Raw genomic sequence first — 60948 nt, 5'->3', positions numbered from 1 at the left:
TGGATTGCTGATTGGTGGTGTCTGATGTTCTTCTTCGCGATCGCGAAGAAGAAGTCGCAATCGCGTAGGGTGTTTGGTGGATCGGCAAATTTTCCTTCTTCACGTTCGCAGTTTGTGGTTCGCGGTCGCGGACTTGTGGTGTGTTGGCTCAGCACGTTCGCGATAGGGAGGCCAAGTATTTTGTTCTTCGCGTTCGCATAACGTGGTTCACTATCGCGTAAGCTGAGGTTGTGGTAAGTCACTTTTGTGTCCCTGATGTCGCATTCACGTAGTGCTTTTGTGGGGCAGTGTTGTTTCTTCTTCCGATCACGATGTATTTTTTGCGATCGTGATGTATATTACCTAGGCAGAATATAAAAGCACTCAATTTCGAGGTTTATGTTATTTTATCACTTTTTTTGAGTTAGAGAGCACGATTTTGGGCGATTGTGGATCGAATTTTCACGATTTGGATTGGGGGTAAGTATTCTTGACCTAGATTTGGTTATCATTTAATTAGTGATTTGAATTGAAGAAACTGGAGATTTTTGGGGGTTGTAAAAACTTTCTACAACATAAATTGATGATTTGAAGGCCGATTTGAGGTCGGAATTGGATGATTTTGGTATGGTTGGACTCGTAACGGAATGAGTGTTCAGATTATTTTGGTTTTGTCGGGTTTTGAGGTGCGGACATGGGGTTGAATTTTTTTTTTATTAAAGATCGAAGCTTTATTACCCGGAATCATTTTCTGTGGCTTTTATTTATGATATTAAGTTATTTTGGCTACATTCGAGCTGTCCGGAGGTTGTTTCACATGGGAAGGTCTTTTATTTAGCTTCTTTGAGGTAAGTATCTTTCCTAACTTTTTGTGGGAGAACTACCCCATAGTATTTGGTTTAATTGCATTATTGGGATTATGTGAAAGACGCGTACATGAGGTGATGAGTGTGTACACGGTCTTATATGTAGAAATTGACCGGATTAGACTCTTAGGCTTCTTGTATGCATTTAATTGAAATTTTCGTTACATGTTATACATTCCTTTGTTAAATTTATTCTTATATGCTTTAATTGAATTTGTCATTACACGTTCTATATTGTGCTATCAAGTTTATTCTTACATGCTTTATTTGAAGTTGTTAGCACATGTTTTATCTTTTATTTGTCAAGTTTACTGTTATATACTTTACTTGAAGTTGTTACCTTTTTATTGTCACGTTACCGCTTTCATTGTTGAATAATTCTTATTTGAAGTTGCTATTACATAATATCCCTTTGTTGTCAAGTTATTCTCATGCATTTAGACGTAGTTGCTAGTTCATGCCATCTCTTTCATTGTTAGCTTATGTCATACACTAGATTTCGAAGTTTCCATTCATGGAAATACCTTCATTATTGAGTTTATTATTAATCAATTAATTAAAGCTGAAGTTATTGAAAGCTATTAACCTATTTTAGTTGAATTTGTCGTTAAATGGAGTATTGTTCATTATTGAGTTATTTTTCCCCATTTTATTTTGTTGCTATTGAGATTCATGTATTGGTATTGTTGTTGTGAAAAAGGTTGTGGCCTATGGGCACTTGTGGTACGAGTTGATATGTTGTGTTGTTGTGATGTTAGCACATGTGTATTTGTTTTGTGGATTTATTATTGTTATGTGGAGCATAAGGGTGGCATCTCACTGTTGTTGATTATGCAGAGTGATAAGGGTGGCTATTGATTTATTGTCCGGGCAGAGTGATACGGGTGACTATTGTGTTATTGTCAGGCCGGAGTGATACAGGTGGCTTGTTAAATGTTTGAACGGAGCGATACATATGGCTATGATGATATTGTCCATATGGAGAGATTAGGGTGGCTATGTCAGGGATGATATGTGACAGCGTAGGGGCAAAATATTGATGATATTCGTGTGATGGTGTGATTTTCCTTGTGTATGTCATGTACCTTATGTGACTTGTTGTGTTGTTTCAAGTGATCTACTCGACGTCTTTGATATTACTTGTTGACTTGGATTGTAATAGTACACTCGCACAAGCATATACTGTAGCATGCTGTTTACACTAGTTCAGGAGTATGAAACATGACATTCATTCATCTTGCATTTGTATTCTTGTATTATCTGCTTCCATTGTGATATTGAGCCTGTGACCATGCCGGGAGGATTATGATGTTGAGCTTGTGACCACGCAGGGCGGATTGTGATAGTGAGCCTGTGACCATGCCATGCAGACTGAGATATTGGCACGTGAGTTATCCGTGCGGTCATGATTGAGATAATGTGGGCACGAGGTGCTATGAGCATATGATTTATGATTTTGGACTCGTGACTTGTGTTTATGAAATGAGGTATCTCGGAGTAATTTTTTTGTAAACCTTGAGTTAAAACAACTTGGTTTTTTTGTTGTCATTTGTTTATCTTATTTAGTTTCACTGGTACTTTAACGGTGTTCTGTTTACTTTACTGTTTATATCACATGTTTATTCCTGGTTGCCAATTACTGATTCTTACTTCCATTGTTATCTTTATACTTATATACTGTACAAGTTATTATGACTAGTAGGTGTCTTGACTCGTACATTGTCACTACTCTACCGAGGTTAGTCTTGATACTTATTGGGTACTGACCGTGGTGTACTTATACTATACTTCTGCATATTTTTGTGCAGATCCGGGTATTGCAGATAACGGACACAGGTAGAGTTAGCTTCTTGATCGCGAGGATTCAAGGTAGAGCTGCTTGGTCATCGCAGTCCCTTGGAGTCCTTTTCCTGTTGATTGTACTATTAATTCGTTATCCGTACAACATTGAATTTTGTTTTTGGAGATATCTCTATGTATTCAGCTAGAGTTCGTGACTCTGTATTACCTAATCTTGGGAGGATTGTTATGAGTTTTGCCGCGTAGGCTTGTATCACCTTTATTTTAGTATTTATATTAAACTCTACTTGAAAAATATCATGTTTAACTGGTTTAACTGTTATAAGTAATCGGCTGACCTTGTCTTAGTGACTAGGTGCCATCACGACGCCTATGGTGGGATTTTTTGGTCGTGACAATTTGGTATCAGAACTCTAGGTTCATAGGTTCTACGAGTCACGAGCAAGTTTAGTAGCGTCTTGCAGATCGGTACGGAGACGTCTGTACTTATCTTCGAGAGGCTACGAAACTATTATGTAAAAATCCACTTATTTTATTCCTACCGTGTAGATTTATTGATTTCAGAGCTTGAGCCTTTGTATTTCTACTCTCTCACAGATGGTGAGGACACATACTACCAGATCAGCCGAGAAGACGCCCACGCCCCCTGCTAGGTCCACGAGAGGCCGGGGCCGAGGAGGGGCACGTGCCACAGCTAGAGCACCTGCCAAAGGAGCAGCTGAGGCGTCTCGAGTAGCTCTGGCTGGGGGACATGCATCGGGGCAACACCACGAGTAGCTCCGGTTGGGGGACAAGCATGGGAAGCGCATGTTCCTACCCCCGGACTTCAGGAGACTTTAGCATAGTTCCTGAGATTATTTGGTACATTGGGTCAGGGGGAATTAATCCTAGTAGCACCAGCTACTTCACAGATTGGAGGGAGGAGTTCAGACTCTCGCCGCCCGTACTCTAGAGCAGCAGGCTCATATTGGTCATTCTCCGGGTGTGGTGCCAGTATAGCCTGTTATCATAGTTCAGCCTGAGGTCAGACCAGAGGCATTTAATGAGGAGAAGCTGAGACTTGAGAGGTTCAAAAAGTATCACCCTCTTACTTATAGTGGCGCACTGACTGAGGATGCACACGATATTCTGGTCAAGTGTCACCGTATTCTCCACACCCCGGGCATCGTGGAGGTGTGCGGAGTAGCCTTTACTACATTTCAGCTATCGGAGGCAGCGTATAGGTAGTGGCAGACTTACGAGGAGGGTAGTCCAGGTGATGCAGCCCCACTCACTTGGGCTCAGTTTTCAGAGATGTTCTTGAGGGAGATTGTTCTCCAGACCCTCCGGGATGCGTGGCACACATAGTTTGAGCATCTATGTCAGGACACTATGAGGGTGTCGGAGTATGCCACCAGGTTCAATAAGTCTTTCCAGTCATGCACCTATTCTGGGTTCTACCTTTAGGGAACACATCCACAAATGTATCGGGGGGCTCAGTTATGGTCTTAGATTCAACCTGGCTCAGAAATTGGAGACTGATACTCCATTTCAGCAGGTTGTGGAGATTTCTAGGTGGTTAGAGCGTATTCGGGGTGAGGAGAGGGAGGATAAGGAGGCCAAGAGGTATCGAGGTTCTGGAGGATTTAGTGGATTCTACTCATCAGCTCTGTTCCATCACGGCGGAGGCTCCGTCAATTGGCCAATCCAGTCCGCACTTTAGACTAATCGTGGTGCTCCAACTAGTCATGGACCTCAAGGTACTCATATGGGACAATCGTCATTTTGCGCACCACCTGCATGGGGCTCCTACAACGGTTATCCCGGTTATCCGGCACAGGCTTAGTACCACCAGCCGCATCCACAGATGGGTTGTTATGATTGTGGTGATACTAGGCACATCATGAGGGATTGTCCCAGACTAGGGAGATATGGATTTTATTAGGCACTCAGGCTAGGGGCTCCATTCCAATTGCTACTCCACCTGCACATCCAGCTAGGGGTGGAGGACATGCGAGTAGAGGGGATCCTAGAGGGGGAGGCCCGACCCATTGATATATTTTCCATGGTAGGGCTGACATCGTTGCACCAGATGATGGCGCTACAGGTATGGTTTCGATTTGTCATAGAGGAGCATCACTCTTATTTTAATTTGGTCCTATTTTATCGGTATGAGTCCTCCTATCTTGCTTCATATATGGGTGTGTTCCGTGATTCTTGCACTCTGTTATGTGTTTATACCTGTTGAGAGATTCTATAGTGGTAGCCCGAGTTTACCGTTTTAGGAATTTTCACTATTGAGAGTTATGAGACTAGGATGAACTTTCTGTTACCTAATACGGTAGGTTTTGATGTGATTTCTGGATGGTTTGCCCTTGACTGGTGATTTGGGTTCTCTATGAATATGGAAAGTTTGTTATATGTTGTGGTTTTGGTTCTACGGGATTTAATTACTAGAGTGTTTTGGTTGTTGAGATGTTTACCTTACTCGTGACTTGATTTGCCACCCAACTTCTCAGGAGTTTAATCGGTATTTCATGTTTCCATGCTTCATAAGTATCATGAAGAATGTTGCTTATGAAAAAGAATCGGTGGCCATTTTGGACATACACATTCGGACATTAAGATCGAATGAGGTTGCATCAGTAAAGGTTCAGTGGAGAGGTCAATTGGTTGAGGAAGCAACATGGGAGACCGAGCATGATATGCAGAGCAGATATCCTCAACTTTTTAGCATTCCAGTTATGGTTCTTAACCCGTTCAAGGATGAATTTTTGTTTAAGAGCGGGAGAATGTAACGACCTAACCGACTGTTTTATGTTAGGCCCCATTTCCCCTATTAAATGCTTCCCATATGCTTATTTGTTGTTTTGTGACTTGCGCGGATGATTGGTTTGGTTTTATGATGGTTTGGGAGTGAATTGGAACACTTAGTTCTATTTTGGATAGCTTAAGTTGCTAGAGTTCACCAAGGTTTGACTTTGAAGTAGAAGACCTTGGATTGGTGATTTGATGGTTCCAATAGGTTTGTACGGTGATTTCGGACTTAAGCATACGTTTGAATTTGGATTTGGAGGTTCCATGAAGGTTTTGGCTCTATTTGCCGAAAGTTGGCAATTTGAAGAATTGGTGAGTTGGTAGGTTTGACCGGGAGTTGACATTGATATTATCGGAATTTGATTGGTGTTACAGGACTTTGGATAGGTTATTTTAGTTGATTGGAACTTGTGTGCGAAGTTTGGTTGAACTCCGAAGTGATTAAGTGTGATTCGGACATGTTTGGCGAAGTTAGAAAGTTTGGAAGTTAAGAGATGGATTTCGATCGTCGATTCTTGGTTTTAATGTTAGTTGTGGTGTTTTGAACATTTGGATGAGTTTGAATAAGGTATAAGGACTTATTGGTATGGTTGGATGTGGGTTGGGGGGAGGGGGGTAGGGCGTGTTTTGGATTGGTTTCGAACCATTTGGAGGTGGTTCAGTAGATTTGGTGATGGTGTGTTGCACCTGTGATGGTTTGTGCATGTGCGAGGTCGCAGAAGTGATAGATTTCCGCACCTGCACCTTCGTAGAAACGAGAACTCGTGCGCAGATGCGAGGTTGGGCTGGCTCAGGAGGTAGTGCGTATTTCTAGTGGCACCTGCAGAGACGCAGCTGCAGCAGTTTCTCTGCAGATACTATAGGGGTTGTGTAAGTAAGGATGAAAGATGCGATAGTTTTATCGTGGAAGCATCGTCGCATCGGGGACCCCTCACATTATACCAATAAGTACAAATACATTATCCAAACTTATCCAAAGGCTCGAAACATCCCAAATAACCTCAAAATCAAGAATCGAAGATCAACTCATTCACTTAACTTTCAAACATTCCAACTTCGTCGAACGTATCCGAATCACACTTAGACATTCCGGATTACAACCAAACTTCATAAACAAGTTCCAACCAACTAAATGAACCTATCCAATATTTCAAAACCACAATAGGAGTTTGATAACACCGAAGTCAACTCTCGGTCAAACCTATGAACTCTCCAATTCTTCAAAATGTCAACTTTCGACAAATAGAGCCAAAACCATCTAGGTACATCCAAATTCAAATCTGAACATACACCTAAGACCAAAATCACCATACGAACATATTGAAACCATCAAATTCTGATTCTGAGATCGTTTACTCAAAAATCAAACCTTGGTCAACTCTTCCAACTTCAGGCTTCCAAGTTGAGAATCATTCTACCGAATCAATCTCGAACCTTGCAAACATAAAAACCAATCATATACATAAATCATAATACATCAATCTATTCAAGGTCTCAAGCCGCCAAACGAAATGCTAACACTCAAAATGACTGGTCGGGTCGTTACATTCTACCCTACTTAAACATATGTTCGTCCTCGAACGTGCCAAGAGTCATTCCAAAGCTGCCCAAAAATCACTGTATAGTTCAACATACACATACCCATGAGTGATTACATTCCACCATAATCCATATAAGTCTATTAACACAATCCCAAATGATGATTCTTTCTTCAACCATAGCCCATAAGCCTTAATACAAAATTTCAACATCTGAAACTCTCTTTAATATCTGATTCATGTATATATACATTGTATCAAGTTGCATCAAGTTACAAACGATCTCCCAAGATGTTACCACACGGTGTGCCGTGTAATTCATATGTCCATAGCCATATCTTTTGCGACAATAAATGTACATTACCAAACCCGATACTGGTAATATGCCTCATATCCAATAAAACTCTGGGCCAAACCTTCACAACACTTCTAATGATGAAAAAACATATAGAAACTCTTAAGCACCCATCAAAACAACAAGTCAGGGAAATCTCTCGCCAAACAAGAACCATTGCTAAATTCTGAGCTGAGTAATTACATTTTTCTCCCAAATATACGTTATACAAATTCAATTGTACTGATTCCAGTCCAATAACATCATCTCATCCACTATATGTTGCTCAACTGACAAGACACATCAAATACCATTAAGAACCTCATACGACGCGATCCGCGTGCCAAATAATCAACTGTCCCAATATGACCAATAATAATAAAAGGACTGAATAGGAGAGCTATCCAACGAGTTTAATAGATATAACAACAAAAGCATAGTGCCATGAATTCTTCCCACAAAGGGAAAACAAAATAAATGAAATAAACACAAGGAATCGCATCCAACATAATCCCATCGTGGCATGCAACCTTATCCATATATAATACTATTGCGACACGCTACCCGATCCATACTTATCAATTCGCATGGGGTACCCATCAAGCCATAATGCTCATACTCACTAAACACATGTGTATCAAAAAAAAGCATGTAATGTGCATAAACATCATAAGGCGCTACGAGAAAGGCAAGCACGTCTATGATGTTGTAAGCATATGAGCACCCTAAGAGGCATCTTGCTCGAATATCGCCACAAGGCCTAAACAGGGCCACAACATGCGCGCGAATAAATAAGTTATCTCAAAACCCATTATAACAGAGTAACACACGAAATAGATCAGGGTATGAATAACATCCATTATGCCCATTGACACAGCCATAGAAAATGTTGCGCTGAATAGACAAATCCAATCCAATGTAGAATTCACTTTCTCATTAGGCCTACCAATGGGCCTCCAAACAGATCCGAATCACTCCAAAATAGGGCAATAGCCTTCCATTAGTCCACAATGACCCTATCCATGATACATACAATCAACTATCAAATCCTGAACACACGTCCACAGTCCACAAACAGAGGGATAGTCCACCTCTCAACAATAAAATCTCTGAACTACGAGAGTAGCATATCTGTATCCGATCTCTAATTCTCCGACTTAAATGATTGACACGTCACGCATACACAATCACCCCATGGGAGATACTCCTATAACCTTCCGCACCAAGTAGCAAAACTTGAACATCAATGGTTACCAACCATTCAATTTTTGTAGTACCAGTCAAGCACCCCAAATCTATACACAATGCATCTTCCATAAAAGACCCTTCTCAGGCGATATAAAATAGTGCTAGCATACTCTTAGACATCTGAATTCTCTCACGCTGCCTATAACTCTTGACATTCCTTTCAAAACTGAAGTGCAACCTTGGTCATTCAATCCCAACTCCATACAGCTCATACGAGGATCTCATCATCAACCCTGGATCACAAATAGGATATACACCCCTTCGACCAGAAACCTTCCATCTAGATCACTTCAAGGGGAAGTCACAATACACAACAAACCTCCCACACCTATAGTAGAAACCAACCGCATATCGTGGTCAAAGTCATCGCAAACACTTCAGAATCCATATGCGCATAACAAAGCCAGCCAAACTGAATCCTTCTAAATCGCCCAAGTCACGCAGACTACCAATCCCAACATGAAATCTCGTTGTCCTAGGACTTGTGATCCACTTTATTCCCTCTTATACATCTAGTAGTACCTCAAACCTAAGTATCTGTCCTAAAGAATCCTTCTATGAATCTGAAGTTATTCCTTCCAATCTCAAATAATGCCTCGTAGAACCGATAATAATAAAGAAACGCCCCAAGTCTCTTTCATAAACCAACATAAATCTCGAATCTTTAGTCACACACAATCCGGAAAATACATAGATATCACATATTAAATCTTGAATCCATCAGAACCTTCTTGAGAGTCACCTGCTTAGTACTAGTCCTATATATATATATATATATAGCCAATCATGCCAAATGATTAGTGCTCCCTTATCACATAAATACTCCTAAAAGAAAACAACCGCTCGAATCCTTCCCTTTCACAATACCTCAACAGAAGAATAATGAACATGAGTCCTCCCACCACCTCCATGAGTCACCAAGGTGAAACACAACACTACCTCAACTTGATTATTCCACCAATGAACAACTAGAAGACCCTTCAACACATCCCAACTCAAGACAGTATTGCACACGAATATGATAATCAAGCATTAACAATCCCTTAGTAGCTCAAGCAACGCCTTCTCGTCAATTTGAACTCTCAAAATGTAAAAAGTCACCACCAATATGAAATTCTCTCGATGGTCCATAATGACCCAAATAGCATCAACTTCCTCGAAATTCATGGAGACCTACCACAAAACCCATAATGATATGATCTTACTTCCACATCGGTATAGCCATCTTCGGGAGTAAACCAATTGACCTTTGATGTTCATTTTCGAACTGCTAACAATCAAGCATCGTGAAACATGCCCAATAACGTCCTTCTTCATCCTCCATCCCGATAATGCTTCCTCGAATCACAATACATATCTGTATCACCTGGACAAATAGATTATCATAACTATAAGCCTCCTCATGGATTATCTCCCTCGAACAATCAACACTGGAAATGCAAGTCTGATCCTAAAGTTGCAACACACCACCCATACTAAGGACAACCTCCCTAGAAGTACCTCGCAACACTGTGTAACTGAAGCCAAGCAAACGGAAACCTTCATACTGTCGATCCTTAATGTGCTCAAACCAAGATGACCATGCAACAACACAAGCGAGAACTCTACTAAGCTCAAAAATACCCAATCTCACAACTCAATTAACCAGATCCTGAACATCCATAGCCTCTCTTCTGCTGGTACAAATGCCAAACTCCAGTCGTGAATCGGATAATCCTTCTCATGGTGTTAGTATCCTAACACCGCTTGCTAGGCAAGCCAATAACAAATATGTGAAAATAAATAAAGTCAAAATGTCAATATAACTAAAATCACCCCCAAAATTAGGTATCACCAAGTGCATGAGCTTTATATAATACTAAATACAAAGTCTTAACAGAAAACCATGTTGTCCGGAATACTACATAGTAATAACAATAGTCAAAGGAGTGGATTTCAATCCCTATGAATGGAACTGCTATGCTACCTCATTATCACCAGGAAAATCCATAAAAACAGCTCGCTAGTATCCACCACTATCAGCGACACCTGGATATGATCACGAAGTGCAGAGTGTAGTATGAGTACAACTGACCCCATATACTCAATAAGTAGCAAGCCTCACCTCAGAGAAAGCAATGGCGGGGTTCGAAATGTCCGATGCTCACTTTCCACATCCAACAACAACCATAACAAGAGAATAATAACATATAGGGGAGAAACAACTCAAATAACAACAGGTTCAACTCTAACACAATAAGAGGAGAAATAGACATGCTTTTCGGGAATATAAATCAAGTCATCAGCTCTTCCACAAAAATCACTTAGAAAGATATTTATCAAGGTAAACTATGATTTCAAGATCTAAACGTCAAGTAGAGACATCAAATACTAAATAACATGAGTAAAATAAAACTCTATGCATGCATGTCAAATATACATGCCAAATCAACAATTTCACAGTTAAACCATCAAGTATAAACAAATCTCAGCACATTCATAGTGCCTGGCACAAGTACCAGTCAATCATACTCTAAGTATTCTCACGGTTCCTGGAACAATGCCCCTGAATCATACTCTCAGCACTCTCACGGTACCTAGCACAATGCCCCAAATCATACTCTCAGCACTCTCACGATACGTGGTAAAAATGTCCATGGATCATCACGCGCACACACACACACACCAGCACTATACCGGTGCCTGACATAAGTCCCTCACCATGCACATCTTGTGTTCCTACACCACAAGTTAATACCTGACTCCGGAGGAGCGGATCCTAGTCCAAGCGCTAATCGGATCTAAGTCAACATCAATATCACTCAGCCTAATATGGGTCCTGGCGCACACGTCATCTCACTATCAATACCATTCAGCCCAATAAGGGGCCTGGTGCATGCGTCACCTCACTATTAATATAAACACGACACTAGGTCCCAAGATCATTCATCAATCCTCTCAAGTCTCCATATGCCAACATCTCACAGGATCACAATCAATATACCGCACAGAATATACCAACGTGCCACAACTCAGCTCAAACTCGTGTCACACACAAGCACACCAACAACATGTGAGAAAATATATAAAAAGTACACAGAGACAGAGATATAACATGCGAATATAATATTGTGACCAGAAAATATGGCTACGGCTAAGGCAAATATCTTAACATAACAAAAATAGCCCTATCATGTCTCAACAGATAAACAAATAACTTAGACATGATTTCTAGCATAATAAATTCTCACGCAGTCATATAAATGGAGAAAATACGGTATCAAATAAGCATGATAGCAAAACAAGGCATATATAGCCTAAGATCTACCCGGATCATGAATAACCATGGTGCACGTATATACGATCGTTACCGCACATATACGTCACCCCCAACACACAACAAATATCAATCGGGTTAGTCTTTAACCTTGAATCGTGTCCAAAACTTTGATTTAGCCCTCCAATCATAAATATCCAAGACAAACATTATCCAAGGAATTCCACAATGCCATAAGAAGTGATCCAAATCCATAAAGCTTCAATGTTTGAAGAAATTCCCAAAAGTCAACTCGGGCACACGTGTCCGAAATTTAAAACCAATACCAATATCCGATGACCCATAATCTGCTGAGTCCAAATATATAATTAGTTTGCAAAATCAAGTCCAAATTGATATTCAAATCACCAAAATACGCTCTCATAAAGTATAGATAAAACCCCTAAATTTTCTTTCAAAATTCTAAATTTTAGTTGTAGAAATCTATAGAATCAATAGATATAACCAAATCTAAGTAAAATTACCTACCCACAAAATAGTGATGAAAATATCCCCAAAAGTGACTAAATACCGAACCAAGCAAAAAAAATACATCAGTTGTTTCAGCCCGAATCAGATGCTAGATAATCCCAAAACCTATATTTGATAAGTCCAACATAATTCTTACAAGATTCCACCAAAGATAGCCCTTTGAATCACCCAATTTGGCCTTAAAATGAGAGATATATGATATTTTTAGGTTTTAAAGGAAGTCTAAAATTTATGGACGAAATCAGGGACATAACCAGTATTTGTGAAACTGTTGTACCAGAAAACCAGCAATTGTAAAATCTTAGTTTTCGCACCCGAAACTCATTATGCATTTCAATCATAAAACATACTATAAACATGTTCGCACACTCAAAACACTGAAAAGAGTTTGTCTTGACTCGATTTTGACCGTAGTCAAAATTCAAATCTTTAACATATCTAGTCTCTCAACCAATGACCTAAAATACATCCGAGCCTCTCAGGACCCCGTCCAATCATACCAACAAGTAAAAATACATTATTCAAACATTTCCAAAGGCTCGAAGTACCATACATAACATCAAAACCAAAAATCAAAGATCATATCATACTCTTAACTTTCACGCACTCCAACTTTGCCGAACGCGTCCGAATCACAAATAGAAATTCTGGATTACAACCAAGCTTTGCACACAATTTTCAATCGAGAAAATGAACCTATCCAAGGTTTAAAATCACAATAGGTGTCCGAAATATTGAAATCAACTCCCGGAAAAACCTATGAACTCTCTAATTCTTAAAATTTCTAACTTTCGACAAATAGAGCCAAAATCGTTTAGAAACATCCAAATTCAAATCCGAACATACGCCCAAGTCCAAAATAACCATAACCTATTGAAACCATCAAATTTCAATTTCGAGGTCGTTTACTCAAAACTTAAACCTTGCTAAACTCTTCCAACATAAGGCTTCCAAGTTGAGAATCACTCTATCAAATAAATCTCGAACCTTGTGAATAATAAAACCAACCATATATGCTAGTCATAACGCATCATATGAAGCTATACAAGGTCTCAAACCACCTAACGAAATGCTAACACTCAAAATGACCGATCGGGTCGTTATACATGCTTAACTCATGGCAGCGGATATACACTCATCACCTTGAATATATGTCATCCCCACACATAGATCATGTAGAAAATATACTAATCACGTCCTAATTCCCTCAATGCATGGTTAACCACGATACTTTCCTCTTTCCGAAGCAAAATCAACAATCCAACACAGCTTTCCCTTTAGAACAAGCCTTCAAACCACCCGAATCTAGCCAAATATTACTCAAATGAGTCAAAACAATCTTTAGAAACTATCTCAATATCCAAAAGGTTCGATCTTTATCATATTTGAAAAAGTCAACAAAATGTCAACCCAAATCCACGTGGTCTAAATCCGAAATTAATCTATTTCCCATTTACTCATTCTCCTCGAAATCCAAATATGTAATTTGTATCAAGATTGGACCTCAAATCGAGGTCCAAATCACAAAAATTATCTCTCATAAGTTTTTCCTCAAAACCTCAATTTCACTCTGTAAAATACTAGATTAAGGGGTAAAAATATATGGGTATTCGTGGAAATAAATAAAAACTAGATAAAAATTACTAACCTATAAAGTTGGGATGAAAATCTCTTCAAAAAGCACCTCAATCCGTGATCTAGGTCTCAAAAATGGTGAAAGTGGCTAATTCCCGATTTTCAATACTTTTTGTATCTGGGCAAACTTTGTTCTACGCATTCGCAAAGGGACTCCCGCATTCGCGAAGACCAGTGCTCAGTGACCATCGCGTTCGTGAAGCCCAGCTTGCGCTCGCATAAGACATATCCCCCCAAGCCTTCACATTTGCAGCACACCCTACGCATTTACGAAGGGTGAACCCCACTACCCTTAAAAGTCCGGGAAGCTTTTGCGTTCGCGAATTCAGAGTCGCGTTCACGAAGAGAAAATATCCCGTGGCCTCAATTACTTCTATGCGATCATTTGACCACCATCGTGATCGTAGAGAGATTTTCCCCCAAGCACCAGAAGACACTATGCGATTGCGATACTACCTATGTGATTGCGATGAATAACCTACCCCCAACCCCAATCCTCGTTCGCAATCCCAAGATATGCTTCGTGATCATGAAACACTGTGAAACACAAGCAAATCAACTAAATCAACAAGGTCAGAAATGATCTGAAACTCACCCAATCCCCTGGGGCCCTCTCTGAACGGTCTCGGGTTATCCGGGACCCCAACCAAACATGCGTACAAGTACAAAATCATCATACGAACCTACTAGAGTCGTCAAAACACAGATCCGAGATCGTTTACCAACAATATTGACTGTAGTCAACTCTGACCATTTTCAAGTTCAAAATTCTTTGAAAATCACATTTAAACTTTTGGAAAACGAAACAGACCATACACGCAAGTCATAAATCATCAAATAAAGCTATATAAAGTTATTATCACGAAACAGAAAGCTAGAAATCAAAACGACCTATCAGGTCGTTACTATATTTAACAAATAGAGAAGGCAACAATCATAGTGACAAAGCTAGAAGAACCACTCCTTTGCTATTACAATAGTCATGTTAATTATGTCAAGAGGGAGGGCCTAACAATAGCCAGTGACTATATGACTTAAAACATACCCCAAACATTAAGAATAGAGAGCAGGCAAAACAGAAAAGTTCCTATAAGCATGATTTCAAATGTTAGTTTGGAATCAAATGCGAAGTGCATATGTGCCTGAATAAAAACGGGCCCTCTAATGCATAATTGACCAACTAGAAATAGGAGAAACAAAATGGAAGAAAAACTTCATGGAATACCATTTCAAGGCAGAACTCAATATGATGGTGAAGCTACATGAAAGCCTTATCAATTCTCAAGTTGATAAAACAAGGTAGGAACCTTATTCTTGCGGGCATGCTTTCTAGATGAACTTCAGTGACACACACATTGTTAAATAAGAAGATCAGTTGAGACAAGCATCTTCAAGGAGAGGTAAACGTAACTTAAGCATGGCATCAAAGGTACATGCAAAGAAATTCTCACAGAGAAGTTAAAGGGGAAAGATATGCATATGACTAGGCTGAAAATTTGATATACGGGAGGAATTCACACATAGACTTATACCTTAAGTTCACAGTCACCAATAGACATAATGACTAAGCAGGGATTCAAAACATGAAACATCATAGAGTAGGTATGTGGATTCACCATATAAGTCTTAAAAGGTAGAGAAGTTTAGTGTAGACTTATGATGTGCCAAAAGAATCTAACATTACAGTAGTCTGAGAACTTAATTAGTACTGAGACAGATTACACATATTAGAAATCCCTAAGTCATAACATAGAACTCCAACAAAGCATATAGAGGTCCTAGGACAGTAACCAAATATGAGTTTTTGTACTGCACTAGTTTGAATCAGACTTCACACAAGGTTCAGAGGGGAACATATTAGGAGAGGGGGATTTTACACATAATTAAAGAATCAGAACAAGGTAATTGGCAAGAGGATTCTTAACTAGTCATGAACATAATTGTGACGATCCAAAATCCCAATAAGTCGTGATGACACCTAACCCAACCCATTAGGTAAGACAACTAAATAAAACATTCTCAATAACAAAGATTATCAATAGAATAAATAAGAGTGAAGAAATTGACTCAACTAATCTCAAAAATTGGTGGTACAAGCCATGAGCAACTAAGATGTTGAATTACAACGTTGGCAAGAAGAAATACATCATCTGTTTAGAAGTTACACAAATATAATTACAAGTCTACCACGAACAAAATGATAGTAGATGGCTGGAAAGCTGTAGTCTTCAATACTCGCCCTCGAACTTCGCAGCTGCTTAACTCCAAATATCTGCACGCAAGGTGTAGAAGTGTAGTATATGTACAACCGACTTCATGTACTCAGTAAGTATATTGACTAACCTTAATAAAGTAGCGGCGAAGTTTTTAAGTCAAAATATACTCACTTACAATGAATGTGCAGATAATAAGCAGAAAACAAGAAAGAGATATGAGGAATAATAGTAAGAGCATAGGAAACGAGAATTAATTTTCATGTTAACAAATATGGAAAATAAAGATATAACCTTATGAACCATTTTTATGAAGGAAAAAAACAATATGCATGAAATATGCACAAGTAAGCACATCCGAACATAATACTATTAATGCATGCAGTCCAACCCGAACATAATACCATTGCGGCGTGCAACCCGATCCAACATAATACCGTTGCAGCATGTAGTTCGATCCAACATAATATCGTTGTGATGTGTAACCCAATCCAAAATAATACTGTTGCGGTGTACAACCTGATCGAGCATAATACTGTTATAGTGTGCAATCCGATGCAACCCGATCGAGCATAATACTGTTGCGGCGTGCAATACGATCCAATATAATACACATTCATAAGAAAATACCCGACAAACAACTAAGTGTGGCAAAATTCACAACATAACATAAAAGAGGACGATACACATAATTTATCAAGGAAAGATGATCACGAACAAGATGTGATAGGCAATCAAATATCCAAGAGCTAGTCTCACACATATCCCAACAAGACTAATACAAGTATTTTGAACGTAAACAACAAAATAGTCACATAATCCAATATAGCATAGGGGAATAAGGCATGAAATAAGTAAAGGCATGAAATAAATAAATACATGTAACAAGTAAAGGTATATAATAAGTAAAGACATGTAATAGGTAAAGACATCTAACAAGTAAAGGCATATAATAAGTAAAGGCATGTAGCAAGTACGACATGTGGAAAATAAACACATGTAACAAACACGATAGGAAAACATAAATATGACAGTAGCAAACAAATAGGAAACATGGGCATGTTCATTAACAAATACCAGGGATACATAAGAAAATGCCTGAAACATATATGAAGATAAGTGCATATAGGTTCCATAAATAATTGTATATCTATTCGTTTGACATGTCAACAACTCAATTCATTAAATCACAACACTCAACAAATCACAACACTATTGCGGCGTACAATCCGATCCGGTCATAATATTGTTACAGGCATGTACTCGATCCTGTGGCCATACTATGTGGCGTGCACCCGATACCATTATATAAATAAATATAAAACAATAACCACCAAACCAACAACCCAATAGGGTAACTGCAACAAATAAGGTAGAAGAAATATATGTAACATCAACGAACAAGGTAGAAGGCATATACGTAACAATAATAAACAAGTAGAAGGCACAAGTATAACAATAATAAAGGTAAAAGACAAATACATGACAATAATGAACCAAGTAAAAATCATAGACGTAATGATAACAAACCAAGAAGGAAACATAGACGTGATAGTAATAAATAAGATATGAAAGCATCTAGGAACACAAAGGTAAACAAATAATGTAAAGTCCAACTTCGATCCTCTCTGCACGGAGACAACCAATGTACCAATCTCATAACAAACCGCACGGTAATATTCATCGACCAATATCATCTCATATCGTACGAAAATACCCATTGTGTAATATATCACCCCAAAGGCCCCAATCATGATCTTTAATATGAGTAAAAAAACTAAAGTAGCATAAGAATAACATGTATAGATATGTGTTCGTGATATAAGGTATGACTACAATCAAATCAAACATATAAATAATTTCAAGAATAGCCATTCATGCTCATTTAAGATGCTAAACGCCTAAACATGATTTCTAGCATGGAAAATTATACTCATATAGTTTTAGGAGCAAATAATAATTCAGTCAAGAAGCTCACAAAGTTCAACAAGGCACAATAAAGCATTAAATCTACCACGAGCATGAATAACCCTAGCACATGCATATACCCTCGTCACCTCGCATATGCATTACCCCTGCATGTAGCAAATAATATCATTTATTAGCAAAATTTCCTCCAACCAAAGCTAGGCAATACACTTATCACATTCCAGAATGAATTCAACAATCCAATATCACTTTCCTTAGAAATACTCCTAAAAAATAATCAACCTAGTCGAATATCATCTAAGGAAGTGAAATAATGATAAGAGGAACATCCCCTATCAATAGATGTTCAATCTTTGAAAAAATCTCAAAAGTCAACACAAAATCAAGTCGGGTCTACACAGTCTAAATTCAAATTTGTGACCAAATCCCAATGATCCATAATCCCACGAGTCCAAATATATAATTAGTTTCAAGATTCGATGTCCAAATCTCTAAAATAAAAACCTTAAGTTTCTACCCCAATACCATATCTCTACTCTTTGAAATCCTAAGTTACGGATGAAAATCTATGATGAATAATGAAAATTAATCAAAAATAAGTTAAAGTTAGAAATCAGGAAGAAAATCCTCTCAAAGCTCGCCTCCTAACGAAGTTTAGGTCTCAAATTTGAAATAAAATGAGCTAATCTCGGAACCCCTCCCTTACAACCCAGCTGCATATATCGCAATTGTTAACTGTTATTCGCAGATGCAAACAATTGTTCGCAATTTCCAAGGACCTCCTCAGCCACACATGTCGAAAATACGACATGTAGGTCACAATTGCGATCCAAGCTTCGCAATTGCGATGCTCCCTTTCCCAAGTCTCGCAATGCGAGATGACATTCGAAATGCAAATCTCGCAATTGCGAACTGTTGTTCGCAGTTGTCACAACAACAGTACCAAAAATGGACAATTTCCCAGATTTGTCTGAAACTATTTCGAAACTCACCTGACCCCCTCGTGACCCCACCCAAACAAGTGTGTAAACCTAACACAAACTTTCTCGTAAGATCAAAACATCAAAACAACATCAAAAATAAGAATCAAACATCAAAACTCAAGAATATCAAATGTTCATAACTCAAATTTCTAACATTCAACTAGAAGCACCGAAATGACCTCGGGTCACCAGATACCCGAAGCAAACATACGTATAAGTTCAAAATCATCATATGAAGCTAACGGAACCATCAAATCTCCCATCGGGAGTCGTTTACACAAGTCAAACATTAGTCAACTCCAACAACTTAAAGCTTCCAAAACAAAAACTCTTCTTCCAAAAACTCCCAAACCTCCCAAAAATCAAAACCTACAATGCGCATAAGTCATAAAACATCAAATGAATCTACTCAAAGTCTTGGATCACAAAACGGACTACAACTCAGAACGGCCAATCGGGTCATTATATTCTCCCCAACTTAAGCATACATTCATCATCGAATGTGACAATAGTCATTCCAAAACGTCAAATAGATGGACAAACTTATCATACATACTTTCACGTGTGATCTTATGACACCTCATTGACACCGATCCACTAATATATCTCAGCTTATGATTCTCTCTCAACTACCGCTTGTAAGCCTTCAAACTCAACTTTAATGCCCGTAACTTCCTTCCAAAACCTATTTCTAGCAAGTTCCTCTATTGTATCAACCTCATTAACCACTACAAGCCATAGATGAACTATCAAAGACCAAAGCACATGATACATCACATATTATTCACATATGTAGCCCCACCGCTTGGTCATAACACTGCTCGTAGCCAAACCCATACCAATCAAATGCCCCAACTCAATAGATTCTCTTCCAATCCTTCAAAACACTACTAATGATAAAAGAAACATGTAGAAACTCGTAACCACTTATTATATCAACGAGTCATGGAGTTCTTGCCTCCGACAAATCATAAATTCCGAGCTGTTCAATGGAAATTCTTCTTCCAAGCAACACGGCCCGTACACCATACAAGCAATAACTCAAATATGAGTAATAGTAGTAAGAGGATCAAATATAAAATCTACCAGGCAAGTTTAATTGGTAGGGCAAGTACAACATAACCTTGTGAAGAAAACACCACTAAGTACCACAAGCAAGAATTAAACACAAGACATCATATCTATTGCGGTGCGCAACCCGATCCAATTATATCAATCCTCATGGGAGTATCATGGGCAAACATATACTCACCAAACACACGTGCATCAGTATCAAGCATGATAGATTGTATAAATATAACTACGAGGAGATGAATAAGCATAATACACTACGAAAAAGGTAAGCACAACTAAGGTGCAATAAGCAAATCAATGTTTCAAGATCCATCTCACTCATATAAAGCCACAAGGACTAAACATGACCTCTAACATGTGTGTGAATAATCAAGTAGTCTCACAATCCATCATAGTATAAGAGAATAGCACATTAAACGGACCAGGGCATGAATAAGACTAATTCCACCTAGTGACACATCCGTAGTAAATGTTGCAGTGTGTAAGCAAATTCAACCTAGTATAGAATACACATGCTCATTAGGTCTATCAATAGGCCCCGAACCGATTCAAACCATTCAAAAATTGGTAAATAGTCTACCAAAATTCCACAATGACCATATTCATGACACATAAATCAATTGTAGAACCATTCACTGTCTACATCCAAAGGGATAGTCTACCTCTAAGAGAATCTGATCTCTAAAATTCAGGTATACAAGAATCTTGCTATCAATACTGAATCACAAGTAGGACAGTCCTCCTCATAAGCACTCCATCAACAAGATGTTTACCACTTAACTCTATTAATGAATCCATCACAACGTGAAATAAACTTTCCATGCACGTAGAAGACATCAACCTCGACGTCATGGTCAAAACCATCGCAAGCTCTTCAAGACTCATTTGCACATAACCAGGCCATCAGAACTGAATTTGTTTAAATTAACCAAGCCTCGTAGGTTGCCAAACCCAAAAGTCTACCCTCAAAAGTATCTAAAAAATACACGTTCATGCCGGAGAAACCAATCAACGCTATTACCATGATGACCCAAGCTACCGCTGTCTGATCCATCTTCCGTAGATTACTCTACAGTACGTTGATGAGGATATTGAAGTGCTCCAAATTCTAGTCATTATTCCATGCCGATCGAAATTTTTGAATCAACCAAAACATCTGATCAATTCTTAATTATCACACCTAGGAACCCAACCCGCTAGAATCATATTTTGGAAGTCAATCACTACTTTAGTGCCCTAATATATAACCGAGCATACTAAATAACCTGTGTCTTATAGCACGTCATTCCATTCCATAAGAAGTAATCTTTCCCCTAGACAACCGAGTAAATATATCTCACATTTCACACTAAAACCACAATTAATGTCAATCCTAAGTCATTCAAAAATTCCCACGTGTCATTCACACGAAGCACATCACATATCTATTAAATCCATATTCGAGTCCACCTCGATGCCACTCCACTCGAGTCACGATAATCCCACAAATACACCTCCATCCAGAACCATAACAACACTCACCTTCATGACCCATTCATCGATGGTAAGCTCCCCCACTTGGCCTAAAGCCATATTCACATCATCTGGGAACACCCACTAACCTCATAAAGAAATCTATACAATCTCGAACCTTATCTTGGAAGATAACCCACCCGTTAAACCTCAATGCGACATTAGCTTCGATTTTACCATGATTAAAACTTCTACATGATCAATTGCTCCTCTCGGGTCTATTTTTGTCACCTAGGTGCAACAATCTATTCTATCCAACTAGTGAACTACTGAAGATCCATAAATACATATGTACCTTAAGATTGCACCACACTCCGTGACGATAATCAAGTGCCCACATCCTGTAGCATCACAATCACCCATTTTCGTCATACCAAGGCTCTCCAAGCAATGTCCTTAGATGCATAAAACTCATCACATAGATACCTCTCCCCTCTTCTATGACATCCATGCAAACTGCCATTGCTCAACGAATAACACGCTCTTGACAACCTATACAGACGAATAGAGAGAAATCAAAAATTAGACTTCAAGCCGAATCAAACCCTCGCAAAAAGGAGAGAAATATGGAAAAAAATTTCCTAGATTCCCTGTAGCCTCTCTAAGATTAGTATGAACATCATCATATCGATCCATAAGACTCTACTAGACACTTGCTCATGACTAGTGTAATGACCCGACTGGTCACTTTGAGTATTTTGGTCCCATTTCCCCTATTTGATACTTTACACATGTGTAATTGTGGTTACGTGACTTTCAGGGATGGTTGGTTTGGTTTCAGGAGAGTTTTGGATTGATTTGGGACACTTAGTCCCTTGGTTGGAGGTTTAAGTTGTAAGAGTCGACTGGAGTTTGACTTTTGTGTAGATGACTCCGGAATAGTATTTTGATGGTTTCAATAGCTTTCTATAGTGATATTCAACTTAGGCATATGTCCGTATCAAGATTTGGAGGCTCCTAAATTGTTTTAGCTTGAATTGGCGAAAGTTAGAAAGTTGAAGGTTTGGAGGGACGATAGGTTTGACCGAGGGTTGACTTTGATGATATCGGGTTCAGATTGTGGTTTCGGGAGTGGGAATAGGTTCATTTTTTCATTTGGGACTTGCATGCAAAATTTAAGGTTATTCCGGGGTACTTAGGCATGTTCGGCGTAGGTTTTGAATTTGAAAAGTTTGGATTAGTTCCTTCGACTTGAATTGAGGTGTAATTCATGATTTCAATGTTGTTTTGTGTCTTTTAAGGCCTCAAGTAGGTTTCATATGGGTTTCGGATCATTCCCCCTTTTGTTGGACTCACGACAGGGCACTCGCGCTCGCGAAGAGCATTTTGGTGTTAGGCAGGTTGATGGTAGGCTATAATTGCGTATTTTAGTCACTTATTGCACTCTAATTCACTGCACTTTATTCGTTTTAAGCTTTAATTGGTAGTGTTTTGCCCTTATTATATGTTTTATGCCTTGTAGGAGTGATTCCGAGCTATGTAAATGTTATGGAATGAAGTCGAGATATTTGGAGCTTTGAAGTCTGAGTAAAAGCCCAAGGAATTATGCTGGGATCGTGTTCGGGGGTCGAGGACCAAGTCAGGACGTCAAAAATTGAAGTTTGGTCCGTACTCTGAGAATTCCCCACTGCCGCGGGCGCCGTGCTTGTGCAATCCTCTATTATCTGTCATAAATTAGCTCTCTGGATTTCCCCATTAATGCTCCGCATGGCACGTCGCCCCATGCTGTGCGCCTGTGCAATTTTTACAGAGTGAAAATCCTATTTCGGCTAGGAAAGGGTGATTTCATCTAGGCCTGACCCTACTTGGTATAAATATATGGAAAACCATTATTTTCTGGACTTTTTGGACTCATATTCGACCTAAGGAGGCTAAGGAAGAATTGGAAGAACACGATCACAAGGATTTCGTCATTCCTTCCTTACTCAAGACTCGAGTTTGGATTGAATTTATATTTTCTTATACTTTAATTTTATTTGTGATGAATTGCTCCATATCTATGGAGTAGTTCTCTTTAGGGTTTGATGGATTTTCTGTATTGATGATTGTTTGTGGATTATAACTCTAGTTTTATGTATTGAAGCATTTTTGGATGATTTAATTTTTGCATCTATACTCACTAGTTCATGTAATCGAGAGAGGCATAACTTGTGATATCTTTGCATTATATTGTTGGTTGAGTTCATAGATTCTTCTAAGTAATCGAAAGAGGCTAGTTGAATTATTGATTAAACCTAGTTAGAAGAATAATCGAAAGAGGTTTTCTTAAAGACCAATATACTATGCATTCTTTCATATCTTCACGTGCTTAAATTGTTTCATCTTGTGAGGTTAAGACTCAATCAAGAGAGGAGTTTTGCCTAGCGCTTGAACTGATAATTGAGTGAATTCAAGAGACTCACTTGAACATTAGAAGTGAATTATCTAGAGTTTGATCCCGAACAATTATTTTTCACCTATCCTATCAAAACCCTATCTTCTCACATTGATAACCTTCTTTGCTTATTCCTTGTTTCGATTGTCATTAGTCAATAGCTTTAGATTCTTAGTTAATTTTAGTTAGACATCTTATAAATCTCAACTATTCATCATCTTGGATAGTAACCAAGCTAGAAACTACGAAAATACTGTTTAAATCCAATCCCTATGGAAACGATATTATACTATACTATATTTGATTAGCAAGCAGAATTGAAGTGTGTATTTTGCGCTCGTCAAATTTTGGTGCCGTTGTCCAGGGATTGGCAATCAATAGTGTTTGAAATAGTTTGTAGTGCTAATTTAGGAATTTTTCTTTTTCTTTTCTTTTATTTTTCCTTTTTTACGTTTGGTGTTCTTTGACTGTGCGCAGGTTACAGGTTTAGAGTGGTGCATGACTCGAGCTTCTGCGAAGGAAGTGCTACCATACGAGCCAGAGATAGAAAAATAACTGCGACATCTGAGGAAAGAAAGAAATCTCACTGAGACATCAGAAAAGGTTAGGCAATCCTCAATCAAAGAAACTACGGCTGGAAACGGTGATGATAATGTAGATTTGGCTGCAAGAGAGGCAGCCCAATGAAGAGAACAAGCTGCAAGAGATGTTGAGGAAGCATCTATTAGAGATGCACTGATTATCTATGAAGAAGAGAGGGGTCGGAGAATTGAGCAAAATCAACCCTTGGCTACAGACCAGTTCGGAAATATAGCTCCCATGCTTGGGAGACCTCTGGGCGATTATGCTAGACTGGTCTACAATCAAGGCATATCGATTGTTAGCGTCACGCCCCGAACACGGGGAGCGCGACCGACGCTCAACCGAGTGAACCCGGTCAAGCAAGCGTGTTAGATACTTTCTACCCAAACTCACTTACGAATAAAGAGAATACATATTTTCGTTGATTAGACCATAAAGAGATCATATATACAGTACCACATTATTACCATTAGTTACTTCATTTTAAAGTCTCAAATTTCACACACATTTCTCATGGTCTAAAATGGAACAAGTAATTCAAACACAACATAACATTGTTTGACTTCCCCAACACCAATATATAACCCACACTATGTGTACAGAGCCTCTAATAGATACAGAAGAGAATTGTCATAATGCCGGTAACAATGCCCCGGCTATACCTCAAACTCAATACACAAGGAACAAAATATACATGACCCCGAAATGAAGTGGGGCTCACCAAGTCAGCTGGGAAGAGGGTGTACCGCTATCACTAATCAATGTCTCCTGCTATGGAACCACCTGCATCTATTGAAGATGCATCGCCCCCTTCAAAAGAGACGTTAGTACATATGGAATAGTACTAGTATGAATGACAAAACACGCTCTCAATAGAATGATAAATAATACAAGTAAGAATAATCATAATATCAGTGGAAGCCACAACAACATCAAACCTCAAATTAGGATCAAGACAGTGTTCAAATAAATTTCCATATCTTAAGTTGAGAGATCTTTAGTACCAATATGCCACCGTTCCCAATACCAATGCCACCGTACTTTTATCACGGAGTCCGATCACGGCCCGATTGCCTAGGCCGTATCATTCGAGATATCAACCACAATCACAATTTCAATTACAATTTCTAGCACAATCACCACCATGTGTGCGGTATGGCATCCGATCACGACCCGATCGGCTAGGCCGTCTCATTCAAGACATCATCCTTGTTATACCAATCATCTTATTTCATACTTCTTTCATATTTTTTCATTTCATTGGCACTAGTGGCCACAATTATAAAATCATTCTTGGCACGTCGGCTGTATTTAGTATTTTATGCTCACTTTGTTCACTTTCAAACATCATAATCATCAACAACAACAAGCATTACAAATCAAGGTTTCAATTACACATGTGAGCAATTAAGAATCTAAGACACACAGAGATTTTTCACAAAATTTGGCATAATAGCCTTCGTTTGAACTTGACTTGAAGTCGAAAGATCTTTATTACACAACCCATACTTTGAACACATTCTCAAATGATAACATAACATGATATAAGCATTTGGTATACATATTGAACATATATCTTTCAACACAAGCTTATTCAGAATAGCTAACTTTATAATGAACAACTCGGGACTTACATAAATTACATGAATACCTTGGGATTCAATTCTAGGAGAGTATTTTAGCCAACAGACCTCGATTTGAGATTTTCTTAAATTACTACAACATTCCAAAAATCCTAGCAATCCCAATCTATTTTGAGACATAACAAAATTGAACACAAATTAGGAAGATATTCATGGTTTCATCTCATTTGAGAATTTTATCAAACACTAGGTGTGCAAATTTGTCTACAAGGTTCTTCTACAAGATTTCCTTCATTGCATAACGCAATCTTTACTTATTTGAGCTCAAAACTCTTCCCACAAACCTTATTGGTACATGAACGTATACATAATACTCTTACACCCAAGAATCTTACTCTCAATCACCCATCTTTTACCCCAAACTCGAAGTTGAAGAATTTGGGGAAGAAATTCTTACCTCTTTGAAGCCCTAGCAATATCCTTGTGAAATCTTCAAGCCTTGAGCAAGAATTAATGAACAAATGACTAGGTCTTCTCTTTCTCTCTCTAAGATACTCTCACATCTCTTTAAAAATATCATATGAAACCCTTAAAAATGACCCCCAATGCCTTTTTTATAAAAATAGGATCGGGTAAAATTTCCAAACATAAACTTGCTGAAATCGGGTCTGCGATCATAGACCGTACCGCAGAATCAGTATGCGGCCCGCATAATGGGTCGCGAAAAGGCCCTTAAGAACTGGGCAACACTGCTTCAGTGTGCGGCCATTATGCGATCCGTAGATATGTTCTGTGATCGCATAATGCACCGCAGACCTGGTCTGCGGTCGCATAATGTACCGCAGACCTTCCTCCATACTTGCTCAGCATTACTTCACTCTGCGGCTATTCTGCAGTCTGCAGAGTGATTCTGCGGCCGCATAGTGGGTCGCAGAAATGTCTTTTTCTTCCAAAATATTTCATTTACTCCCTAGTGCATTGTTCAACCCAAAAATCCTCAAACACGTAAGCCTACTTCGGTATCACGAAACCTTAAATTCCTTTACAAACTTTTACGGGGCCTTACAGTTAGACCACATCCAATTGCAGCTAACAATTTTGAATTGAAGCAAGGGTTGCTTCAAACCCTTCAGAATTGTTATGTCTTCAGAGGGAAGATGAACAAAGATCCAAATACATATCTAATGGATTTCGAGGAGATTATGAACATCTTTCAATACAATGGTGTATCACGAGATGCAGTGTACTTAAGGGCATTCCCCTTCACACTCAAAGTTGTTGCAAAGCAGTGGCTTCGAAGCATACCCACGGGATCGATTAGAACATGGGAGGAGATGACCAGAAAATACTTTGATAAATATTTCTCCTCAACTAAAAAGGTCAAGTTTAGAAGAGAAATCCATAACTTTTGTCAGAAAGAGACGAAAACTATTTTTGAAGCATGGGAGAGGTTTAAGGAGATTGTTCGAAAGTGTCAACATAGCGGAATTGAACTCTGGATGCAACTACATGACTTTTGGGATGGATTGACACCGGCCTCGTTTAGAACATTGAGCAATGCAGTTGGAGACCCTTTGATGATGAAGACTCCAGAGGAGATAGTTACAATTCTTGATGAGTTATCTGAAGATGCTAATCAGTGGCCTTCTGAGAGTGTTGAAAGAAGAATATCAACTGGTGTTCACCAAGTTGATGCTAATACATCTGTGCAGGTACAACTTGATGCTATGGCTAAAGAAATACGAAAGCTGACCTTAGCCTCGATAAAAAATGAGCTTCACACAACTTGTGATATATGTGGAAGAGGACACCCTACTCATGAGTGTCAAGCCTCTACTGAGGAAGTGAATGCTATGGGAAATTATAATGCAATGGGTCAGAGACACCCCGGTTTTTCATGGAGTTCACCTGGAGGTACTGCGAATGCTTGGCAACAAAATAACTCTAGACCCTAGGGATAAGGAGCTCCAGCATACCAAAAATCAGCAGAGGCAACAATTTCAGCCTCAACAACCCGTTCAGCCTGGTCTAGAGGATCTAATGAAGGCCTTCATTATCAAGACAGATGAGAGGTTGGACGTCCATGGAGCAACTATCAAAGAGTTGGGCACATATTTTCGAAACCTAGAGAGACAAGTGGGACAGATTGCAACAATATTATTTGAGAGGGATGCAGGAACTCTCCCCGCTGATACTGAGAGAAATCCCAAAGAAACAGTGAATGCTGTAACTCTGAGAAGTGGGCAACTGTTGAAAGATCCCACCCCGATCCAAAATGATGTGAAACTTGAAAAAGAAAGTGGGGGCAGCTGAAGAATGATATTTATAAAAAGAAGAAAGGCTCGATGAAAATTGAGAAGAAGAAGAAGAAGAAGGATGAAAAATCAAGAAGGGAGGAACATGATGAGAGCGAGCACATGCCTGCTTTACCCTTCCCTCAAAAGCTATATAGAGAAAAGTTAGACAAGCAGTTTGGAATATTTCTGGATGTGCTGAAACAGGTTCATGTAAACTTACCATTCACAGAAGTGCTCTCACAAATGCCTGCTTACGCCAAATTCTTGAAAGAGATCCTTACAAAGAAGAGGAAGATAGAAGAAACCTCAGTGATCAAGCTCACAGAGCATTGCAATGCGATATTGCAAAACAAACTCCCACAAAAGTGTGGAGATCTAGGGAGTTTAACTATACCTTGCTCTTTAGGAACTATTAATTTTGACAAGTCTTTATGTGATTCTGGTGCCTCAATTAACTTAATTTCTCTATCTATTTACAGGAAACTGGAGAAGGAGATTGGAGAGATAAGGTCGGTGCCAATATCTTTGTAGCTTGCAGACCAAACGACTATAACACCCGAGGGGATAGTGGAAGATGTGTTAGTTCGGGTGGATAAGTTTGTATTTCCTGTAGACATTTTAGTGGTGAATATGGAGGGAAAAAAGGAGGTCCCTCTTATCATAGGAAGACCATTCTTAGCAATGGGTAGAGAAATATTGGATATACACGAGAGGAAACTCATGCTTAGAGTGGGTGAGGAGACGGTGACTTTTGATATGAATGTAGAAAAGAGGGCACAAAAGGACAAAGTAGCTACAAGTGTTGAGTGAGAATGATAAGTGTGGGGTGTACCCCACAAAGGCTGAGAAGAAGCTGTCTGCATGGATATGTGCATTAGTTCGGGCGCGAGGAATAGAGCCCTACTTTGACTCAGACCCCGACTAGGTATTCAAGGAAGTTTTCTTTACCTTATGCTTTTAAATTGTGTGTCATGGGGATATGCCACAACTTAAAATGTGGGGTAGGGGATATTTGTATTTATGTATGTTTGTATGTATATTAGTTTTCTTTTTTTGAGTATAGTAGTTGGATAGAAAAAAACTGGAAAACAAAAACATAAAAATTTTAAATTTTTTTATTTTTCACGACGATGGATATCATCGACAAGTTTCTTGAGGGATTAAAGTTGAAAGAAAAAGACAAAAATATTTTTGTTTGTAGGAAGTGTAATAATTCTCCCTTGGTTTTTCTTTGTGCCGTAGTTCTTTTCCAAGGGTTTTATTTGAACATGGTGCAGTTAGTTTTTATTTTTTAGGAGTAGGAAACCTTGTGCTATGAATTGAATTGAAGGTAATATCTCTTAACTTTATTATACCTTGAGAACAGTAAGTGCTTTAGTTATAACGCTTAGGCTTAGTTTTTGACTCTTGTATAAGTACCTTAAATTGTATGATCATAACTTTGCTTAACTGCTTTAACTAGAGTGTCTTGATAGTCCAATCCAGAGTGAGTTATGTGCCATGTGGGTGTGAGATTTTGTGTTATTCTGTGCATTGAATTTGATGTCTAGAGCTTGCCCCGTGTGTTTGCAAAGCAAAATAGTAGTTTTATTTAGTCCTGAAGGGATATAAGCGTTTCTTTGTTGAGCCAGATATATGTTTATCCCCCTAATTATTATGTATTGTAGTTAACCCCTTTGAGCGTGTAATCCTGATTCTTTGGCAACTACATTACAAGCCCTAACCATTTGTTTGAATTGACTATCTATTTTAACCTTTTACGTGTCGTGAGCACTTAAAATTGTTAGGAACTTTGTAAAAGTTGAAGTGTGGGGTGGTTGGTTTGGCTTTTGAGTGGAACTATTGAAATAAGGAGAAAGGTGCAATGTTTTGAAAAAGTAAGAGCTACTTGAATTGAAAAAGAATGAAAAAAATAGTTGTATTGTTGTGAAAAATACTCCTTGATAGTGGTAACTCGACGTAATTGTACTTATAAAAGTAGGGAGTTAATGTATATTGATGCGAAGGTGGAGTTTTGGTTTGACATAAGTGTGGGATTTGAACAATGAAATGTATGTATTAAAGTGCTTAGGGAGGTGTAGTTACTCTTATATTCAAATGTATCCTGCCCATCCCATAGCCTACATTACAACATATTGAAGTCATACTTGATCCATGACTAAATGAGCTCAATTAGTAAAGTAGTACACTACGGGCAAGCCTATGGTACGTCTTTTGTGGCACATGAATGAACTTCTGAGAGTGAGTGAATTATTTCTATCTTGAGTTCCTAATTGTTCTTAAATTTCATTATGTGTGGAACTACTCTCTATTGTTGTGTGAGGGCACTTGATTCTTGAAGGAAAGGTAATGTCGTTGACCTCTGTGTTAGAGTAAGTGAGTGGGTTGTGAAAAATGCGTGGTTCTTTTGAGTCAAATCTTGAGGCGAGGATGTTACGGTATTGTACTTAATCCGTTTTAAATATTCTTGGTATGATGAGTTATGAGAGTTGTTGAAAAAGGTCGTGTTTATATGAAGTGTAGTTTGATTGCTCGAGGAAGCAAAATGGCTTATGTTTGGTGTGTTGATGGTAGGATATAATTGCGTATATTAGTCACTTATTGTACTCTAATTCAAATTCACTTTATTCGTGTTTGAGCTTTAATTGGTAGTGTTTTATACTTATTGTGTGTTTTATGCCTTGTAGGAGTGATTCCAACCTATGTAGATGTTATGGAATGAAGTCAAGCTATTTTGAGCTTTGAAGTCTGAGTAAAAGCCCAATGTATTAAGCTGGGATCGTGTTCGGGGGTCGAGGACCAAGTCTGGACGTCAAAAATCGAAGTTTGGTCCGTACTCTGAGAATTCCCCACTGTCGCGATGCTTGGGGAGCCGCGCTTGTGCAATCCTCTGCTGTCTGTCAAAAATTAGCACTATGGATTTCCTAACTAATGCCCTACATGGCGCGTCGCCCCATGCGGCATGCCTGTGCAGTTTTTACAGATTGAAAATCCTATTTCGGCTAGGAAAGGGTGATTTCATCTAGGTCCGACCCTACTTTGTATAAATACATGAAAAAATATTATTTTCTGGGCTTTTAAACACATATTCGACCTAAGGAGGCTAAGGAGGAGTTGGAAGAATACGATCACAAGGATTCCATCATTCCTTTCTCAATCAAGACCCGAGTTTGGATTGAATTTATGTTTTCCTATACTTTAATTTTATTTGTGATGAATTGCTCCATATCTACGGAGTAGTTCTCTTTAGGGTTTGATGGATTTGGTATATTAATGATTTTTTGTGGATTATAACTCTAGTTTTATGTATTGAAGCGTTTTTGGATGATTTAATTGTTGCATCTATACTCACTAATTCATGTAATTGAGAGAGGCATAACATGTGATATCTTTGCATTATATTGTTGGTTGAGTTCATAGATTCTTCTAAATAGTCGAAAGAGGCTAGTTGAATTATTGATTAAACCTTGTTTGGAGTATAATCGAAAGAGGTTTTCCTAAAGACCAATCCACTACACATTCTTGAATATCTTCACGTGCTTAAATTGGTTTATCTTGTGAGGTTAAGACTTAATCGAGAGAGGAGTTTTGCCTAACGTTTGAACTAATAATTGAGTGAATTCGAGAGACTCACTTGAACATTAGAAGTGAATTATCTAGAGTTAGATCCCAAATAATTATCTTGCACATATCCTATCAAAACCCTATCTTCTCACATTGATAACCTTTTTTGCTTATTCCTAGTTTCTATTGTCATTAGTCAATAACTTTAGATTCTTAGTTAGTTTTAGTTAGACATCTTATAAATCTCAACTGTTGATCATCTTGGATAGCAACCAAGCTAAAAACTACGAGAATATTGTTTAAATCCAATCCATGTGGATACGATATTATCCTATACTATATTTGATTAGCGAGCAGAATTTAAGTGTGTGTTTTGCACTCGTCACAGGTTTGTTATTCGTGTTCGCAAAGGAGGGGTCGTGTTCGTGGAGCTTGTGAGGAACTGGCTTTATCGTTCGCGTAGGTGAGGTAGCGTTCGCATAGAGGAAGGCCGGCTGGGGGTGGCACGCATTTGTTCTATGCGATCGCGTGCATGCAACCGCATTCGCGTATGTCCCAGCAGGTTGAGAATCGTGTTCGCGATGGTTGTCTTGAATTGATATATGAGGGTCAGTAGTTGGGAAGAGGAATTTGTCTTCGCAATCGCGACGTAGGTATCGCAATCACAATATGTACACCTAGGCAGACCACTTAAGTACTCTATTTTGAGGGTTTTGGTTATTTTATCACATTTTTAGTTGTAGAGCTCGGATTTGCGCGATTTGGAGGGGATTTTCACAAGTTGGATTGGGATAAGTATTTTTGACTTGGATTTGATTATTATTGTTGATTCCTACTTTGAATATAGCAATTTATTGGTAAATCTAATTGAAGAAATTGGGAATTTTAGTAAAACCTTTTCTAAAGTAAAACTTTAAGATTTGAAGGTCAATTTTAGGTCGGAATTGGATGAAACACATATATTTGGACTCGTATTGGAATGGGTGTTCGGAATTTATGAGTTTTGTCGGGTTTCGGTGTGCGGGCCCGAGGTTAATATTTTGGGATGACTCCGCATAATTGAACAAAGATCGTAGCCTTATTGTTTGGTCTTCTTTCCTACGGATCTTATTAATATTATTAAGTTGTTTTGGCTTGATTCAAGGCATCTAGAGGTTGATTCATGCGGGAAGGGCTTCTTAGAGTACTGACATAGCTTGTTTGAGGTAAATATCTTGTCTAACTATGTGTGGGGAAAATTTCCCTTAGCATTTGGTCTAATTTGCGTTATTTGTTCTATGTGAAACAACGTGTAGATAAGGTGACGAGTGCGTACACGGGCGTATGTGTGGTAATTGATCGGATTAGACCTTAGCTATTGTTGATACCCAATTTTGCCCTCATAATTTTATAAAGTGCTTCACATACTTCCAAAATATCATTTTTTGCACAATTACCCAACTTATAGGGGCCATATAAGTAATTCCTATAATTTTCAAAGATTTTAAATTGATTTCCTGCATTTTTAATTATTCAATATTTACTAATTATTCCCCAAGTTATTTTGAGTAATTTAAATTAATTATTTTTACTTCATTTTATATGATTATATTTGTATTTTTATTCTTATTTACAATATTTGCGATAATAGCCTATACTTTATAATTAATTTTGTACATTATTTATTCGGGGTCAAAACAAATTTTTATATTTTTACAATCTTCAGTTATTATTTTTAAAAACACTAAGTCGCATAAACAATATTTTTATATTTTATTTAGCTATTTGCTTAAATTTCATTTGTTTTAAATCTGGCCCAAATTAGGCCATCCTAGACCTCAAAACCCTTGGCCCAATCACCCCAGCCCAAACCAAACGACCCATGTGACCAACCCGGTCGGAAACCATTCAAAATAGCTCGCCCCCGCTTCCCCTTTGATCCTGGTCGTTGATCTTAAATGATCAACGGCCCATAATAAACCTACCAACCTCCTTATATCTCCATAACCCAAACCCTAACCCATTTTCCCCCATCAGCCGCTCCTAAATGCTCTCAACTTTCCCCTTTTCTCTTCTGAGAAACCCTAGAAGCCGCCTCCTATTTTCTCTCTGATTCCGACCAAAAAATGGAATCAAACCATGATTCACTTACCTATTTCGTGGTACTTCGCTATTGTATACGCGTCTATGGTGTTACTTAGTACTTGCCCTATTTTTGGAAAGAACTTGTCATGCCCCAACCTGTCAAAATGTGAAAACCTCTACAAAAGAAGGACTACATGACCCCAGGAGGAAATGGGGCTCACCAAGACTGCTGTGATGAGTGTGAGGGACAGCACCACTATCTGCGATCAGCGCTATCTGCGATGGAACCACCTACATCCATTCAAAGACGTAGCGCCCCTAGCAAAAAGGACGTTAGTACTGTCGATTAGTACTAGTATGTAAGGCAAATACCAATCTTAGTAGAATGAACAGTGAAACAAGGAGAAGGTAGTCGTAATAATCAATAAGTGCTTCAAAGAAATACACAAAAACACCAAGTAAGGATCACATAGTTTCCGATTCAATCTTTCCATCTTTTTAGGTTAATAATCTTTAGTGCCAAATGCCACAACTCATAATGCCACCGTGATTTTACACGGAGTCCGATCTCGGCCTGACCGGCTAAGCCATCTCAGGTGAGACATATCCATATCCACAATATAAATCAATAATTCCAACACAAATGCCACCATGTGTACAGCATGGCGTCCGATCTCGGCCCGATCGGCTAAGCCATCTCACTTGAGACATAACCTCTTTCAATTGTTCACTCAATTCACATTTCTTTCCCATATTTCATTACATGGCACAAACAACCTCATTTATTAAGTAATTCTTGGCATTTGGGAACATTTTACAATTCAAGTCTTTCCTTTTTTATCCGTTCGAATAACATCATCATTCATGTCGATAAGTATCATCACATAAGGCATTACACATATAAGGGAAGGAACTTGGAAAATCATAATAACGTTCTCAAGTAGCATGATGACATGGTAAACATCTAAAACAATTAGGGAATATGAGTCTTCCAACCCAACACCCTAAGGCAAACAATTCTAGTATGATCAAGTCGGAACTTACACCAATTATTCGGACACCAGGAGTTCGATTCTAGGAATAAGAGAGTTAGCCATACATACCTCAATTGCGCTTCTTTAGACTCTACAATTATCCAGAACCCTTAGCAACCTCAATCCTTTTGAATGAAGAATTTGGCGCTCTACTTGAATATTTCCAAAGCGTTAAGTGATGATTGAAGATCAATTTGATGAAAACTTAGGCCCTCCCTCTTGAACCCTCTCTCTCTTACTCTAGAAATATCAGAAAATGAGCTCAAAATAGACCTAAGGGGTGCTTTAACAGATTGGGGGTCGGGTTTTAAATTAAGAAAAAGGGTGCCCCGACACAGGTCTGCGGTCGCATATGCGACCGCATAATGGTTATGCGGTCCGCAAAGTGACCGCAGAAATGGCCCTCAGGGGCCTAAACTTTCGGCCCAGATATGTGGCCAGTATGCGGTCCGCATACTTGTTCTGCGGTTGCATAATGCACCGCAGAACTCCCTCCGCAAAAACCCAAGAGGAATTATGCGACCAATATGCCGTCGCATAATCGACCGCAAAGCTGACCTCAAATTGGCCAAACTTTCTGCTTCATTCTGCAGCCATTATGCGGTCCGCAGAGTGATTATGCAGTCGTATAATGGGCCGCAGAAATGTGTTCTTCTGCTAAAAATTTTTCTCTAAGTCTGTAGGGTACTATTCACTCCAAAAAGTCCGAAGGAATCTATCTTGGCGCCACGAAACCCCGAGTTTTTAGTTTAAATTTTTACGGGTTCTTACATCCTTCCCACTTAAGATCATTCATCCTCGAATGACGATCAAGGTTCACTTAATATAGCTTCAGTTATACCACATACCATCAGCCCCAAATTTGCCTAACTTCCTAACTTCCTGAAAATTTCGCCAGAGTTTCCTTTGTAATTAGGCCTATCCACCTACCAGAGAGCCCCAGAAACACATCCTAACACGTATTCGTACAGTCAAATAACACAACACAACACAAAATAACACTCACCGATGCCTCATAAGGAACATATAGCTTAGAAGGAATATCTTTTACATTAGCCGAACAAGTGATACAAAATTTATGGGAAACAACTTCATAGAACTATTACATGGCTATTCAAACAAATGAGGGTACTTTTCTTTTATTTCATTCTCGGCTTCCCAAGTAGCTTCTTCGACTTGTTGGTTTCGCCATAACACCTTCACGGATGCAATTTTTTGTTTCTCAAATTTTGGACCTGTCTATCAAGAATAGCAACCGGAATTTCTTCATATGACAATTCTTCACTAACCTTGATAGTCTCAACTGGCACAATAGCGGACGGATCTCCAACTACCTTCTTTAACATGGACACATGGAATACTGGGTGTACTAATGACATCTCAGGTGGTAGCTCAAGCTTGTACGCCACCTGACCTATCCTTTGAATGATTCTATATGGCCCGACATACCTCGAACTTAATTTCCCTTTCTTTCCAAACCGCATGATCCCCTTCATGGGAGATACCTTAAAAAACACCCAATCATCTTCTTTGAACTCTAAGTCTCTGCGACGAACATCCGAGTAGGATTTTTGATGACTCTGAGCAGTTTTCAACTGCTCTTTTATGATCTTAACCTTTTCCATAGCCTGATGCACAAGGTCTCGTCCTATTAGTTCAGCCTCTCCAACCTCGAACCACCCAATCGGCGATCTACATCTTCTACCATACAAGGCCTCAAACGGCGCCTTCTGAATATTGGCATGGAAGCTGTTGTTATAAGCAAATTCTATGAGCGGCAAATGATCATCCTAGCTACCCTTAAAGTCAAGCATACACGCATGCAACATGTTCTCAAGCATCTGAATAGTCCGCTCTACTTGCCCGCCAGTCTGTGGATGGAAAGTCATGCTAAGATTTACCTGCGTACCCAAACCTTGCTGAAATTTCTTCAATAAATTTGCTGTGAATTGGGCCCCTCGATTGGAAATGATGGAAACTGGAGTGCCATGAAGCCTGACTATTTCCTTGATATACAATTGAGCATATTGTTCCGCAGTGTCGATGGATTTAACTGGTAAGAAGTGTGCTGATTTCGTGAGTCGATCCACGATCTCCCAAATTGAGTCAAACTTACGCGGAGTGCGCGGTAACCCTACCACAAAATCTATATTGATCATTTCCCATTTCCACATTGGAATTTCTATACTCTGAGCTAACCCACCGGGCCTTTGATGCTCGGCCTTCACTTGTTGACAGTTTGAACATTTTTCCACAAAGTCCGCCACACCCCTCTTCATGTCATTCTACCAGTAAACTTCCTTGAGATCATGATACATTTCTGTAGAGCCTGGGTGCACGGAATATCTAGAAGTATGAGCTTCTGCCAAAATTCATTCCCGAAGACCATCTACATTTGGAACACATAACCTCCCTTGGTACCGTAATGTACCGTTATCCATGCCAAGAGAAAAAGCCGTAGTCTTATGTTTATGAATCCCTTCCTTTAACTGCACCAACACTGGATCACTATATTGCTTCTCCTTGACCTCCGTCACAAGCGATGATTCCGCCCTATTCCGCACAATCTCCCCCCCTTCATTAGAGACCGCAAGACAAACTCCCAAACTGGCCAACTGGTGAACCTCCCGGTCCAAGGGCCTTTGACATGCCTCCAAGTGAGCCAAACTACCCATAGATTTCTGACTAAGAGCATCCGCCACCATATTAGCTTTCCCCGGATGATACAAAATGTCGATGTCATAATCTTTGAGCAACTCAAGCCACCTTCTCTGCCTTAAGTTCAATTCCTTTTGCTTGAAAATGTATTGAAGACTTTTGTGGTCTGTGAATATATCTACATGGACTCCATACAAACAATGATGCCAAAGTTTTAATGCATAAACCACTGTCGCAAGCTCTAAGTCATGAGTTGGATAGTTCTTTTCATGATTCTTAAGTTGCCTTGAAGTATATGCTATAACCTTACCATGTTGCATTAATACACACCCAAGACCGACCCTTGAAGCATCGCAATATACCACAAACCCCTCGGTACCCTCTGGCAGGGTCAGTACCGGCACCGAAGTCAATCTTGATTTCAATTCCTGGAAGCTCCTTTCACAAGCATCGGACCACTGGAACTTAACCGCCTTCTGCGTCAATTTAGTCAATGGAGAGGTAAGAGTGGAGAACCCCTCCACGAACCTCCTATAATACCCGGCCAAACCCAAGAAACTGCGAATCTCTGTTGGAGTAGTAGGTCTAGGCCAATACTTCACCACCACAATCTTTTGAGGATCAACCTTAATTCCTTCTCCGGAGACGACATGACCCAGGAATGTAACAGATTCAAGCCAAAATTCACATTTCGAGAACTTTGCATACAAGTGGTGGTGATGAAGAGTCTACAGAACTGCCCTGAGGTGGTCGGCGTGATCCTCTCGACTTCGTGAATATACAAGGATGTCGTCAATGAATACTATCACAAAGGAGTCAAGAAACGGCCTGAAGACTCGATTCATAAGACCCTTGAAAGCTGCTGGGGTATTTGTTAGCCCAAAAGACATTACCAAAAATTCAAAGTGCCCATACCGGGTTTTGAAAGCTATTTTTAAAATATCCTGCTCCCTTACCTTCAATTGATGTTACCCAGACTGCAAATCAATTTTAGAGAAGAACTTAGCACCTTGTAATTGGTCAAACAAATCATCTATTCTAGGCAATGGGTATTTGTTTTTGATTGTGACTTTGTTGAGTTGCCGGTAATCAATACACATTGGCAGCGATCCATCTTTCTTTCTGACAAAGAGAACCGGTGCGCCCCAAGGCGACACACTCGGTCGCATAAAACCTTTCTCTAGCAAATCCCTTAGTTGTTCCTTTAGCTCTTTTAATTCTGTCGGCGCCATTCTATAAGGTGGAATGGATATAGGCTGCATGCCTGGCATCATATCTATCCCAAAATCAATCTCCCTATCTAGAGGAATTTCAGGGAGCTCATCCGGAAAGACATCGGGGAAATCATTCACAATTGGTACAGATTCAAGGGTAGGTACCTCAGCAGTGGTGTCCATAACTCGGACCAAATGATAAATATACCTCTTCTTGATCATCTTTGTAGCCTTAAGGTAAGAAATAAACCTACCTTTTGGCATAACATTATTCCCCTCCCACTCAACTGTTGGTTCGTTAGGAAACTCAAGCCTCATAATTTTGGTTCGGCAGTCGAGTTTGGCAAAACATGAATAGAGCCAGTCCATTCCCATTATTACATCAAAATCAATCATCTCTAGTTCAATGAGATCAGCCATGGTATCTCGACCACGCACCGTGACAACACAATCTCTATAAACCCATGCGGCTGTAATGGACTCGCCAACTGGAGTATATACAGAGAACGACTCATGAAGCTATTTCGGTTCTATCCCGAAGCTCGTAGAAACATAAGGAGTAACATAGGACAAAGAAGATCCGGGATCAATAAGGGCATACACATCATAAGATTGAACAGTCAATATACCTGTGACGACATCTGGGGAAGCCTCTGCACTCTCTCGACCACTCATAGCATAGAATCGGCTGGTCCTCCCGAACTCTGTGCACCACCCCTAGCTGCACCACGCCCTGTGGGTGCTGGAGAGCCTCGAGCTGGAAGGGGTGCTGAAGATGTAGCAGTTGTAGGACTAGATGACTGAGTTGTGCCCCTGCCTACACCCTGACGGAATGCACGACACTCCCTCTGAATATGACCTCTCATTCCACATCCGTAACATACTGGCATGTCCATGTAGCAGACTCCCGAATGTATCCCCCCACACTTAGGGCATGGGGCCCTCTACTGCTGCTAGAATCTCCCTCCTGATCCTGATGGTGGGACCCCCTGCTGCCCTGACCGGGCCTAAAGCGACTCCCCTGCTGCTGACCATGCCCTGATGGCGGGGCACTAGCTAAAGACTGAGCATAAGACTGGGATGGCCCTGATGATCCTCCCTGAAAAGCTGATCTCCCACCTCCGAACGAGTCCCTAAGGTTGCATGCTGATCGGGCCCTACTACTACCCTCTCGTTCCATCTTGAGCTTTAATTTTCGAGCCTCTGTAGCTTGGGCAAATGCAACCATCTTTCCATAGTTCATGTCAGAATTTAGAGCAACTGTGCCAGCTTCATTAATAACCAAAGGGCTAAGGCCCTGCACAAATCGACGCATTCATGCTTCCATAGTTGGCATCATATGAACAGCATACTTCGACAGGCGCACGAACTCCATGTGATACTCCCACACATTCTTACTACACTGTTTAAGTGTAACACCCCGGAAAAAAATTTCAAAGTACTTAAGTGTCAGGCCTGGTAAAATTTGCAAAGAAAATAATGTTTTATGGTGCCGGACTAGGCTCGAACTTTTTGGGTTGAACAATGCACGAGAATGAAAAGGAAAATTTTTGGCAGAAAAATGTAATTCTGCAGTCCATTATGCGACCGCAGAATCACTTTGCGGGCCGCATAATGGCCGCAGAAGTGAGCAGGAGAAGGGCTAGTCCGGGGAAATTATGCGGTCGATTATGCGACCACATAACTGTTTTGCGATGCATTTTGCGATCGCATAACAGTTATGCGGACCGCATAGTGACCGCATACACAGACAGATTTTGGCAACTTTGGACACCAATATGCGATCGATATGCGGTCCGCATAACCATTATGCGGCCGCATATGCGACCGCAGAACCTATTTCGGAGCTTCATTTTTGGGTTTTTAAAACCCGACCCTACTTCGTTAAATACACGTTTTGGGCCATTTTTGAGAGATAATCTGACATTTTAGAGTAAGAGAGGGTGCCCTAGAGTGAGAAGGTGTTCTCCAATAATTGTTCTTCAAATTCTTGCCCAAGTTTTGGAAGATTGAGAAGGGAAACTCACTAGGTCTTAATCCTAGAGGTAAGATTCTACACCCTAACCCTCAATTTCGAATTTTGTGTAGAAATGGATAATAAGCAAGATAATTTCTGGGCAAGAGGGTTGGCTATTTTACATGTATGTGTTATCAAAGGGTGTATAAAGATTGTTTAGCTACAAATGGTAAAGGTTGGGTTGTGGGATGATGGAATCCTCCATAAAAGGATATTGAAACCTTAATGCACATCTAGTGTTTGATAAAATGCTCAAATGAGCTAGAACCATGATCATCTTCCTAATTTTGGTTTAATTTGTTATATTTCTAAAATATATTGAAGTTGCTAAGAATTTCGGAACATTTAGAGTGTAAGGAAGCTCAGGTGAGGTATGTTGGCTAAACTCTTCTTTAAGAGTTGGAATTCTCATTATCCTTGTGAGTTCCGAGATGTTGATTATAAATCGAGTATTCCGATAAGTTTTGTGATAAAGATATATGTTCAATTATATTTCAAATGCTCTTATTATATTGCATTATAAATTGAGGATGTGTCCCAAACTATGGATTACGTATCCACATGTTATAATTTCTAGTCGTGATTTATGTGAAAGATATTATGCCAAGTTGTGAAGAGATTGTGATTGTGATACACCTCCACCCGCATACATTGGGGTGAGGCGGCATGACCGCTTTGTGTGGGTATTATGGTATAGAGAGTGTGATTGTGATACACCTCCACCCACATATATATTGGGGTGAGGCGGCATGACCTCTTTGTGTAAGAATTATGATATTGTGGGACTGCACCTCCACTCGCTTACATTGGGGTGAGGCGGTACGACCGCTTTGTGTATAGTTTTGGTATTGTTGTGGCACCACCACCCGCATACATTGGGGTGAGGCGGCATAGCCGCTTTGTGTAAGTTCTTAGTACTGTGGTTATATATCCACCCGCACACATTGGGGTGAGGCGGCAGGGCCGCTTGATTAGAGTTGTAGTATTGTACATACACCTCCACCTGTATACATCGGGTGAGGCGGCGGGGCCGCTTTGTGTGAAGGTGGTTACATAGGATCTCATCTTAAATCCTATAAATGTTGTTGATAGCTTTTAATAAGCTTGCTATGGTTGAGACAGTTATCTATATTATTCTATTGCCGCACTGGTTCATCATAATTATCTTGTATTTCTAAATTCTAAAATTGGTGTTTAGTTTTATACTAGTACTATTCGACGGTACTAATGTCCCTTTTGCCGGGGGCGCTGCATCTTTAAATGGATGCAGGTGGTTCCACAGCAGGAGACATTGATCAGTGATAGCAGTACACCTTCTTCCCAGCTGACTTGGTGAGCCCCACTTCATCCCGGGGTCATGTATCTTTTGATCTTTATGTATTACGGTTGAGGTATTGCCGGGGCCTTGTTGCCGGCATTATCATTGTACTCTTCTTTATCCATAGAGGCTCTGTAGATATAGTGTGGGTTGTGTATTGGTGTTGGGGAAAGACAAACTATGTTATGTTGTGGTTGTATTACTTGTCCATTTGAGACTTTAAAAAATGATGAAACTATTGGTAAGAAATTGGTAATTGCAGACATGACCACTTTATTATTTAATAAAGGAAAACATATATTCTCTTTATTCATTAATGAGTTTGGGTAGAAGGAATCTAATAGGATTGCTCGGTCAGGTTCACTCGGTTGAGCGCTGGTCGCGCTCCTCGGTTTTTGGGGTGTGACATTAAGGGTCTCAAACTCCACAGCACAGGCTGCCTTAGTCTCGGCAGGCAAGAATTGGTCTATGAAGCCATCCGCGAACTCACTCCATCTCGCTGGAGGGCTCCCCTCCTTACGGAAATCCTCCCATATCTCAAACCAGGAATATGCCACCCCTTTCAAACGATAGGAGGCCAACTCTACTCCCTCCATCTCAGTAGCACACATAACTCAGAGAGTCTTATGCATCTCATCAATGATGTCCTGAGGGTCTGCCCCGGGATCAGTACCTGTGAACACTGGAGGGTCTAACTGAAGGAACCTATTTCCCTGGAACCCGAAGAATCTTCTTGCAAGCTAAATGAGGTGGGTGCAACATTTGACCTTTGAGCCCGGGAAGCTACTAACTGAGTCAGCATCTGAATAGCTCCTCTAAGATCCCCATCAGAAATACTGGGTCCTAGAGCTGGGGCTGGAGGTGGAATAGGTATATCGGCGGGAGGGATTGTGGCACCCTCCGCGGGTGTAGGAACTAGGATAGTCTGTTCTGGAGTAGACGAATCAAGCAGTGTGATAGTAGGGGGATTATCCTCACCCGCATTATCAAGTAGGGGATCAACAGCCACTCCTGGTGTGGCATTGGCTTCTTGGCCAATTCTCGCTCTCTTCTTAGGTGCCATTTACTGAAAGTTAGAACAATGCATGAGTTAGAGGAGAACAACCTCACATTCCGCTCTATCGCACGATATAGAACAACAATGAAGGGTATTATTCATAAATGTCCAAGTAGCCCCCTAATTATAGATGTGGTCGATAACACACCGATAAGAAGGGCTCTACTAGACACGGCTCCAAGACATCCTAGGACACTTTAAAACCTTAGGCTTTGATACCAAGTTTGTCATGCCCCAACCTCGGGGAGCGCGATCGGCGCTCAACCGAGTGAACCTGGTCGAGCAAGCCTATTAGACCTTCCCTACCCGACTTATTCATAATCCAAAAAGGGAACGCATCACCATTTGTTAAACAGTGGAGAGATCACTTATATAAATAAACGTTGCTAGTCCATTTTTCATTATATACATTATGCCATAGTTAAGTTTCCAAAATACAACTTAGTCCAATGACCACTCCGATATCCATACACGACCCACATAAACGTCTACGGAGCCTCTAATGATACAAAACACCAACATGACAATGCCGACAACAAGGCCCCGGCTATACCTCAAAATGTGAAAACTTCTACAAAAGAAGGACTACATGACCCCAGGAGGAAATGGGGCTCACCAAGACCGCTGTGATGAGAGTGAGGGAGAGCACCACTATCTGTGATCAGCGCTATCTACGATGGAATCACCTACATCCATTCAAAGATGTAGCACCCTCGGCAAAAGGGACGTTAGTACTGTCGAATAGTACTAGTATGTAAGGCAAATACCAATCTTAGTAGAATGAACAGTGAAACAAGGAGAAGGCAGTCGTAATAATCAATAAGTGCTTCACAGAAATACACAGAAACACCGAGTAAGGATCACATAGTTTCCGATTCAATCTTTTCATCTTTTTAGGTTAATAATCTTTAGTGCCAAATGCCACAACTCACAATGCCACCGTGATTTTACACGGAGTCCGGTCTCGGCCCGAACGGTTAAGCCATCTTAGGTGAGACATATCCATATCCACAATGTAAATCAATAATTCCAACACAAATGCCACCATGTGTACAACATGGCGTCCGATCGCGGCCCGATCGGCTAAGCCATCTCACTTGAGACATAACCTCTTTCAATTGTTCACTCAATTCACATTTCTTTCCCATCTTTTGTTACATGGCACAAACAGCCTCATTTATTAAGTAGTTCTTGGCACTTGGGAACATTTTACAATTCAAGTCTTTCCCTTTTATCCGTTCGAATAACATCATCATTTATGTCAATAAGTATCATCACATAAGGCATTACACATATAAGGGAAGGAACTTGGAATATCATAATAACGTTCTCAAGTAGCATGATGACATGGTAAACATCTAAAACAATTAGGGAACATGAATCTTCCAACCCAACACCCTAAGGCAAACAATTCTAGTATGATCAAGTCGGAACTTACACCAATTATTCGGACACCAGGATTTTGATTCTAGGAAGAAGAGAGTTAGCCATACATACCTCAATTGCGCTTCTTTAGATTCTATAATTATCCGGAACCCTTAGCAACCTCAATCCTTTTAAATGAAGAATTTGGTGCTCTACTTGAATATTTCCAAAGCGTTAAGTGATGATTGAAGATCAATTTGATGAATATTTAGGCCCTCCCTCTTGAACCCTCTCTCTCTCACTCTAGAAATATCAGAAAATGAGCTCAAAATAGACCTAAGGGGTGCTTTAACGGATTGGGGGTCGGGTTTCAAATTAAGAAAAATGGTTCCCCGACACTGATCTGCGGTCGCATATGTGACCGCATAATAGTTATGCGGTCCGTAAAGTGACCGCAAAAATGGCCCTCAGGGGCCTAAACCTTCGGCTCAGATATGCGACCAGTCTGCGGTACGCATACTTATTCTGCGGTCGCATAATGCACCATAGAACTCCCTCCGCAGAAACCCAAGAGGAATTATGCGACCAATATGAGGTCCACAAATCGATTATGCTGTCGCATAATCGACCGCAAAGCTGACCTCAAATTGGCCAAACTTTCTGCTTCACTCTGCGGCCATTATGCGGTCCGCAGAGTGATTATGCGGCCACATAATGGGCCGCAAAAATGCGTTCTTCTGCTAAACATTTTCCTCTAAGTATGTAGGGTACTGTTCACTCCAAAAAGTCCGAAGGAATCTATCTTGGCTCCACGAAACTCCGAGTTTTTAGTTTAAATTTTTACGGGTCCTTACAGAACTATCTTCCAAGAACCGGCTTGATTGACACTGATTCTGTGAAGATATGTACGAAGCTTCGTCTATATACATCCTACAATGAATGATTGTTGATTCTTGGCTCGATTTACAGTCGTTGGACCCAAACTACGGTTTGAATTTCTTGTATCTTCTTTACCAACTCTGTCACTGATGCACATGATCTTTTCATTCCTTTTTTGTGTTTGATTGATTATTTTTCCATGATTGTCTGTTCAAATCGACCACTATATAAACCCCTTCCACAATTCCCCTAAAATGGACCTTAATCACTACTCTCTCTTACTCTCACTCACTCGATATTATTCTGAAACTATTGTTCTTGGCCGGCTGAAAGCCAAGGCCACCAAAATATGATTTATCAACCTCCCCAATGTGAGCACTGCTCGGGGCTCATCTGAAGCCCTTGTGAACTCTGACACACTAGGTTTGGGGTCCAACTGTCCTCTGTTGCTACTGATCTTTGATGTATTGCTGAAATTTGTTCTTCTCATTTACTTGTTTGTTAGTTTCTACGGGTAAGTATCTTTGACTCTCACAATTTCATCCTTTATCTGGTGTTCATGCCTTATATATCTATGCAACTTAAGCTTTAGTGAACCAATATGCTACTATGTTGTCTCAGTTTATGGTTCTATTGGCTTTAAAGTTTCTTGTAGCTCTATGCTTTTCTAGTATTATAACCTGCCTAAAACTCTATGTTTGATGTATGCCCTTGATTTCAAACTCTCTTAGTTCTGCTTAGCCTAATGTGTTTGTGTATGCCTGAATTCTTACACCTGATGTTTGTCATGGGGTGATCTCTTTACTTTCTTCAGATTCTTTGTGATAAACTAGCTTATGCCCATAGTTTGTTCTCATGTATTATCGCATGCTGAGTCATTTTGTCAAAACCTTATGGTTGATCAATGAAACATGTGGTTTCTAAGTGCCAATATTGCCTGAATATATAAAAAAATATGACATGTTTTCATGCTACTTGTAAATTTCAATGTGTGCTCCCTAACTTGTTCAAACATTATATTCTTTAGTGCTAAGGCTTCTAGAGCATATCTCAATGTTCAGTTCCCTCCCTTACATGAAATCAACTGGTCTTAATCTAGATGCATGCCTACCCTGTTGATCCAAGTGACCTGCCTCTTGAACTCTTCTAATGTTATGATTAATGTTCATCAAGTTTCCCCTGTTAAGTAATTGCTTGATCATGAACATGTATTGTTATAGTTTCCATGTTAAACATACCATGTTAAGGCTATGCTCCACTTATTCTCCTAGCTATCATGATCAGACCCCTTGCCTAAAATGCTTTAGGCTAGTACTGGATGGTGTTTTGTTTCGATACTTTACTTGAAGTAGTCTGCTATCCCATGATGACTATTCATGTTACTTCAACTTAGTTTTCTAAACATATAAGTGTACGTATACCTTGTGAATGCTTCATGTAATCATATATATATATACCTTGGTGAGAATTGTTGTTACTTACAACTTTAAGAATTGAAATGTATGTGGAGTCCAAGTTTGCTTAAATAAATCCATGTGTAGTCTGTTAATTGGGCATCCAATTGGTTAAGTAGGGTCTTCATTTGGGAGTGTATTTGTTCGATCTTATGTGTTTTTGGACCTGGGAATGGGATTCATGACATGTTCTAATGCTTTGGGTGAGCTTGAGGTTTAAGTCTGCTGTTTGTACGAAGAATGAGGCTACTGAAGGCCCAGAAGTGTCACTGGGTTGTTTCTTTGGGCCTGTAATTATTTATTGGGCATGTATCTGTTTCAACTTGTAAATTAGGCATATTTGAGAATGTATTCTTTCATTTGGGCATGTAATAACTTGTAATAACAACAGCTAGGGATTAGTGAAAGCTGGGGGGCCGGGATACTCTATCTTCGCATGAATGGGTAGAAAGCATGTCTATAGGGCCTTAATTCGTTTGCTTGCCATTTATATGTGCCATGTGTTGATTTTCTTGCCTATTCACTTTAGAAGCATGACTTAGAGCTAATACAATGTCTTAACATGTGAATGTTAGAAAACATGCCTATAGGAACTAAAACTAAACTTGTTGATCCTTACATTTAGATACCATGCGTATATGACCTCAATTTGATTAACCAAAATTTCTGTTTTTGCTATTCTCACCATACTGCCCACCTAGACAACATGCCTATAGGAGTAAAAACAAGTATGTGTTTTTAATTGTTTTGCTGCCCAGATACCAACTGTTTAGAGAGCATGCCTATAGGATGTTACTACTCACCTAGAAAGCATGCCTATTGGACCAAAGTGAGTAATTCTGCGCCTTTAATAGCTTCACTTCCCAGATGCAAATCGTGTAGAGAGCATGTCTATAGGGCGCTGTCACTCACCTAGAGATCATGCATATAGGATCTTTAATTAAAACCAAGCGCTTTGTCAAGCCAATCTGCCCAGAAATACCGCCTATAGAACTTTATGTCAACTTTCAAATCATTTAATCACATAGAAATCATTCCCATAGGTCTTGCACAATTCAATCCATCCTTGACTTCAGGCCTGCCTACCTACTGCTGCCTTCCTAATAATCTAAATGTCGCTCATAACTGTCCGCCTACTTGCCTGCGTGCATCTGTGTCTATATGTGAAGGCCAACTTGAGCCCCTTAAGTGTTGATTATGTGTAGTTCTAATTGTTTTGACTGTGTGCCTAGTTTTATCATTTTGAGCAGCCTAAGGTAGTCTAGAACTACCAAAGTAGTAGGTCCAAAGCCTCCTGGACCATGGGCATGGGACAAGTAAAGCATGCATAGGACACGTTTTAGAATTGAACTATAATGCTTTTAGGAAAACAACTTCAAGATAGTAATTGGGTAGCAGGATATGATAGTTTGTTCCCGCTGAATAATATGAGCAACCCTTACACTTAAGAGAGTTGTGAAGTAATATTTATGTTGCACGGGGTGATCCTTTAGACTAAAAAACATAGGTTCCCCCATAGTTACTATTTATACACCTATTTGTGCGAATTTAGATCAAACTAGGATATGTCTTGTAATATTCAAAGGTTTTATCAATTATTTATGTACAACCCACATCTTCCACATATGCAGTCTCCTTAATATTTATTTCACCTTGTAATTGGATATTTTTGACTCTTTGTTACAAATTTATATGATTAGTATAGTTTAATAATCCCCACATAGCGTAAAATTTGGCCGAGACCCATAGTTGTGGACCTCGAAGAGTGCCTAATACCTTCGCTTTGAGGTAATTTGAGCCCTTACCCGATCTTTGGTGACACAGACTAGCTAAAACAGAGTTATTCACAAATAGGTGCCCTAACGCACCTTAAAGTCGTTAGGTGGCGACTCTCCTCTTTTAATACCCATTTAAAAGAGTTGTCACACGTTGAAACCCGCTTTTGCGAGAAAACGGGGCGCGACAGTATGACGACTCTTTTGGGGATATACTTAGGCTTTTACCATAAAGAATTGTTTCTTGTGTGGATTGTTGGATTATTTGACTTCTTTCATGTGCATCCCTCTTCCTACCCTCTTATTCGTTTGAAATTTCTATATCATGGATCTACCATCCCTCTCTCCTTTACTTGCTTCATCTAATTACGTTTCTCGAATTTTTTTGAACTATGCTAACTTCTTCCCTTTGTCTTTTCCTTTTTCCCTTCTTTCTCTTGTTCATTTTATCGCATTATTTACTACTCTTTTGTGCTTTCACCATGCAAAATATTTGGCCACATGTTACTATTTTCGCATAAACATGCTTTCAACATCATACTCCAATCGTGCCTATTATCAACATAGTGGTGCTTGATGAGTGTCTGCGCTTTCCTAAAATACCCTTTTTTAAGTCGGAAAGGTTATTAGCGGTAGACTAGTTGATCAATGGTGCAGTCGACGGTCCCTTGCCTTTCCCTCTCAAGTCGTCCGCTTGAGAGTATCAGTCTAGACCCTTTTAGAAAACCCACTCTGATTTAAAATGTACATGCATCATGTTAAAACCTAGTATGGATTAAAACGTCAATGACGCCTTAATTCATTTAGATAAGCCTTGTCCAAAGTCCAAAGGGATTTCCACAATCTCAAAGGACAGAATCATGTTATGTGCATTACTTAGAGAAAATGTGCCAACATGTTGACCATTATTGTGTAAATAATCGAATCTGGAGTGGGAAAGGGCTAACCTTTTTATTTAATTGCAGAAAATGAGGCACGAAATTTCCAGGTTTGGCATGGTCTAGAATATCCCACCACTACTGATTGAATGGTGGAATGACATTACGCCATGTGACCGAATCTACGTAAGGAGAGTATTGGGTAATTTACTGACATTAATGAAGATCCGGCGAAATAGAGAACCAATTGAGTAGGCCACTATGTTCTAGGATGAAAAGAGTGTTGTCTTTTGGTTCGGAAATATAGAGATGACTCTTCTTGTAGAAGGAATTGGGTATTTCGCCAAACTTCCATGGGATTGTCCGGGTCTGTTGGTGCCATAAAATCGCACCCCATGTGGTTTTCTGAAGATGCTTGGGTTCAAGATGAATGACGTGCTGGGTTGCTTGAAGAAATCCTATATTCCTGTCGAGTTTTTCTATGAACGGTATGGACATAGAAAATCATACTGTTTGCATCATGAGGAGTTGGCTATCACCTCTTTGGGATGGGTTCATCGTGGAGTTTATGTCTTCATAGTCTGCTTTCTGGGTTTGCTAATTTTTCTAATGCAAGAAGGGAAAATGCATACTCGTTTGGCCATGGTCACCAGGACCGTGATGGAAGGGATCAAGGGACAGAAATACACTATCGTTCCTATGATACTAGCTGAGATGTACCGAGCCTTGGATCGGTGCAAACATGGGTTGCAATCTTCTACTACATGTTTGGCTGCTAGAGCATTTTCAGAGGGGAGACTACCGTCCGGAGCTCTTGCGTAGATCACTAAATGATTATATCGCCAGTCATCATCCAAAGAAGATGACATTTGCTCTAGATAGGTTTGCAAAGCCTAGGAATGCTTAAGGGTTGGTACGCTTCTTCAGTAATCTGACTGACGAAGAAGTGCATTGGATGTTTGAGTAGTTTCCCAGTAAATAATTCATAATTAGGTCCAAAGGGACCACTCATTTGGTGCTGATTGGGTTATGAGGCATCTATCCTTACGCTCTTATAAGGGTAATGAGGCAAGCTGGGAGGAAGCAAGTCATACCTCGGGTTTCCAATATGATTCAGTATAAGGCAGACTTCAAAGGAGACATTATTCCGTTCAATTTTGAGGCTCAGCACATGTGGAACCAAAAGATCATTATAGATGGAGTGACTATCGAACCAGATAAGTACCACGCCAGACATATGTATTACTACCTTTCATGGCTAGAGGACGACATAACCGGGGACGTCAAACTGGGAGTCAATCTGAAAGACAGGATCATAGATGAGGCGGTCGAGGCTCATGTAAAGTATAAGAGGCTACGCAAAAGAGTGTTTGAATTTGAGGCCAAGCCTCTAGAACAGCATAAGATAGACCTGGATGCAATAAAAGAATGGAATGAGATTGAAAACAAGTCAACAGAAAGGCTGGAACACTTAGAGCAAGGGTTGATGGAGCTGGAAGAAAAGATGAGGAAGAGGCTTTGGGACTGCCAAGGTATGGGCTACGAAGAAGGAGGAAAGCTGGAGATGACATACTTGCTGCTCGACATGCGTGACCTTGTGAGTGTGATTGATGGAGCCAAAAGAGCAAAGCATGGAGAAGGTCCTTATGGGACCAAATAGATTAGGAGGAAATTTTCTTTACTGCTTTTTAGTTTAGATTTCATTAGATTCAATGTAATGAGGTTTCATGCCATTAGTGACTTTATATTATTATTTTGATTTAATAAAGGTTTTGTTTGATTTATTTTTCGCATTAATGGTATGAGGAAACATTGGCATAAATTTTCTCCAAGTCTACTTGTCGCTTGGGCCTACCTCGGGCACAACGAGGTCCCCAAATTAGGATGTGAACTATTGCATGCCTAACGTGCTACTTGCTTAAAAATTGCGAACACTCTTTTATTTCATCTTACTGACTTTGCTACCTTTTGTTTTTCTTTCTTTTTTATTATTCCCATTCCCAAAGGTTGGTTTGTGCATTCTGGCATCGTCAGCATATCACACCAGATCCAGAGGTCCTCCAGCTCCTCCTCCACCTAGCGACATCAAATTCAAAGGCAAAGGAAAGATGGACGATTTGAGTGGTAACCGAAAAGATAATGCTACTATAGCAGAAAATGTTGAGACTTCGTTTGGAAGAAGTACGCCAGGACAAAATAAATTTGTTTTGCGGTTAGAGCGAAAGATTTTGGAGTTACAAGACAAACTCGAGCAGGTGCGAAATCTCGCCAAACTCTCCCTTACTTCGAATGTCCCCAACATCAATCATCAGAATACCACCGCCCAAAACGAAACGCCATCCCAAAACACATAACCCCAAAATCCACCACCCTTAGCTCCACAAAATCCTCCTGCAACGCATCAATACCAACACCTCGCACCCCCTCAAAACCTTAACCCCCCTACCATTACAAACTCCACAGGAACACCACCATAATATGACCCAGTATCCACAAACCACTACCTATCATACCCCTTAGAACATGCCACAACCTACCCCCGATCCACCTCAAACCTCAATCAATGATCACCCATACACTCAAGTCCCAGAAACACACCAAGGCAACCTGATATACATGGAGACCCCACCACACACCCCACAGCAAACACTATACATACCCGAACTAACCGAGAAGGACCTGCTCATCCAGAACATGGCTGAAGAGTTAAAGAAGTTAAATGGACGAATCCAGAGCGTTGAGGGTAGAAAGGGTGTTAAAGGGTTGAATTATGAAGATTTGTGTATCCAGCCAGACGAGGAGCTATCAAAGGGTTACAAATCTCCTATTTTTGAGATGTTCGATGGTACCGGTGATCCCAAGGTGCATTTGAGGACATATTGTGATAAACTCAAAGGAGTGGAAAAGAACGAGCAAATTCGCATAAAGCTGTTCATGCGAAGTCTCACTGGGGATGCTTTATCTTGGTACATTAGTCAGAATCCAAAGAAGTGGTTTAACTGGGTAAGTATGGCATCCGATTTCATGGACAACTTCAGGTTCAACACAGAAAACGTGCCAGACATTTTCTATATCCATAACCTTACGAAGAATCCAATGGAGACCTTCAGTGAGTATGCTACCCGCTGGAGATTAGAGGCCGCCACTAGAAGAGGAACAAATGTATAGGTTTTTTGTCAGAGCTCAAGATCCACAGTACTATGAGAGATTGATGGTTGTAGAGAATCATAAGATCTCTGACATAATCAAGTTGGTAGAAAGAATAGAGGAGGGCATCAAGAGTGGTATGGTTACTAACTTTCCCAAAACCCCGACCAAACTTCGATCGCAAAAATCCTAGACAATACACCCCTATCACTGATCCCATAGACCAATTATATGAGAAACTGAAGGCCGCCGATTACGTCACTCCCATTCCTGCAGGTGCTATTGAAAACCCTTCTCAGTAGGTCAACCCCAACAAGACTTGTGCCTATCACTCTGGCATGAAGGGACATACTATCGAGGAATGTGGCATGTTGAAAAATAAAATCTAGACATTGATTGACACCAAGGTTATACAGGCAAAGGAGTCCGCACCAAATGTCTACAATAACCCTCTTCCTCATCACAGGGGTGAGGTAGTGAATGTGATCGAGACTGATGAAGAATGGGACTAGGAAGGATCCATCGGTATTATCCGATAAGGAGATGCTCCAAAAGCATCTCCTATCACCATCTCACCAATTGTGGTTAAGACCAAGGCACCGTTTGAGGTCGAGGTAGCTAGTCCCTTCACTGTGATTGTAGCTCTATCACCGTCCTACAAGTCTGATATTGTTCTATGGTATTATGTAACAGAAGCAAGGAGAAAAATAAAAGCCAAGATGGAAGAGACGGGTGCCACCCAGGGGATGACCAGAACCGACAGGGTCTACACATTGAAATTTTTTTGAGGAACGAGTAAGGAAACCACACCAAAACCACCTGTTGTGGAGACATGTGCTGATGATCTTTGGAGGAAGTTACAGGCGAGGGAGTACTATGTTGTTGATTACCTAAACAAGACTCCTGCCCAAATATCCATCCTGTCACTATTACAAAATTCAAATGCACACAAGAAAGCCTTGATAAAGGTGTTGAGTGAAGCTTACATACCTGCTGTTATCACTAGTAGAGAGATGGCAAACATGGTGGGACAGGTGCTAGAGAGTCACAAAATCACTTTCCATGAAGATGAGCTGCCACCAGAAGGATTGAGTCATAGCATTTCACATCATTGTGCAATATGAAGATAAGTTCATTATTGGGGTTTTGATTGATGGGGGTTCAAGTCAAAACATATGCCCTCTGACTACTCTGAAAAGATTGGGCATAGGTATACCGGAGATATGGATGGGAAGCATGAACGTGAAAGTGTTCGATGAGTCTCAAAGATCTACTATTGGAGAGATCAATCTGGACTTGAAGATGGGCTCGACTTGGTTCGATGTTGAATTCCCGGTGCTGGATATATCCGCTACCTATAACTTGTTGTTGGGACGACCATGGATACATCTAGCTGGGGTAGTTGCTTCTACTCTACATTAGGCCGTGAAGTTCGAGTGGAATCACCAAGAGGTAGTTATCCATGGGGATGGAAGTAATCCTATCTATACCGACCAGATTGTGCCAGCCATTGAGAATAGAAGGAAATTGGGAGGAGAAACTTTCTACAGCATTGATCGAATAAATACAGTCGAGAAAGGACGATGGTGGAGCAACAAGGTACTAAGAATGTTGCTATGGTTAGGGTATGAACCAGGCAAGGGTCTTAGTTCTAAGATTCAAGGAACCATAGAACCAATACAACCATAATAGAATGGCACGACCTTTGGTATCGGATATGAATACACTATACAGGAATATAATGATTGGACACCACCATGGTGTGACTTCTACTAGCCGTTGGATCAACCCATCCCACCGCTAAACTAGACATTCCACCAGACCGATGTGATTTGGTGATCTGAAGAGGATGAGGTCAAAGTCGGCATGAAGAACATATTTCTGAACAAGGAAGATATGGACTGCAATGCAATTTGGAGGAGGAGGAGGAGGAAGACCTTACCATCTAGACAGTGGGAGATGGAGGTGTTCTAAAAAACTGGACTGCTGCACCATCCCAGGCTCGTCAAGCACCTGAGAGCTTTGGCAGAACTAGCATGATTTCCTTTAAGATTGTTTTCTGGCATTTATGACATTTTCAGTATTCTGTTTTGAAATAATTACTCGAGACATCGAGTCGTATTTGTTTGATAATTTTAAGCTTTAATTAATGCACCATTGCTTTTTGTTTATTTATATCATTATCTTTCTATATTCTTTTCAGCATATTATTACCTATCCTGTTGAATCTACGATTGTGAAATGGAATAAGACAACGCAACATGAGGAGAGTGATTCAGAACATTGGTAAAATGATGTAATACCTGAGGAAATTGTCAAGGAAGTAGAGGATTTTGAGAACAAACCCAAGTCCAATCTGGAAGAAACTGAGGCAGTTAACTTAGGAGATTCTGAAACAGTCAAAGAAACTCGCATTAGCATTCATCTGTCACTATCAGGTAAAGAAGAGTATATCTGATTCCTAAAGGAATATGAGGACATTTTTTGGGTGGTCCTACGACGACATGATAGGATTGAGCACATCCATAGTGGCCCACAAGCTACCTACTAATCCTATGTGTCTACCGGTAAAGCAGAAACTCAAAATATTTAAGCCAGACATAAGTTTGAAGATAAAAGAGGAAGTTACCAAGCAAATAAAAGCCAAGGTCCTTTGGGTGGTCGAGTATCCAACTTGGCTAGCCAACATTGTGCCGGTACCAAAAAAGGATGGGAAAGTCAGGGTGTGCATTGATTATCGAGATCTGAACAGAGAAAGTCCTAAGGATGATTTCCCACTACCCAACATACACATATTGATTGATAAATGTGCCAAGAATGAACTCCAATCGTTCGTGGATTTATTTGCAGGATACCACCAGATCTGGATGGACGAAGAGGATGCAGAAAGACAGCCATTATCACACAGTGGGGAATATGATGATGTCGTTTGGTTTGAAGAACACCAGGGAAACCTACATGAGGGCCATGACTACTCTCTTTCACGATATGATACACAAGCAAATAGAGGTGTACGTGGATGATGTCATCGTCAAGTCTAAGAAGTACAATCTGACTTGAGAAAGTTTTTCGACCGACTATGAAAGTACAATCTGAAGTTGAATCCTGCAAATTGTGCTTTCGGAGTCCTTGCCGGGAAGTTGCTAGGTTTCATCATCAGTCGTTGCAGCATTGAGTTGGACCCGTCGAAGATCAAAGCTATTCAGGATCTACTACCATCGAAGAACAAGAAGGACGTGATAAGTTTTTTCGACTGTCTGAACCACATTAGCCGTTTCATAGCACAGTCAACAGTAATATGTGAATCGATCTTCAGGAAGCTTAGAAAGGACGCTGCGATGAGTTGGACTGAAGAGTGTCAAAATGCTTTCGACAAAATCAAGGAGTACCTGTCCAAACCCCTTGGGCTGGTTCCACCAGAGCCCAGGAGACCTTTTATGCTGTACCTATCTATATTAGACGGAGCGCTTGGATGCGTCTTGGGACAAAATGATGAGACCGAAAGAAAAAAGCAAGCAATATACTATCTGAGTAAGAAGTTCACACCATACAAAGCTCGGTACTCTTTGTTGGACCGCACCTGCTGTGCCCTAACATGGATAGCCCAGAAGCTGAGACATTATTTCTGTGCATATACCACATACCTCATATCAAAGATGGATCCGCTAAAATACATCTTTCAGAAGCATATGCCTACGGGCAAGCTAGCAATGTGGAAAATACTACTAAGTGAGTTTGACGTCATCTATGTGACTCAGAAGGCAATCAAGGGGCAAGCGTTGGCCGATCACCTTGCAAAAAACCCCGTGGACGGAGAATACAAACCATTAAAGACGTATTTTCCCGATGAGGAGGTATATTTTGTAGGGGAGGATATTGCCGAAACATACAATGGCTGGAGGATGTTTTTCGATTGAGCCGCAAACTTCAAAGGAGAGGGCATTGAAGATGTTTAAGAATAAAAAACCGGCCAACATTATCCAGTATCCGCCAAGCTCGGGTTCCCGTGCACCTATAATATGGCGAAATACGAGGCTTGCATTTTGGGACTCAAATTTACCATCGACATGAATATTCAGGAATTGTTGGTAATCGGAGATTCAGATTTGCTAATACATCAGGTGCTCGGAGAATGTGCCACCAAGAACACCAAGATATTGCCATACCTACATTGTTTGCAAAATTTGATCAAGAGGTTCACAAATATAGAGTTCAAACATGTTCCTAGAATTCATAAAGCGTTCGGGGATGCGTTGGCTACTTTTTTATTCCATGATACAACATCCAGACAAAAACTATAATGATTCCATCCCAATATAAATCGGTAAGCAGCCAGCTTACTGTGCACATGTTGAAGAAGAGTTCGATGGGAATCCATAGTTTCACGATGTGAAAGAGTATTTAGAAAAAAGAGAATACCCAGAAAATGCTACACACACCTAGAAGCGTACAATTTGGAGATTAGCTAACCATTTCTTTCAAAGCGGAGAAATTCTGTGTAGAAGGACTCCCGACTTGGGTCTGCTAAGATGTGTCGATGCCAAGGAGGCATCTAGGTTGCTCGAAGAGATACATGCCGGAACCTGCGAACCTCACACGAATGGGTTTGTTCTAGCCCCAAGAAGATATTAAGGGCAGGGTATTTCTAGATGATTATGGAGACTAGCTGCATCAAATATGTACAAAAGTGTCACCAGTGTCAGGTGCATGCTGATACGATACGAGTACCACCCAATGAACTCAATGCGACAAGTTCACCCTGGCCTTTTTCCGCCTGGGGCATGGATGTCATCGAACCGATTGAACCCACTGTTTCCAACGGACACATATTCATCTTAGTGGCCATAGATTACTTCACAAAATGGGTCAAAGTCGCTTCCTAAAAAGCTGTAACTAAGAAGGTCATAGCAGACATTGTCTGGGATCGTATTGTTTGCCAATTCAGAGTGCCTAAATCAGTCATTGCCGAAATGCTACCAATCTCAATAGTGATCTGATGAAAGCCATGTGTGAAACATTCAAAATCAAGAACCGAAACTCTACAGCATATAGGCCACAAAAGAATAGAGTTGTAGAAGCCGCCAACAAGAACATCAAGAAGATATTGAGGAAGATAAGGGGAAATTACAAGTAGTGGCACAAGAAGCTACCATTTTCTCTGCTCGGATACCGCACCACAGTCCGCAAGTCAACTGGGGAAACTCCTTATTTATTGGTCTATGGTACTGAAGTTGTTATACCCGCCGAGGTGGAAATTTCTTCCATGAGAATCATACAGGAAGACGAACTCAGTGATGCGGAATGTGTTCATAGCCAGTATAAACAATTGGCTCTCATTGACGGTAAAAGGATGAACGCGGTGTGTCACGGTCAACTCTACCAGAATAGAAAGGCAAGGGCTTTCAGTAAGAAAGTTAGACCAAGGCAATTCATAACAGGACAATTGGTGTTGAAGCGGATCTTTCTGCATCAGGATGAAGCAAAAGGAAAATTCTCACCTAAGTGGCAAGGGCCCTACACGGTTCACTGAGTGCTGACAGGAGGAGCACTCATACTAGCAGAAATGGATGGAGAGATATGGTCAAAACTTATCAATTCAGACGTCGTCAGGAGATATTACGTTTGAGATTGTATTTGCACTTTATTTTGATGTAACATGAACTATGCTTGACCTAATTCCCGATTAAGAGGGAATACGTGGGTAACCATCTGGGTTCGATCACATTATAATAAAATCTTCATTCCCCTCTACGGTCAGAAACCTGGGCAAGATTTTAAGTTTCGTCAATCTCATTACGTCAAGGATCGCCAAAATAGTATCGCCGGAAGTAAACATCAAACTGGGGCAGAATTTTGAGGGGGTCCTCAAAATTCCTAGATAAGAAGGTCGCAATGTCTCCAAGCATGTCACGGCCTATGATTTGACCAAATTATTTACTTTTGTGCATTATTTTTTAAAACAACTGCATTATTTATAAATGATTTACCGCAAATGCATATTTTCGAAAGCCTCATTTTTGTAATAGCCAGATGTTACCCAGCATGACTCGAACAAGGCTTCAGGAAAAGGGCAAAGAAGAAATAAAGAATAAAAAGCATGAACAACCCCCCCCCCCCCTAAAACTTACAATTTTTCTTTGGATGCACGTATAGCGTCAGCAAGCATACTTGCAAAGCCTATATAATAGGACCAATATCTCCACGCAGATGGAGTCTGCCAAGCCCAAATGTGTCAAGATAAGAATCACTTTCCTTCCTCATATTCAATCATTGCCTTTATTTACATAGGGCTAAGCACTTCTCTGATTACATTGCATGAGACTAAACATTGTCTCTATCATTGCATAGGGCTAAGCACTTCCCTCATTACATTGCATAAGGCTAAACGCTACCTTTCTCTGCATAGGGCTAAGCACTTCCCTCATTACATTGCATGCGACTAAGAACAACCTCCATCATTGTATAAGGCTAAACACTTTCTTTTTCTGCATAGGGCTAAGCACTGCCCTCATTACATTGCATGAGGCTAAGCATCGCCTATTCCCTCTATCAAGCAATCAATATCGCCGCATCCTTGCATTTTCATGGGCTGAAACATCGCCACATTGTCTGACTGTGTCATAGTCCGAAGGCATCATCCTCAAATCCCGAAGACATAATGCCATGGCCTGAGGATCTCTCAAAACTGCATATCATTATTCAAAGGCGTCATAGTCCAGAGGTTCCATCCTCATAGCCCGAGGACACCATTTCATGGCCTGTGAATCCCTTATCACACGTTTCATGGCCCAGGACGTCATGGTCTCATGACATCATCCTCATCGTCCGAAAGGCAACTCTCATGATCCGAAGGGAATTTGCATCATGTTTAAATTTTTGCAATAATTATATATATTCATGTGCATCGGGTTTCAAGTTCTGTAGGTAACTCAAGAGGTAACCGTTCTACAAAAGGAGCGATTCTCGCTCTGGTTTTCGTTCATAATGCTCAATTTTGCATTCGATGTCCCACCTAAAATTATCCGCTACTTATGACACTACCCTACCCAGAGAAGAACCTTTATCGAAACGTACGACCCTTGTTATAACATATCGGTTTCGTTCGCCGTTGGATCCAGAACTACACACGGCCTGATTCCAGTAATTCCGGAGATATGTAGGCAACTCAAGAACTAGGGTTCGGCCCCCATTTTTAAAAATACCTCATCCTCGTTCATTCGGACAAAATTGGTCATCATTTTCTTTATCCGACAATTCTTTCATCATTTTCGGGTAAAGAGGGGCAGTTATTGATACCCAACTTATATATAAAGTGCTTCACATACTTCCAAAACATCATTTTTTGCACTATTACCAGACTTATAGGGGTCATATAAGTAATTTCTATAATTTTCAAAGTTTTTAAATTGATTTCTTGCATTTTTAATTATTCAATTATTCCCCAAGTTATTTTTAGTAATTTAAATTAATTATTTATACTGCAAGCATATTTTATAATATTTTATTTTATTTTATATGATTATATTTGCATTTTTATCTTATTTACAATATTTGTGATAATAGCCTATACTTTACAATTAATTACGTTTATCATTTATTCGGGGTCAAAATAACTTTTTATATTTTTACAATCTTCAATAATTATTTTTAAAAACACTAAATTGGATAAACAGTATTTTTATATTTCATTTAGCTATTTTATTAATTTAATTTTTCTTTAATTTTATTTATTTTAAATCTGGCCCATCTTAGGCCAATTTTCGGACCCAAATTACCATCCCAGACCTCAAAACTTTGGCCCAATCACCCCAGCCCAAACCAAATGACCCCTATGACCAACCCGGTCGAAACCCATTCAAAATAACCCGCCTCGCTTCCCCTTTGATCCTGGTCGTTGATCTTAAATGATCAACGGCCCATAATAAACCTACCCGCCTTCTTATATCTCCATAACCCAAACCCTAACCCATTTCCCCCCATCAGCCGCCCCTAAA

The 60948-nt window shown here is 39.9% G+C and overlaps 1 protein-coding gene, 1 long non-coding RNA gene and 1 other non-coding gene across 3 annotated transcripts; 2 read left to right on the top strand and 1 right to left on the bottom strand.

The window, feature by feature from the left end:
- Nucleotides 1-567: 567 nt before the first annotated feature.
- LOC138894954 (uncharacterized) lies at nucleotides 568-2849 on the top strand. Its single transcript, XR_011409142.1, has 2 exons — nucleotides 568-2332; nucleotides 2654-2849. It is a non-coding gene; the product is annotated as an uncharacterized lncRNA (long non-coding RNA).
- A 24766-nt stretch (nucleotides 2850-27615) lies between these two features.
- Nucleotides 27616-27722, bottom strand: LOC117276922 (small nucleolar RNA R71). The gene has a single exon (XR_004507185.1). It is a non-coding gene; the product is annotated as a small nucleolar RNA R71 (small nucleolar RNA).
- An 856-nt stretch (nucleotides 27723-28578) lies between these two features.
- On the top strand, nucleotides 28579-29340 carry LOC138894065 (uncharacterized). Its single transcript, XM_070178739.1, has 2 exons — nucleotides 28579-28912; nucleotides 29144-29340. Exons 1-2 carry the CDS (start codon nucleotides 28579-28581, stop codon nucleotides 29338-29340), a joined length of 531 nt encoding a protein of 176 aa, XP_070034840.1.
- The last annotated feature ends 31608 nt before the right edge of the window (nucleotides 29341-60948 follow it).

Source organism: Nicotiana tomentosiformis, chromosome 6 (genome assembly GCF_000390325.3).
Source record: "Nicotiana tomentosiformis chromosome 6, ASM39032v3, whole genome shotgun sequence".
NCBI lineage: Eukaryota > Viridiplantae > Streptophyta > Magnoliopsida > Solanales > Solanaceae > Nicotiana > Nicotiana tomentosiformis.
This window is presented reverse-complemented; position numbering and strand designations above follow the sequence as displayed.

Excerpts from the sequence above, each read along its gene's own strand:
- LOC138894065 (XM_070178739.1), top strand. The coding sequence starts at position 28,579 with ATGAAAATTGAGAAGAAGAAGAAGAAGAAGGATGAAAAATCAAGAAGG. Across the intron at positions 28,913-29,143 it reads AAAGTGTGGAGATCTAGGGA|ACATTTTAGTGGTGAATATG; the intron begins GTTTAACTATAC and ends TATTTCCTGTAG.